Raw genomic sequence first — 72,089 nt, forward strand, 5'->3', positions numbered from 1 at the left:
TCCATTGTCTCTCTGGTAGTAAGTGGTTCTCGGTGTTGGACTTGAGAAGTGGCTACTATCAGATTCCCATGAGCGAGGCTGATAAAGAGAAGACCGCCTTTATTTGTCCTTTAGGCTTCTATCAATTTGAGCGCATGCCTCAGGGAATCTGTGGTGCCCCTGCCACGTTCCAGAGAGTTATGGAGCGGACTGTTGGGGACATGAACTTTCTGGAAGTTCTTGTGTATTTGGACGATCTGATCGTGTTTGGTCGCACTGTAGAGGAACATGAGGAACGGCTCCTTAAGGTTCTGGACAGGTTGAGGGAAGAAGGTCTTAAACTTTCTTTGGATAAGTGTCAGTTTGGGAGGACGTCTGTGAACTATGTTGGGCACATAGTTTCACAGGCGGCCACTGACCCCTCCAAGATAGAAGCTGTTGTGTCTTGGCCTCGACCACAGACCATCACTGAACTCCGGTCATTTTTGGGTTTCTGCGGCTATTACCGCAGGTTTGTAAAGGGTTTTTCAACTTTGTGCCGTCCACTAACAGATCTGTTGCAGGGCTGTCCGTCTGGCAAGAGGAAAAATTTTAGTTCACAGGCGGCCGATCCAAAACCGTCGTTCCGGCCCTCTGAGCCCTTTGGTCCCAGATGGGGTGACCAGTGTGAGTCTGCGTTTCAGGAGCTTAAGTCAAGGTTAACTCAGGCACCAGTGTTAGCGTTTGCAGACTCCCAAAAGCCGTATGTTTTGCATGTGGATGCAAGCTTGGACGGTCTGGGGGGTGTTCTGTACCAGGAGCATGTTGACGGGTTGCGTCCTGTGGCGTTCATCAGTCGCAGTCTTTCCCCTTCAGAGAAGAATTACCCAGCTCACAAGCTGGAGTTTTTAGCTTTGAAGTGGGCTATAGTGGATCGGCTGCATGACTACCTTTATGGGGCCGCCTTTGAAGTCAGGACGGACAACAACCCTCTGACTTACATAACTAAGTCTGCCAAATTGGATGCCACTGGTCATCGCTGGTTGTCGGCATTATCCACTTACGACTTCAGCTTGAAGTACAGGCCTGGGCGGAGGAATACGGATGCTGATGCACTGTCGCGACGCCCTCACATCAGTCTGTCCCCTGATGATGAGTGGCAAGAGATTCCGGCCCCTGGGGTGCGAGCTATTTGTCAGGTTGTGGCCACGCAGAGAGCTGGTTGCCCTTCTTTCCCCCGTGTGGCTGATCAGATTTGCAGTCATGAGTCAGCTGTTCCCAAGGCGTACTGTCATGTATCCGCCGTAGCATCTGATCAGCTGCCCACATTCAGTTCTGGTGAGCTTCAAGAAGCCCAGAAAGGTGATCCTGTTATAGGAGAGGTTTGGCATGCTGTAAGACAAAAGACACCTGTCAGTAGCATTCAGATGAGGCACCCCGATTTGAAAATCTGGAAAAGGGAGTGGCCAAAGTTGTCCATTGATGAAGGGCTACTTTATAGGACAGTAAAGCAGACCGACCAGCGTGTGAGGCAGTTGGTATTGCCTAAGCAGTTTCATAGGCTTGTTTTTGAGTCTCTGCATGATGATATTGGCCATTTGGGGTTCGATAAGTCATATAGCTTGATTCGTGATCGGTTTTACTGGCCTCGTATGAAGACTGATGCAGAGAAATACTGTAAGACGTGTGAGCGCTGCATCAAGCGGAAAACGTTGCCTCAGCGGGCTGCTCCTCTTTCTCACATCCAGAGTTCAGGGCTCATGGATCTGGTGTGTATCGACTTCCTTTCGATTGAGCCTGACTCTCGGAATGTTGGTAATGTATTGGTCATTACAGACCACTTTACGAGATATGCTCAAGCTTTTCCTACCAGGGACCAGACAGCTGCCACTGTTGCAAAGACTCTGTGGGAAAAATACTTCATTCATTATGGGCTGCCTGCCCGTATTCACTCCGACCAGGGTAGGGATTTTGAAAGTCGGTTGGTTAAAGAGATGCTGACCATGTTGGGGGTGAAGAAGTCACGTACGTCCCCGTACCATCCTCAGGGGGATCCCCAGCCTGAGAGGTTCAATAGAACCTTGTTAGATATGTTAGGCACTTTGGAGTCCCACCAGAAGTCAAAATGGAGCCAGCACATAGCGCATCTAGTTCATGCTTATAATTGCACTCCAAATGAGACTACTGGGTATTCGCCCTATTTTCTGATGTTTGGTCGGGAAGCACGGCTCCCTGTTGATGTTTGTTTTGGTGTGTCAATGGATAACCGGTCGTCCTCCTCACATTTGCAATATGTGGCAAAGATGAAGCAGGAGCTACAAGCTGCTTATCAGTTAGCTCAGGCATCTGCTGACAAGCTGAATCATAGTAACAAGGTGCACTATGATCAGAAGGTCCGGTATCACCGCCTCGTTCCTGGGGATCGGGTGTTGATTCGGAACCTTGGTTTGAAAGGGAAGCAGAAGTTGGCAGATAGGTGGAGTTCTTGTCCATGTAGTGGACAGTCAGCTTTCTGACCTCCCTGTGTACAGGTTGAGGCCCGTGGATGGTAAAGAAACCATCAAGGTGATGCACCGCAACCACATTTTGCCTTTGGGACAGGAGGTGAGATTGGGCCCCGTGGCTGATACTTCTCCAGCTCCGTGCCCAAGAGCTGTGAGGCATAAAAGGGTTAAGGAGAATCGTAGGGTTGGTGTCTCTGAAGTGTTGCCTACCGAAGATCTTAGACAACTTAGCTCTTCTGATTCAGATTCGGAATATGGCTGTTTTACTGAGGATGCAGTGGAAAACGCTCCTCTGAGTGCTAGCACACAGGTCCGTCAGCCTATACCAGAGTCCACTGCGCCGTGTGTCTCCACCCCACTTAGAGGCCCTAGGTTAGTGCACACACCTAATGATTTAGTCGCATCTCCCCTCAACACTGCACTCCCCATCTCTCCATACAGGTCCCTTGAAGTAATAGAAGACGTAGCAGCTGCAGGCCAGGATGGTAGCGGTCCTGATGATCCTGTAACTACCTCTGCAGCTCCCTCAGAGTCAGTGCCCCTTGTAGTGCGTAGGTCGCATAGGGAAAGGAGGCTTACTGATCATTTGACTTATGGCAAACTGGGAGTGCAGAGCAAGCACACGCTAGTAGCATCACGTCTAGCAACAGAACAGTCTTCTCATGCCTGGTGGTGTTCTCCACAGGCTCTTTGTAGCACAGGTGCACACAGGCCATTTCTTATGCCGTACAAGAATGCCATCGCACCCATAGCTGGTTTTTAAACTAGTTTATTTGTTCCTTGACTTTGTTTATTAATTTGTTTGTTTGTTTGTTACCTTTGTTTTCCTTTTCACCTTATACTGTATGTGTCCCAGCATGGGGGCATGCTGTTTGTTTGGTGGGGGGAGAGTGTAAGCACCTGTAAAAGCTGACAATTTAATAACCTGTACTGTATTTACTCCATGTACCAGAATGCTTTGTCACTTACTTACTACTGTGATTTACTACATTCTGTGTGTGAACCAATCAGATTTGTTTGTTCTCTGTGTTTTTATTTGAATTTTATATCGTCCAATGATAATTTATAAATGTTTAATGCCCGCGAAATGGGGAGCTCTGAACATTCGAAACGCCTCAGGAGAGGAGCGGAGAGTTGAGTCCCAGTCAGAGTTGAGAGGAGCGAAGTCCCGCTTTTGATAGGCTACTCCATCAATGCCATTCTGGTGTGTAGTGCTATGCCCACTGCGATCTGTATCGGTATATCACGTTTTGTCGGAGGTCTCAGGATCGATCACTGTTATTCTGTCCACTGCTGTGTTGAGGCAGTGTTGACATTTAGAAGCTCGCGTTTTTTGGGCTGTTGGCAAGCTAAGGCAGACGGCTAGCTAGGGGGCAGATAGCTGCTGCCGCCTTAGCTAATTCACCTCAGGGACTGGCCTGATACTTGTCGGGACTCGTTTTCTTCCTCCGGTGCTGGGCCCACCGGAGGTCGACAACCTTCACGGACATCTCCTGCCGCTACACTGCTGACGTCGAGGATCCTTGTTTGAGGTCGCATCTCACTGCCGCTAGCCAACGCTGCAAGGGCGCATTCTGTTCTCTGGTGCTGGGCCCACCAGAGAGCCACCACTGGCTGCGACTGCTAACAGCTAGCTTTGAGGACGACTGAGCAGTAATCCACCCCAGGGTCAGCTGCGAGCTGATTCGCCAGGTCGGGACGGTGGATCGTGAGTAACTTGAACCCACACTTACACTGACACACACACACACGTTCCCTCGTTCTCGTTTGGATCACCGGCAAGTTGGAGGGCCGTTCAGCGGTTGCTGTCCTGCCTGCAGCTCATAGAGCTGCCACTTGTTCACCACCGAGCTCCAACGGCCAGCGAAAAGGGGGGTTGGGGCTATCTTTATTTTAATAAGTATGGGGTCAATACTATATTGTGTATATATGTGATTATATGGTATGTTGTTTGTAATGTATCGCTGACTGTTTGTTTCTTTCCACACTGGTGTCTGTTTAGCTCAAGCTAAACATAGCATTATATGTTAATCTTTAACATTACCATTCCTTAACGTTCGGTTTTATCGTAACTTTACCCTTGAGTGAATTGTTCGCTCCCTGACATTTGTCAGCTTTTGGGTTGTCACGTCCACGACGTGGCTATTATCAAATAAATATTTAATTATTATATTTCTTCATATCCAGGGTGTATTGGCAATTCATTTAACTACATTCACTAGTCTGATTATTATTTTCACATTGTTATTTACATTCTGTAGAAGTGCATAATACACTAGCCTAAGGTAAGTGTAGTATTTTTGCAGTGGAGGCACCGCGCTACTAAATTTGTATTTATAATTATTCATATTTACCATTTATAATCCTACTACACAGCTATACATTTATATTTATGGTATCAGGAATCTCAGCCAATTCACTATTCCACCGCTGAGAATTCAGGATCCTGTCGCGCCATTATTTAGTGTAACTAAGTTAAGCTTTACTGTGCTGAGTGATTAGCACTCGTTAAAAAGGGGTTACACATATATCAATTTTCAAGCTTTTAGGAGGTTGTTTAGGTGGCCTCTGAATCAGCTGTCAATTATATGGGTGGCCATTTTGAATTTCTTCAAAATCTCACTTCCTGTTTGAGGTATTTTTGGGCATCCCTTCTAGGATGTCTTAGGATCACCCAAGGAACAAACATACCAAATTTCAAGCTTTTAAGAGGCTGTTTAGGTGGTGTTTGAATCAGCTACCAATTTTGTGGCGGGGAGCATGGCATTTTTCAATTTCTTTAAAAACTCACTTCCTGTTTGAGATATTTTTGGGCACCCCTTCTAGGATGTCTTAGGATCATCCAAGGAACATGTACAGTATACCAAATTTCAAGCTTTTAGGAGTTTGTGAAGGTGGCTTTTGAATCAGCTGTCATTTGTATAGGCGGCCATTTTGAATTTCTTCAAAATCTCACTTCCTGTTTGAGATATTTTTGGGCACCCCTTCTAGGATGTCTTAGGATCACCCAAGGAACATATCTACAAAATGTCATGCTTCTATCCACCGCGTAACGATTTTTCACATAATCTCCCCTACTATCAGTGCTGGTTCAGACCTCCATGGGGACTTAAGCAAAATCCTGCTATGGGGCCCTCCTACCTGAACTCTGAGGGCCAAAATATAACCATTTCTTACAGTCGTTTCTGACACCTCCCAAAACAATCATACCACCCCATTTAGGCAGTTTTTTTTGTGTCCAAAATACTTTTTTTACTGCATAAGATCTGTGGTTTTGATAATCATTAATCTGCAGTTTGTCACTTGAAGGCAGGCAGTTATTTTTTTGTAAGGGTCTGGTTGTGCTAGTAGCCTACTGGCTGAGGCTGACTGTTCTTCAGACAGGCTAGTGAGCTGGCTCCCCCTGATTCCCTTCAATATTTTTTTCCAACATAAACTATTTTAAACAATCGTTTTTATACTTAATGTAGGCCTAATTTACATCCATTGTCCAGTATGCAGCACAGGAAATCAAAGTTAATACATTAGGCTACTTTCCATTTGGCATACGTTCATTTGTAGGCGGTCTAAACCAACTGAAGCTTGACAAATATTGTAAAACCATTTACTTCTTTTAACAATGTATGGGAAGAGTGAAATCACTGATTAGTTTAGATGGGTCCTCACATTTTTCTGGTGAAAAACTGCTAGTTTCATCCCGAGCTGCATGTTATTATGAATGCATTTAAACATGTGGTTATTTTTCCAAAAATGTATGTCACCCGCATTCAAAAAACAGAATATACGATTATTTTTACAACTTTGCGAAGTACTCTGACTGGGAAAGGCTGGCAAGGAAGCCGCAGACAGTCAGCTGCTTAAGATTCCTCGGAACATCTGAGCTGGTCACATCATATACTGTAGGTGTGGTCACAAAGGCAGCAAGATAGCAGCTCTTCTATCTTCGGCAGTTGTATGGACCGTGAAATACTGGCCAACGTCTACCGCTGATTTCCTAGCCAGATATTGACTTGGGACTATATTGGGGTGAAGCACTGCTACATGGGTGCAGACTTCAGACTATAACTTATCTAACTCTAGGTGAGACGGTGAATAACCCACTTTCATAAAACGGTGGCGTGTGGAACATTTTTACCTCAGCTTTTACTACATGACACTGCTAACAATGTTGAAAGTTATATCGACAGCATCTCAAGATGCAAGAAAAATCTGATGAAACCACCTTACCTTCAACAGACTTCACTCATGTAGGTTACATTATTAGCAAAAAATAAATGAGCATTTGGAAAGGTATGGTGTGCACTTTATTTGGTAAAGGTCGTAATTACTGAACTGAAAAGCCATCACAAATACAGATACAGCGTTGAAAAGATATATCAATAAATCAATCATAGCACATGAGCACATGTCTCCTTTCAGTAATCCCAATGATTTGAATGATGTGAATCAAATGCTCTATACAACAAACTAACAATTTAAAATGTGTTACTGTATGTTTGGGCATTTGCATGTCTTTACATTCTGTACATAAAATCTAGAGTAAGGTTCACATAAATTATGCAACAGATCTAGGTGTGTGTGTGTGTGTGTGTGTGTGTGTGTGTGTGTGTGTGTGTGTGTGTGTGTGTGTGTGTGTGTGTGTGTGTGTTAAATTGGGAACATGTAAAGTCTGCTTCCGTTACTTGGTGATGGTGTTTCTGTGGAGAGAAAAAAACAGAGCAAAGGTCAGACTAAAAGTGAAGGTGACACAAATTTGTTGTTAGCGACTGTTAGGGCCCATTATAAATGTGGCTATTTGTTATATTCAAGGCTTTGAACCGGTTCACGGAACGAAAACGAAAACCAGAAACTTTTGATGTTTTGCTAGGAACAGAAACAAAACCAGAAACTTTACATTTTTTTATGTTCTGGAACAGAATCGTTTATCTAAAATAATAGTAACCAGTTAATACCGTTTTTTTTTTTTGTTTTTTGACAAGATTTCTGTGCAATAGCCTATGACTTGACTTGGTGAGGTTCACTTCCGGTCGTTCACTCATCGGGAGAAATGTAATGGAGAAGCTTGCCGCCAGCTGTAGGCTACAGGCAGAATCTTTTGTCATTTCCCTCTGGGCCCTGACAAGGTTTTGGCCATTTGTTTATAAGTTTAATATTCACAATGGCAGCTATGCACACACCATTGTGGTTTTGTATTGTCTGATGACATAAGAGAGACAAAAATGCACTGATTGGGCCCTGACCAGGTTTGGCCAATTGATGTTCACAATGGCAGCTATGTAGCCTCCCATATTTCAGTTATTTGCACAGATTTAGTTATGTGAGTTGCATAGGCTTTTGGATGGATGCTTCTGTAATGCTTTGTGGTTTTGTATTGTTTGATGACATAACAGAATGTAATGCACTGATTGATACCTGACCAGGTTTGGTCAATTGAAGTTCTCAATGACAGCTATGTAGCCTGCCCTGTGTCATTTGCACCAATTGAGCTATGTAAGAAGTATAATGGATATGTGTTCAGTTGTTTGACAATAAACAACTTGGCAGACATTTTCCTTAATTCATACATGAATAAAATGTAGGCATGTCAGAATTACAGTCATGCCTCTTACATAATGTAGCCTATAATTCTTGAATTTCCCCTGGGGATCAATAAAGTATCTATCTATCTATCTATATCTATCTATCTATCTATCTATCTATCTATCTATCTATCTATCTATCTATAGTGCTTTTTAATGTTTGATGACGAGATAGGGACATATGTAGACTAGCAATATAATTTTAAAGTCCTAATGATGAGCCTACTTATTTGTCCCGCAGCTGACATGGGCCGTTATTAACCGGTTCGAGAACTTTATTTTTTTGTTCTAACCGGTTCAGGAACATCCATTTTAGGGTTGAACCGAAAACCGGAAACGTTAAAATACTGTTTCTGTTCGGAACGAACCAATTGGGAAAAAAATATGGTTCAAAGCCCTGGTTATATTATATCCTATTGTGTGTGTGTGTGTGTGTGTGTGTGTGTGTGTGTGTGTGTGAGACTCACGCGTTCATGCTCTTGCCGCTGCCACTCAGGACGATGTAGGGCGTCTTCTGAGACTTCTGCTTCTCCTGCAGCAGAGCCACCGTACCCAGAGGAGTATCACTGCTGCTCATCTTCTTCAACAGCTGCACACACACACACACACACACACAACATAAAGAGTGTCACTACTGCTCATCTTCAACAGCTGCACACACACACACACACACACACACACACACACAACATAAAGAGTGTCACTGCTGCTCATCTTCTTCAACAGCTGCAGCAGAGAGAGTAAAGAGTACCACACACAAGCTCTTGCACCTCAACACTTGTGTGTGTGTCGTTCTCCATGTTGTCATAAGGATGCACGATCCACACACAGGCTAGTAGAGTAGAAACACCTAATAAGCAAGTAAGAGAGCACCTGCTCATACCGACACACACACGCGCGCACACACACACACACACACACTTACAGCTTCCTCCTCCAGCTTCTTCATCCTCTTCTCGGTCTTCATCTTCCCTGAGCCTTTGCCATGGAAACGGTGCGACAGCTGCCGGAAAGCCTGACACAACGAGAAAGGACATGCGGTTTAACAATTACACATCTGCAAGCAATTCTGCCTCTGTTATACGCACATACACACACAAACATACACACACAAACTTTTATCGCTATGGTACCACGACAGCTTTGTTAATCACAACAAGGATCGTTCCATCAACTTCAGTTCCAGACAACATTGAGAAATTCAACTAAAAATTGTGACCAAAAAACAAACAAACAAACAAACAAACACAGACATGGCATTAGATATGCCACAGCTGCACCTTGACACCAGATTTGTCAGAAAAGAAATAATATAATAAAATAAAAAAGGCTGACTCACCTCTTTGGGAGTGAGATAAGAAAGCTGACTCACCTCTTTGGGAGTGAGATAAAAATGCTGACTCACCTCTTTGGGAGTGAGATAAGAATGCTGACTCACCTCTTTGGGGGTGAGATAAGAATGCTGACTCACCTCTTTGGGAGTGAGATAAGAATGCTGACTCACCTCTTTGGGAGTGAGATAAGAATGCTGACTCACCTCTTTGGGAGTGAGATAAGAATGCTGACTCACCTCTTTGGGAGTGAGATAAGAATGCTGACTCACCTCTTTGGGAGTGAGATAAGAATGCTGACTCACCTCTTTGGGAGTGAGATAAGAATGCTGACTCACCTCTTTGGGAGTGAGATAAAAATGCTGACTCACCTCTTTGGGGGTGAGCCTGCGGCCGGACTCGTCGACGTACTCGATCTTGACGTCAGGCTTGTAGCTGTCCTTCTCCTTGAACTCCTGCGTGAAGCCGCGGTACTCCTCCCTACGACTGTACTTGTCATCGATCATCCTGAGAGGACCAGGAGAGAGGGATGAGGATGGAGGAGAGAAGAAGAGAGGGATGAACATAATAACAAAAAGGGGTGGAGAGAGAGAGGGATGAAGAGAAGAGAGGGGTGAGGATGGAGGAGAGAAGAGAGGGATGAAGAGAGATGAAGAGAAGAGAGGGATGAAAATGGAGGTGGAGAGAGATGAAGAATAGAGGGGTGGAGAGAGAGAGGGATGAACAGAATAGAGGGGTGGAGAGAGAGAGGGATGAACAGAATGGAGGGGTGGAGAGACAGGGATTTAGTATCAAGAGGGTGAACACACTGGTGTCACATGATAAGTCCACCACACTCCCTCCCAAACACTGAAGACTGCACATGTGTTTAATCTTACATGTCCGCCACCAATGCAAACACACATGACATTGATCAACCAGATTTAACAAACATGGAGGGAAGATCTCTCTCAGTGCAATCAGACAAATGCTGACTGGATGGTGTGAGGTGGGATACCACTACTGCACTGGCCCAAGTGATCAATCCAATCCAGAGGGGCCCTCTAGTGGACAGACTATAAACTGCACCAGATTTCCCCTTTATAGAGAATAAAGGGGAAATCTGGTGCAGTTTATAGTCTGTCCACTAGAGGGCCCCTGTGGATTAGATTGATTGCTTTCCCTGTCTCTTCTTTTCTATCCAAGACTTTGGTTTACATGCAAAACTACACAGTCAGCAGGTTGTCATCCAGAATCAGACATTTACATGAGAATGACTGAACCACCTCACCCACACACACACACAAACACACACACCACCTGAGACCCACTCACATCTTGTCCTCGATGCAGTAGTTGTCATCGTGGACCACTACTTTGGGAGCCTTCACCCTCGCCACCTTCTGCATCTGAGTGTCCAGCAACCCTGCCACAGACACAACAACATTACATCACAGGATATGACATCAGTAGCCACAAACAAAACACTGTTACGTCACGGGATATGACATCAGTAGCCACAAACACAACACTGTTACGTCACGGGATATGGTGTCTGCCAGACCCACACATAACACATACTCCAGTTAAGACACCATCAGCAACAAATTCATTCATTTAATACATGCAACACATACGTCACTCACAGAAACCACAATAGGCACTCACACCAGTTAATATCTTCACTCAAACACAGACTATCACACCAGTAGATATCTTCACTCAAACACAGACTATCACACCAGTAGATATCTTCACTCAAACTAGGGATCGACCGATATATCGGCCGGCCGATATATCGGGCCGATATTTACGTTTTTTACGTGTATCGGCATTGGCCGATAAGCGGCTGCGTTCGCCGATAGTTTTTTCCCCCGCACTATTTACATACAGGCGTCCAAAGGCAGCTCTGTGTTGCTGGAGACGCTGCAATTCACGTGCAGACTGCCCCTCCCCCACAAGCAGAGTGCTGAAAGCCTGCTCTTCAAGACAACAGTAAAATTTAAACTTTCAAAGCATCTTTTAACTGTTTGACTTAGCTGAAATATTGCCATACACTTTGAAGGTGGAAGCAAGTTTGTGGGTCCAAATGGAAAACGCGAATGATAGATAGATAGGTAGGCTACTTTATTTAATGCTTAATGCCTCGTTTATAGAACTGCTTGCCATTGTATTTAGGGAGCTGCAAATAGCTAAGTTGTAGGCTAGGCTAGCGGTAGCTGTTACAAACACTGGTCATTAAGTAATGCCAACGTTGTTCCGTGGTATTTGTGGGAGTTTTATTCAGCGACCACCTGGCTGAGTGTTGGACGCGTGTGTGTGTGTCTCCCTCCCTGAATGCCTCTTGTATAAAACTGCTTGCCATTGTATTTAGGGAGCTGCAAATAGCTAAGTTGTAGGCTATCCGTATGCTTGCGGTAGTTGTTACGAACACTGGTCAATCATATGATTAAGTAATGCCGACGTTGTTCCGTGATATTTGTGGGAGTTTTATTCAGCGACCACCTGGCTGAGTTTTGGACGCGTGTGGTGTGTGCGTCTCCCTCCCCTTCTCCCTTCGAGCTGGGCGGAGTTGCCATCGCAGTGATATAAGAGCTTTAATAATGAGAGACGTGTTATATGTAGTTGACTATTAATTCTTGTTAACGTTTACCATGTACCAGACATACCGTGTATGCCTTACTTGTTTAGAGCCGTTTGCTAACGTTATCATTGTCAATCCAGTTCAATGGTGGTTCGTCAGCTACCAAACAGAAGTTTGTGTGTGTGTCTGGTCTGTCTCACTCAGTGGGACACACGCATCACAGCGATATGAGAGTGCTGTGCTACCTGAAGGAGAGATTTTAAAACTTTGAGAGATATGTTTTATACCTTTTGACGTTGATGCCGTTTAGAACAGAAACATCTGACACCACGTTATTTTCTTCTGCTGATTTATGTTCTGTGATTGACAAATCTTGCAGCTTTTTTTAGAAAAATATAGACATAGAAAAATTGAAACCATGCAGTCTTAAATTACAAATCAAGCACTTTATTTCAATAGCTACTTTTCAGGCTTATTGTTTTCTTAAATTATTTAAATGTGTTGAAAAAGGACATTTTGTGATGACCTGAATTATGTCTTATAGTCAGCAAGCAATGCATCATCAAGGCTGTGTTGTAAGATGTTGATGAAAGCATTTTGCACAGTTAACCATATCCAGTGCACCCATCCATAAGTTCAATAAATGTTCCATTTTTAAATTGAGACTTATAACATTTGTTATCATCATTTGTGTAATTATGTGTCATTTGTATGATGTAAATTGAGGGAGCAAAATAAAAGCAGTATCGGCTCCAAATATCGGCTCAAGAAAATCGGCAGCCTGTATCGGTCATCGGCTAAGGCTGATGGAAAAAAATATTATCGGCACTAAAAAATCCATATCGGTCGAACCCTAACTCAAACACAGACAATCACACACCATCTTCACTCACACACAGACCATCACACCAGTAGATACTGTATCTTCACTCAAACACAGACTCACACACACCAGTAGATATCTTCACTCAAACACAAACTGTCACACACCAATAGATATCTTCACTCAAACACAAACTGTCACACACCAATAGATATCTTCACTCAAACACAGACCATCACACCAGTAGATATCTTCACTCACTCAAACACAGACTATCACACAACAGTAGATATCTTCACTCACACACAGACTATCACACACACCAATAGATATCTTCACTCAAACACAAACTGTCACACACCAATAGATATCTTCACTCAAACACAGACCATCACACCAGTAGATATCTTCACTCAAACACACACCATCACACACCAGTAGATATCTTCACTCAAACACAGACTCACACACACCAGTAGATATCTTCACTCAAACACAAACTGTCACACACCAATAGATATCTTCACTCAAACTCAGACTATCACACCAGTAGATATCTTCACTCAAACACAGTCTATCACACCAGTAGATATCTTCACTCACACACACACCATCACACCTTGTGTGAGGCTCTAGTTATGGAGTCAGCAGCCTGGCAGCTCTGGGTCTGTTTGTGTTGTGCAGTGTGACAGCATACATCCCTACATAACGTCACATAAACCCAAACACGTCTCTCAGCAGCCTGGCAGCTCTGGGTCTGCTTGTGTTGTGCAGTGTGACAGCATACATCCCTACATAACGTCACATAAACCCAAACACGTCTCTCAGCAGCCTGGCAGCTCTGGGTCTGCTTGTGTTGTGCAGTGTGACAGCATACATCCCTACATAACGTCACATAAACCCAAACACGTCTCTCAGCAGCCTGGCAGCTCTGGGTCTGCTTGTGTTGTGCAGTATGACATAATAATACATCCCTACATAACGTCACATAAACCCAGACGCGTGTCTCAGCAGCCTGGCTGCTCTAGGTCTGCTTGTGTTGTGCGTTGTGACGGCATACATCCCTACATAACGTCACATAAACCCAAACGCGTCTCTCACCACCCCCCCCCCTCAGCTCACCTTTGTTCTTGCAGAGCAGCAGGGCAGCTGACAGGCCGGAGCTCACAATGGGCTCCTCATCCAGGATAGTGGTGGAGGCCGTACCAAACTACAGAGAGGGGGGACAAAGAGGTGATGAGACTGTACCAAACTACAGAGAGGGGGGACAAAGAGGTGATGAGACTGTACCAAACTACAGGGAGGGGGACACAAAGAGGTGATGAGACCGTACCAAACTACAGAGAGGGGGACACAAAGAGGTGATGAGACCGTACAGGGAGCAGCAGGAAGAACAAGCGAAAGGAACAAGCGAAAGGAAGGAGAACAAGGGACTAAGAGAGAACGTGAGAACAAGGGAGTAGAGAGGACGTGATACTGATCTGTGAGTTAGGAGAGGAGAGGAGCAGGACTGTAGAGGAGACAGCAGACTGATCTGTGACTGCACTGCACTGCTGAATGTAACTGATGTCTGACTGCACTGCACTGCTGAATGTAACTGATGTCTGACTGCACTGCACTGCTGAATGTAACTGATGTCTGGGGGGTCCCACTACACTACAGGAGTTAGGTGGGTCATGGACAGATGGATCTACCCAGTCAGATCTCTGATGACTGAGATGTGATGGCAAAAGAATCTAGCAACAGACATCTCATCTGACAGAGGAGGAATCTGACAAAAGCAGTCATATCATTTGGTACAAGCGGGATCTGCCAAGTAATACAATCATTTCTGTGATCTACTGAAGGAAGAATCAGCACAGAAATTACGTCCAGCTGAAATGTGTACTGAGAGTTACCATGTCGTGTGGGACTCAAAATGTATCAGAGATCTAACAGAGTGGTGACAGAAAGCAATCTAACTGGTACGAAACCCAGGTGGGTGGTGTAACAGGTCAGTGGTGAGACAGGTGGGTGGTGTGACAGGTGAGGGGTGTGAGAGGTGAGTGGTGTGAGAGGTGAGGGGTGAGACAGGTGAGGGGTGAGACAGGTGAGGGGTGAGACAGGTGAGGGGTGAGACAGGTGAGGGGTGAGACAGGTGAGGGGTGTGAGAGGTGAGTGGTGAGACAGGTGAGGGGTGTGACAGGTGAGGGGTGTAACAGGTGAGGGGTGTAACAGGTGGGGGGTGTGAGAGGTGAGGGGTGTGAGAGGTGAGGGGTGTGAGAGGTGAGGGGTGTGAGAGGTGAGGGGTGTGAGAGGTGAGTGGTGTGAGAGGTGAGGGGTGTGAGAGGTGAGGGGTGTGAGAGGTGAGGGGTGTGAGAGGTGAGGGGTGTGAGAGGTGAGTGGTGTGACAGGTGTAACAGGTGGGTGGTGTGACAGGTGGGTGGTGTGACAGGTGAGGGGTGTAACAGGTGTAACAGGTGGGTGGTGTAACAGGTGGGCGGTGTCACAGGTGGGTGGTGTAACAGGTGGGCGGTGTGACAGGTGAGACTCACGTCGGCCTGCTTCTGCTCCTCGTCCAGGTTGACGGTGCTCCAGCCGGCGTTCTCGTCCGTCTCCGACTCAGAGCCGCCTCCACCCTCTCGCTCATCCTCCTGCTCAAAGTCCTGAAACACACACACGCGCGCACCTCAACACTCTTGTTTATTTCTCCTAGGTTACTGGAGGCCTGTCTGATGAGCAAAGTCCTGAAACACACACACACACACACACCTCAACACTCTTGTTTATTTCTCCTAGGTTACTGGAGGCCTGTCTGATGAGCATCCTGCACTTTTACACCAATGAAGACTTTTGTGATGGAGGCATTCCCCTTTCCTTTCCCACTAGTCTGGTTCAGTACACACACACACACACACGGCTTTACTGATTCAGGCATACGTGTGTGTGTGTGTGTGCAAGTGCATGCCTATGAGTGCTACTGTGCTTCGCTGTGCATCAATCAATTCATTAATGAATGATTAGAGTGCAGCATCACCATGCATCATGGTCTTAATACACTTCACAAATGTAGACTAAAACTAGATGTACTGCAGAGCGGTACAAAATATGACCGCCGCCCAGTCCAGCACATTTTTTCCACAAAAATAAATCACGCTGAAGGCCTATATGATTCTAACTGTCTCACTAAATTGCATTATCCACACTCAATTCTCACTGGTATCTGCTAGACAACAAGTACCAAAACATGATTAGTTCATAGATTTCACATGTAAAATTCATTTTATACAACCCCACCCCCATCTTGCCTGTTCATAATTCTGAGAAATTCTTGAATTGTGTGCATGTGTGCGTGTACACGTTTATGTTTATGTGTGTGGGTGTGTGTGTGTGTGTGTGTGTATGTGCGTGCTTGTGTGTTTGCCTGCGTATGTGTGTTTGTGCATGTGCATGCATGCGTACATATGTCTACTGTGTGAGTATGTGTCATACGTATGATTACTGTGAATGTATGTGTGTGCGTGTGTATCTGTTTATGCACATGTGTGCACATGGAATGGGTTAACATGACCCCTGGAGGCAAACATACGGAAAAAATTGGTCATCCTAGGCCCTACGGTTCTCAAGATATTCACAGAAAACTGTATCTGCCCTACCCTCCTTTCAGGGGGTCCAGTACAGCGGGGGGGCTACAGATCAAAACAAAAAACGATGGTTCCATCCTATCCATGTGGGGTTACATGCCCACCAAGTTTCGTGTACCCGGGTCTTTCAGTGTCCCAGGAATCCTTGTTGGTGTACGGTCACTAAATATACACATAAATTATTTTATTGTAAGACCCCCCATGAACGAAAGTTCACAAAACTTGGCATGCATTCGGAGGGTGTCATAATGATCCTACACTTTCAATTTCGTGCAGTTTTGACCATGTCAGCCAGAGATATTGTGATGAAAACAGCTAATATTTTGCTTTTTAATTTTTAACTAGGTGGCGCTATACATGAAATAAGTGGTAATGGGATGGGTTGACATGCCCCCTTAAGACCAACATACAAAAAAAAGGCCCTAAGGTTCTTGAGATATTCACAGAAAACTGTCTCCGGCCACCTACAGGCCAGTTGGTGTATAGTAACATAAATTAATTTATTGTGTGGCCCCCCATGAACGGAATTCCATGAAACTTGGCGTGCATTCAGAGGGTGTCATAATGATCCTACACTTCCAATTTCGTGCAGTTTTGACTATGTTAGGTCACAGATACCTGCGATTACAACACCTCATTTTTACTTTTTTGTGTTTAACTAGGTGGCGCTATACATGAAATGAGTGGTTATGGAATGGGTTGACATGGCCCCTTGAGATCAACATACAAAAAAAATGGTCCTCCTAAACCTTACGGTTCTCGAGATTCACAGAAAACTGTGTCTGCCCTACCCTCCTTTCGGGGGGTGCAGTCCAGCGGGGGGGCTACAGATCAAAACGAAAAACGATGGTTCCATGCTATCCATATGGGGTTACATGCCCACCAAGTTTCGTCTACCCCGGTCTTTCAGTGTCCCGGAAATCCTTGACGGAAATTTGGACATGCTTCGCTGCGCGGCGGTCATAATAAGACCAAGCATCTCCCTGCTCCGATGTCCGGTCCTAAATAAGACCAAGCATCTCGCTGCTCCGATGTCCGGTCCTCACCATGATGTCCTTAATACACTTTACACATTTAGACTAAAATAAGACCAAGCACCTCCCTGCTCCGATGTCCTTAATACACTTTACACATGGGTCATTCCGTGTCAAATCACCCAGTGGCTGGCAGGTCACCCTCTCCCAAAAAATCTAAAAAAAACTCACAGGTGTTTGTAGACCAAACCTATGCATAAATCTTAAATAGTATATCTGTATCACTAATGGTTCCAAAACTACAGCCATTTGAAGTTTCAAGTCATTTTAAGCATCGTGGTGAACAATCCTTTTTGTTCAACTTCCAACATTATTGGCTCTTTTGGTATTTCACACACATTAGTGAAACTATGTGAATAGAAGTACATTTTCCTGTTGAATTTAACAATCCAATCAAATCAGGTGTATCTTGTGTAATTCCCCCCCTGCAAAGCTCTGAAAATGGCTATAAATTCATTATGTGAAAAAATATCACCACCTTTGAGGGCTTCTCATTCAAAAAGTATGTGACACAAATTCATCAGATTTTTTTCTCACTAATGTATGGATTATAAGGTCATGTCCATGCATTAACTTTGGTTGTTAACATTATCACATTGTCAGAGCATTTTTATTAAATTGGGCTTGATTTTCAAAAAGCCCGTTTTCATCTTCTCATTTCACCACGTGGACAGTTAACAGGATTTTTTTTAATTTTACCATATGTCATTCTGTATGTGAGGATCATCTGCCCAAAATGTGGGCTTGTTGCTGAGTTTCTTCATTGAGATAAGATTTTTTACAAATATTGTCTATAAATCCACTGAATTTGTACTTTATCTGCAGTACCACTTTGCACCACATGTGGTGCTCTTTTAATACAATGGAAGTCAATGGAAGAGTAAGAGAGTCACTTGTTTGCTGCACATATCCAATCTAAACACACAGTTTATGGTTCATATGGTTCAAGTAAAAAGGGGTTTCTAAAATTCAGTGCATTGTCAGATGCATAAAAATCAATACTAACGATTTATCATCTTTTTACAAATGCCTCTTGGATTCACGAGTCCTCAAACCTTGTGATGAAAACACACATGGTCATCTTCATCAAGTGAAATACCTTGATGAACTGAATTTTAGAAACCCATTGTTTCTTGAATATGTTCCTTTATGACATTCATTTTCCAACTTCTTTCCCAGATCACATGGAGACAAAGCACTGATCTCCATCTTGATGCTCTTTGTCTATGTATCACATTGGACTGCATCCCATGCATATGACGATGGATATAGACTTTGCCTAACCAGTTGGCTAGTAATTATTAAAGTACTCACATAGGCACTGATAGGTTAAAGCTGGTGTAGAAAACTCATTACAAAGATGGTAATTATGCTAAATCCTCTTGCTGCATGTATGATGACCAGTCAGTCTTATGTGTGTATAATTTACTTGATCAGTTTATTTTCTTTAAATAAGATTTATGTATGAGTAGTATGTTGTTCATGTTGCAATAATTATTTGGACCAATTCAACTATGAACCATAAACTGTGTGTTTAGATTGGATATGTGCAGCAAACAAGTGACTCTTACTCTTCTATTGACTTCCATTGTATTAAAAGAGCACCACATGTGGTGCAAAGTGGTACTGCAGATCCAGTACAAATTCAGTGGATTTATAGACAATATTTTAAAAAAATCTTATCTCAATGAAGAAACTCAGCAACAAGCCCAAATTTTGGGCAGATGATCCTCACATAAAGAATGATATATGGTAAATTTAAAAAAAATCCTGTTAACTGTCCACGTGGTGAAATGAGAAGATGAAAACAGGCTTTTTGAAAATAAGGCCCAATTTAAAAGAAATGCTCTGAAAATATGAAAATGATAACAACCAAAGTTAATGCATGGACAGGACCTTAAATTACATATATGTGTAGGAAAAAAATCTGATGAATTTGTGTCACATACTTTCTGAATGAGAAGTGATGATGTCTTTTCACATTCTGAATTTATAGCCATTTTCAGAGCTTTGCAGAGGGGAAAGTACACAAGATACGTCTGATCCGATTGGATTTTTTAATTCAACAGGAAAATGTACTTCTATTCACATAGTTTCACTAATGTGTGTGAAATACCAAAAGAGCCAATAATGCTGGAAGTTGAACAAAAAGGATTGTTCACCACAATGCTTAAAATGACTTGAAGTTTCAAAGGGCTGTAGTTTTGCAACGATAAGTTATCCAGATATACTATTTAAGATCTATGCATGGATTTGGTCTACAAACACCTGTGATTTTTTTCAGATTTTTTCGGAGAGGGTCACCTGCCAAATTGTGCTGAAATTGGGTGATTTCACACGGAATGACCCACATTTAGACTAAAATAAGACCAAGCACCTCCCTGCTCCGATGTCCTTAATACACTTTACACATTTAGACTAAAATAAGACCAAGCATCTCCCTGCATCTCCCTCCCCAATAAGAGCATCTCCCTGCCCCGATGTGCGGTCCTCACCATGATGTCCTCCTGGTCCTCGCGGTTGCCAGAGAGCCCGTAGGTGGGGATGTCTCCCAGCGTGCGGCAGAACTCAGAGGTGGCGTTGAACACGATGTTGTTCCTGTGGTCGGGGTCGTCGTCCTCCATACCAGCACCTCCACGACCCCTCAGCTGCTCCATCACCTACGGTGGACAGGACAGCAAATATTCATAACGTTACGAAGACACATCCATCACCTACAGTGGACAGGACAGCAAATATTCATAACGTTACGAAGACACATCCATCACCTACAGTGGACAGGACAGCAAATATTCATAACGTTACGAAGACACATCCATCACCTACAGTGGACAGGACAGCAAATATTCATAACGTTACGAAGACACATCCATGACCTAATGACAGGACAGTGAATATTCATAACGTTACGAAGACACATCCATGACCTACAGTGGACAGGACAGCGAATATTCATAATGTTACTAAGACACATCCATCACCTAGTGGACAGGACAGCAAATATTCATAATGTTACTAAGACACATCCATCACCTACAGTGGACAGGACAGCGAATATTCATAATGTTACGAAGACACATCCATGACCTACAGTGGACAGGACAGCAAATATTCATAATGTTACGAAGACACATCCATGACCTACAGTGGACAGGACAGCGAATATTCATAATGTTACGAAGACACATCCATGACCTACAGTGGACAGGACAGCAAATATTCATAACGTTACGAAGACACATCCATGACCAACAGTGGACAGGACAGCGAATATTCATAACGATACTAAGAGACATCCAAACGCAGAGCATTTTGTATTTCGGGGAGGTGAAAGGTTGCACTGTGTCGGGTGTAGAGTAGTGGCACTATACTGGATGGTATATCGGTCAGAATATAGGACGAAGAAGAGATGGGTCTGAACTCTGTATTGTTCTTTTATAAAAAATTAAAAAATTAAAGAAATACAGCTATCCCTCATGTTATGCCAACATATTTAATTCACCTGAATACAGGCTACAGTAGATAGAGGCTTATGAACATCTGGACACCTGCATATACTGTAGGCTACAGTAGATAGAGGCTTATGAACATCTGGACACCTGAATATAGGCTACAGTAGATAGAGGCTTATGGACATCTGGACACCTGCATATAGGCTACAGTAGATAGAGGCTTAAGGACATCTGGACACCTGCATATAGGCTACAGTAGATAGAGGCTTATGGACATCTGGACACCTGCATATAGGCTACAGTAGATAGAGGCTTATGGACATCTGGACACCTGCATATAGGCTACAGTAGATAGAGGCTTATGGACATCTGGACACCTGCATATACTGTAGGCTACAGTAGATAGAGGCTTATGGACATCATATAGGCTACAGTAGATAGAGGCTTATGGACATCATATAGGCTACAGTAGATAGAGGCTTAAGGACATCTGGACACCTGCATATAGGCTACAGTAGATAAAGGCTTATGGACATCATATAGGCTACAGTAGATAGAGGCTTATGGACATCTGGACACCTGCATATAGGCTACAGTAGATAGAGGCTTATGGACATCTGGACACCTGCATATAGGCTACAGTAGATGGAGGCTTATGGACATCTGGACACCTGCATATAGGCTACAGTAGATAGAGGCTTATGGACATCTGGACACCTGCATATAGGCTACAGTAGATAGAGGCTTATGGACACCTGCTGTTGTCATTTAATTGATTCAATGTTCAATTATTACCTGCTGACTAATGCAAATTACTGATTGCTTTTGAAGAATTTCACTTGCACATGCTCTCAGTTTCTTTCAGATGCCAATGTCTTTCTGTCATTTGTAAGGCTGCACATTATCCCAACTATAGTGTGTGTGTGTGTATTGACCTTCTCTGCAGAGTCGCTGAGCTGCTGCTGCTGCTGCTGTTTGAGTTTCCTCTGCTTCTCCAGCTGTGTGTGTGTGTGTGTGTGTGTGCGCGCATGTGTGTGTGTGTGTGTGTCTGCTGACCTTCTCTGCGGAGTCGCGGAGCTGCTGCTGTTGCTGCTTCTGTTTGAGTTTTCTCTGCTTCTCCAGCTGCTTCTGCAGCTCCTGCTCAGCCTCGTCCTCCTCCAACACCACCGGCTCAGACAGGGCTACACCCTCTGCACACACACACAGGGACACACACAGAGGAACACACACACATACACACACACACACACACACACACACAGAGGAACACACGCACACACACACACACACACACACACACACACACAGAGGAACACACGCACACACACACACACACACACAGAGGAATACACACACACACACACACACACACACACACAGAGGAACACACGCACACACACACACACACAGAGGAACACACGCACACACACACACACACACAGAGGAACACATGCACACACACACACACACACACACACACACACACAGAGGAACACACGCACACACACACACACACACACACACACACACACACACAGAGGAACACACGCACACACACACACACACACACACACACACACACACACAGAGGAACACACGCACACACGCACACACACACACACACACACACACACACACACACACACACACACACACACACACACACACACACACACACACACACACACAGAGGGGAGAAAAGTCAAAGGATGAGGAGGAGACAGAGTGAAACGAAGAGAGAGGGAGATCAGGAGGCATCATGGGAAACAGTATTGCTAAACACAGTGTTTAATAGCTTAGCACATGTACTGAGCGGCTATGGGGTGATATATTGCTAAATACAGTGTTTAATAGCTTAGCACATGTAAGGGCTATGGGGTGATATATTGCTAAATACAGTGTTTAATAGCTTAGCACATGTAAGGGCTATGGAGTGATATATTGCTAAATACAGTGTTTAATAGCTTAGCACATGTAAGGGCTATGGGGTGATATATTGCTAAACACAGTGTTTAATAGCTTAGCACATGTAAGGGCTATGGGGTGATATATTGCTAAACACAGTGTTTAATAGCTTAGCACATGTAAGGGCTATGGGGTGATATATTGCTAAATACAGTGTTTAATAGCTTAGCACATGTAAGGGCTATGGAGTGATATATTGCTAAATACAGTGTTTAATAGCTTAGCACATGTAAGGGCTATGGGGTGATATATTGCTAAACACAGTGTTTAATAGCTTAGCACATGTAAGGGCTATGGGGTGATATATTGCTAAACACAGTGTTTAATAGCTTAGCACATGTAAGGGCTATGGGGTGATATTTTGCTAAATACAGTGTTTAATAGCTTAGCACATGTAAGGGCTATGGAGTGATATTTTGCTAAATACACTTTCCATCATCACTAAAAGATGCACCACACAAATGTGTCTGACAGAGATGATGCAGCCTTCTGTTCTAGTTTAATAAAACTTTTAAGATGCATTACTTCAAACCAATATCCTAAAATCACAAGGTTTTAGTTTGTATAGGAACTTTAGAGAAAAGGCTTCACACACACACCGTCATCACTCATGTCCATGTCTGCAACTCTGATGTCATCTGACTGCCTTGGAACGTCCACAGCCAATCGGCTGCTGCTGCTGCTTTTATCCTCCGGGGGCTCCGCCCCTTCAGCAGGCTCCTCCCCCTCCCTCTCCTCAACTATCTGCCGCTGGCCACGCCCACGAGACCTGAGAGATGACATCAGCAGAGAGAGGGATGGACAGATGGAGAGAGAGAGAGGGATGGAGAGAGAGAGGGATGGAGAGCAAGAGATGAGAGGGAGAGAGAGGGATGGACAGATGGAGAGAGAGAGGGAGAGAAAGGGAGCGATATCTTTAATGCAATATCTACATTGCCCATTATCAACAACCATTCATCCAATGTTCCAAAGGCACATTCTGTTTCCTAATCTGATATAATTTCAAAAGGCTAAATGAGAAAACGTTGGAGAACCCTTTTGCAATAATAAGCACATAATGTAATGTAATGCTGCCCTGATTTAAAAAACAATGCAACTGATCTCAGCTGGTATTCTGTCTATAATGGAGTGGAATGGACATTTCTAAAGGACCCCAATCTTTTGACCAGTAGTGTACATGCATGGAAGAGTAGGTATTTGAGAGTGTGTGTGTGCAGGTGTGAGTGTGTATCTGTGGGTGTAGGAACACTCAAATGTGGGTGTGTTTAAGTGTGTGTGTGTGTGCGCATGCATTACCTGGAGCCGAAGTCTGTGCTGCGCGTGTCGTCCAGGAGCTCGTCGGCCGGCACCACCTTCTCCTTCTTCCTGATCTTCCTCACCCTCTTCTTGGTCTTATTGAAGCCCACCTGCGGTCACACACAGACACACACACACACACACACATAGAGCACAGCCATTTAAATACACTAATCTTCCTCACCCTCTTCTTGGTCTTATTGAAGCCCACCTGCAGCCACAGAAACACACACACACACAGAGCACAGCCATTTAAATACGCTAACCTTCCTCATCTTCCTCACCCTCTTCTTGGTCTTACTGAAGCCCACCTGCAGTGTGTGTGTGTGTGTGTTATGAGTCCTCACCATCTCCTGCTCTGTGTGATTGTGAGTGCGGGCATCTGCAGATTGTGGGCGCCGTTGCAGTGTGTGTGCGTGCATGAGTGTGTGCCTGCGTGGATGAGTGTGTGCCTGCGTGCATGAGTGTGTGCCTGCGTGCATGAGTGTGTGCCTGCGTGCATGAGTGTGTGCCTGCGTGAATGCGTGTGTGCGTGTGCACGTCCTCACCATCTCCTGCTCTGTGTAGTACTCTGAGGCGATGGTCAGTGTGGGCATCTGCAGGCTCTGGGCGCCATTGCGGAGTGTGTGCGTGCGCGCATGTGTGTGTATGTGTGTGTGTGTGTGTGTATGTGTGTGTGTGTGCTCACCATCTCCTGCTCTGTGTAGTACTCTGAGGCGATGGTCAGCGTGGGCATCTGCAGGCTCTGGGCGCCGTTGCGGAGCGCCTCTCTGATGGCCTGCAGCTCGCGCTCCCGCTCTCCCTCGGCACAGCCGGCCGCGTTCAGCCTGAAGCCCGTCTTCTTCTCCCCGTCGATCTCTTCATCGTACTTCGCCAGCATGTTCTTCGGCTTGAACTGCAGACACACACAGGATGAAGAGAGTGTGAGAGGTGAGGAAAATGACATGATAATGCCATGACCTCACTGAGTTTTGTCACAGAAACTCAGGGGTGTGATTGGCAAAGATAAAAAAAAGGAAAATATACATAGCACAGAGTGAACCATGTGATAGGCCTACTGATATTGATTGAAGAGGTTGCAACTTGAAGGTTGTTGATATTTCAGTTTCAAAGAGAATCAAATTACAACGACCCCTCTCCTCCCAGAGTAACACTGTAGGTCCTACACCTCTCCTCCTAAAATAAATGGTAGGCTCTAACTATTATATGCTACTGCGCCAGGATTGTGTAGGCTAAGCGGCTGCAACACTAGTTTTACAAGCGCACACACTAAATGGAGAGCTAGGGTTAAAATGCAGACTGCGCCTTTAAATTGGTGACTTTTATCTATCAGCACAATGCTACAGTAGGCTATTTCCACTAAATATTCAGCTCAATATTATGTGCAAGACTAATGTTTACTAAGTATGCCAAAGCTTTGATCTCTTAGCACTGTCACCATATCATTACGTTTTCTCATGGTGAGATGGCATCCCGAAATATGTTACATGGGGCGCAAGGTGCACGGAGGTGAACGGCTGGACAAATGCGAAATGACAATGTGTTAACTAAACAATGTAGTAGGCCTACGGTAGACAGGCTTTGTGTGTTAAAACTATGAAAACCTGTAATGTTAGGCTAGTCTGTCACAGCTCACTTCAGCTTACACGCGCAGAAATTAAAATTCAATATCAGCATCACAAGATTCATTATCGGAAAATCCTGACAGGTCAAACTGGACGCGAACCCGACACAAAGCCAAAACGAGAAAAAACAACTTCATAAATGATGTCCGTTTAAATCAATTGGTTGACCTTTACTGTTTCATGGCTTCTGCCGAGAAACTAGTTCGCCACACACACTGAACTTGAATTAAGCATTCTTCAGAACGCAGCTGATCAACCCGTCTACTTTCACTTTCAATACAATCCACTAGTGAACGGACTAGGCTACTTGTGGCGTGATATTCGGAAAGATGTGAAGCACAAAACCCGTCGTCATTGTCAGCGGCGTGTTATACATAGCACTGGCCTGTGTTATACATAGCAATGGTCTGTGTTATACATAGCAATGGTCTGTGTTATACATAGCAATGGTCTGTGTTATACATAGCAATGGTCTGTGTTACACAGAAATATAGCTGACCGACAACAACCCCCCCCCCCCCAAAAAAAAAAACCCTCAGCGGATCTATATGAATTGCGTGGGTCTCATTTTCAGGTCAAAAAAAAAAAAAAAACGGAAAATCACACCCCTGGAAACTATAAGCCAGAGATTTTGGGGAAAGGTCTGAACTAAATCTATTTTATACAGTCCATGAGCTAAATCCTACAATTAACATTTTTCATGTGATGTATTCTAAGTTCTATAGCTTTGTTTATATCAAAGATTCTAGAAGGCCATCTTGAGAATAAAACACTTCACAGCTGCTAACGATCATCCTCCACAACCATGAGGATGGGTAAAAGGTTGTTCATTGCCTTTTTGCATCTTATTGTAAAACCAACTGTTAGGGCCTATACAAGTATTCGGCATCTCGGTCAAAATTTTATATTCAAATTTCAATTTTGAAGCTATTTGTAACTATGTGTAGCTTATGCAACCCGACTGTTGTAGGCTTTGGAGCAGTGGCAATACCGCAAAAGCTCTAGGAGAGGGCTATTCAACTATTGACTTGCGGGGTGAATGCGGCTCGTTGGATTTTACCTGTGGCCTGCCTTTGAATTTAGCTTCTATGACTAAGATCAAATCAATAAAATAAAACAACAGCAGTGATTGGCTGCAAAAATAAATAATGTCACGTGTCTTGCACCTCTCAAACTGGGCTATCAGGTAACCTAGAAGAATTGAAATGATGAAATATGACTAAGGAATTCAAATGCTGCTTGTTTGTCAGGATACTTTTTCACTGATTTATTTTAAAAATATGAGCTATGAGTGTGAATGTTATATATTCCATCCCCTAATTCTGTTTTACTGGTTTATTTGACAAATAATCTATATGGATTTGCTCTATAAAGACCTTATGTCTGTTTAGGATTGTTTTTCTGAGCCTATTGATGTATCTCAGAATAAAGTAATGTCCACAACATTAGTGATGTTTTTTTTTTGTGTGTGAATGTATTTTACTTAACTCATTAAATGTAGCTGAATACTCATGAACGCATGTCTCTAATAGCCACAATAGGAGTAATTTTAGCAACACCGTATTTTGTGTGGCCCATAACGACCCAGTGGATCATGAAAACGTGCCAAAATTCCCATTCCTTGCTTCATCCCATTCAGATTGCCACTTATCTGTGATGTAAGAGTTCAGTATAGGTTTAAGGTCTGGGGCACGGATTTGACATCTGTGACTTCTTCATTGAGGATTTGCTTAGCAGCACTGTCCGCTTTCTCATTTCCCCTCAGACCAACATGGCCTGGGACCCAGCAAAAAACTACACTGAAGTTCTGGTTCTTTAGACGGTTTTAGTTGATCAAGCTCAGCTTTGGTTGTACTTTTTGCGTGACATTAAAGCCTACTGGAAAGATTTTTAATTGCAATTTAATTGAATGCAATTTACTTTTACGATGAAATAAAATTAATTTATCCCTCTCACCCATAGTTTTCTATTTATTTACAAATGTACATAGGCCTACTGTAATTACATTTATACATAGTTATTCTACTGATCTTCATACTATTCATCCTGCACATAGACTTATTCTTACTACTCTTAAGTTGTTGTTTCTGCACTACAATGACACTGTTTCCACACTGCACAAATGTTATGTACATTTCTGTTATATATTTGTCAAATTGAATATCCATAATTATTCTGTTTTATTATATTCTGTTAATACACTGCCTATATCTATATTATTATTTCTACTATTATACTGTTACTGCTACATCTACATGCATTATTCTACTTATTGTATGAGATAACTGCTAATACACTGCACATAATTATATTTAATTCATATTACTCTAAACCACCTTCTGTAAATCAACTGTATACTACTGTCTACATTGCACTATATTTCTTGACCTGTCTCTGTATATTTCATCACCTTTCTATACTTTGCATCACATTGCATGCATACTGTAGCTACATGAATCACAGCTAAGATCCGTGGTTGCTATGAAGGCCAGTCGTTCTAAATGGATGGTTGCTATGGCCAAAGGCCACAGTTATCTCTGCCGTTGTCAAGCGGGCATATCCTAACTTTATCTTATTTTAAACATCTCTATTTTACTTAGCCTACTTCCATACAGTGAGTCCCATTAAGAAGTGGCCACTTCATTCATGCTTACCGTGATTCATACAGCAGCATTATTAAATTAATCTGTCACCATATTATGCCTATGCCAACGTTTGCAAAGAGGAGAATCTTTTAATTTGATTCACAATGAAACGTTACATTTAATGTACATGTAAACAATGAGTAGGCTAGTTTTGGTTGTTGTTGGTGGTGTTACTGCATCCCTTAGTTATAATGCCTACAATGCAAAATTGTTCCCTCGTGATTGTTAGACGCATTTCAAAACATCGCGACGTGAAATGCCACCACAAAACATTGTTTGTGAATCGGTCTTATTAGTCCTCGCTTAAGCTGTCACAGACTCAGGCGCTACTTAGGGCTAAAATGCTTCCTGAATTACTCTTAGTAAAAAAAAATAGGAGTCCTAAAGTTACGAGTGACGAAGTTACGAGTACAAGCATATCAAGCAACATAAATCTCATAACGTTAACGTTACAGCAACATCTCCTCCCTGACATAGCTAGCTAGCTTCTAGCCACACAAGAAATGAATGATTTTAAATCTCCGCTTAGCATTCTAATAACAGAAGGGGCACATTTATGTTGACCACTACAACATGACTCATTATGTCTGTAACTCTATAAAACACTTACTTTCATAAAGGAAGCACGCCATCCAGCACATACACATGGAAACCGATATTTTAGGTACTTGGCCACGAACTCAAAACGTGTCTCTCTGAAGCTCTGTTCTAGAATCTTTGTTCTGCTCATAATAGCACCTTCCTTACTTGTGAAGCTCACACGTATTCAGTGAAATGTTGCCACCTAGCGTTAGGCTATTTAACAACGTGACATTGCTTGCTTATTCTTTCGTCAACTCCATGCTTTTAGGAAAACAATCTTTTTAACATAGTTCCCTCTTCAATGAGCGATTACCAGCTCGTTTTTGTAACAGAGATAGCTGTTTATTGTCCCTAGGTTTACAGAAACACCTATTCATATTAATACGTAGCCTATGGAGTGCTGCCGACCATTGTTCATTACGGCCCAGAATGCCTTGCATGTCTTTACAACAAAACAACACAGTAAAACCTAAATGCCCGTAAACATATGCATTTGCATACTTGTTACATGTTTAATAATACTCTCCCATCATGATATTTAGCAATAATGAAAAATTTAATTTGAATACCGTCAATGTGAAAACAACTCTATTATGTAAGCTATATATAGCTACTGTTCTCCTTGCTATTTCAGTTCGTAAGTCCATACTATCCCATGGCAGAGCAAGGATTTCATGATTGGGCAAGGTTGCCCGGAGACATTGTGGATACCCAGAGGCATTGATTGAGCATACTCGGAAGGTGTTGTGATAGAAGGTGAATGGTGTAAAGGTGAATGGGGAGAGTTACCAAATACCTGTGGGTGGTTTGCCAAATGATGGAAACTTTTGGAATATTTCTTTTTTTTTTTTAGCTTATGCACCCTCACACTGGAGTCCCCAGTTCATATACAAAATTTGGTATCGATATGTGACCGTGTTCCTGAGATATGGACGACTTCCTGTTTCGGAGCTTCGCCGCCGATTTCGTTTGGCTGTGACGGGCAAACGCTTTCGAAAATCAAAAATCCTTCTAGTAACTTTTGTGAGGCTTGGTCCAATGATAATGTACGTCAAGTTTCGTGGCGTTCGGACCAAATTTGTGACCTGTGAAAATTTAGTTTCGCTTTCTATTCAATCCAATATGGCGGACGAACGACACGCCCACTTGACGTCATCTTCTCGAGCAAGTTACACCGGTACTGCCCGGACGTTTTAAAGTTGGAACGGTGTCTCTGTCTCAAAGGGCCTAGGCACAGGGAGAAAAAATTTAAGGGAGACGGGAATAATAATAATAATAATAAGAAAACTTAAGAAGAACAATAAGTGTGCTGCTTTGCAAGCACACTTAATAAAAGCGGTTTAGTCTGACTGACTGCAGAGTGCATAGATAATCACACAACATTCATGTTTGAGTATGTTAAAAACATCACGCTGGTTCAGTATTGCATTTACTGCAATAGGATATATTTATATGAGGTAGAGCAATGTGAAGTACTATATCCTTAGGCTCCTTTAGTGAGGACGTACCGCCACCATGTCGTCCACGGTCTCCTCTTCATCGTAGGGCTTGTAGTCCGGCTTCTTCTTCTTCAGCTCCACGTTCTTATCGGCCTTCTCCTTGTCCACCATGCCCACGTTCACGAGGACGTCCTCTTTCTCCTCCAGCACTCCTACACACACACGCACACACACGTTAGTTTCATACCTTTATTAATGTATCTGCATGGATGTGTATCAACATGCAGTACGGATGTAACACTGTGTGTGTGTGTGTGTGTGAGTGAGTGTGAGAGAGAGAGAGATAGAGAGAGAGATAGACGGAAGGAATGAGAAACACACACCTTTGTCTTCCAGAGTGAGGATGACCATCTCTCCCTCTTTGAAAGACTCTAGCTTGTGCTGCACAGTGAGGCCTCTGAGATCACGTGAAGTGTATGCAGCCTGCAGAGGAGAACATCACACACACACACACACAGAGATCAAGGGACGTGTATGCAGACTATAACTCAACGTTATCAAACACAGCACTGTAAACTGTAACAGGAACACTTTTACAGGCTACTAAATTCTAATGAATATCCTACTATTAATCGATCTTTGTGAGAACATGCCGGATTTCTCTTTTAAGGATGGCGGAGAGGACCCACCATTTTATCCTGGGCGAACTCCTGCTCCACGAGACTGCTCACGCCAAACTCCTCATCCATCTCCTCAAGCAGCTTAGCCTGGAAGGCAACACACACACACACACGCACACATTAATTACAGATGCCACCAACAAAAGAGACAATGAAGAGAAAAGGCAGTAGGCCCATGATAGATCTAATTAACAACATTTCATTTAAATATACTATGATGCTGCACACCCTTGTTGTTTAACTGCGACATGTGGTACAGCCTTTAAACACGCAACATCCTTTCAATGTACATACTGCAGATTCAAAGCAATAGTTTGCTACTATGACATCTATTAAGGGTAAAAGGTCCAGAGAGGAGAGAGATACAGGGAGCTGTTATGATGCTCTGGACCATTCAGGGCTACAGAGAAGAACTGCAAGCTGATTGGTCCATTCAGGGTTAAAGAGGAGAGCAACGGTGAGCTGATTGGACCATTCAGGGCTATAGAGAAGAACTGCAAGCTGATTGGACCATTCAGGGCTACAGAGGAGAGGAACTGCTTGGGCTCACCCTCTTCTCGGCCAGCTCCTTCTCCTTGGCCATCTTGCGACTCCTCTCCACCCAGGCGGAGGTGTCGTCCAGCCACGGCTCCTCCTCTCCCCCCAGAGTCTTCACCTTACTGAGAGCACACACAGGTTTACACACAGGAGAGGAGAGAGGAAAAGAGAGAGAGAGGGAGAGAGAGAGAAAGAGAGATGGGGAAAAAGCAAAGAAAGGAGGAGTGAGAAACAGAAAAGACGGGTAGAAATGAGAATGAAAGTTGCAAAGTGACAAATTTAGAGATTTCACTGATACATGTTGGTCAGTAATTATCCTGATCTGAAATGAATACTTTCTCAAGGACTCCTCTATACCAGTCTGTCAGACCACTCAATGCCCACCTCAATGAGCTGAGCTATGCTACGCTAAAGGTGGACGCTTCAATGCCCACCTCAATGAGCTATGCTACACTAAAGGTAGACGCTTCAATGCCTCTTCAATGAGCTGAGCTATGCTACGCTAAAGGTGGACGCTTCAATGCCACTTCAATGAGCTGAGCTATGCTAAAGGTGGACGCTTCAGACGGAGTTACTGCATGCACAGCCACAGAGATGAGAGGGGTATGCATCATCTTATCCAACTCTAGAGGAGATGGTGAATAAGCTAATTTACTAAATTGTTGATGTGTTCATTTCAATGTATTTAACCAAGTTAGGGTGTTCACATTGAGACGCCATCTCTCTTTTCCATGTAAAAACTGTGTGTGGGGAAATGTGTGTGGACGTGTGTATCCCTAGCGTGTGTGTGCGGAAATGTCCCTTACCCCAGTATGTGTGTGTGTGTGTAACCCCTACCCCAGTTTCTGATTGAGCAGGCGTTTCTCCTTCATGGCGGCCAGCTTCTCCCTCATGTCCTTCTGCTGCCTGATGGTGATGGGGTTAATGGTCTCCGCCACCATCGGCTCCTCTTTAGTGCCCAGCTCTGATTAAAGAGACACACACACACACACACAGGGGTAAGGTTCAGAGGTTCAGCTCTGATGGACACAGACGGGTCATCAACTACAGCACTGAGGTGCAAAACAACCAGTTTGTGTTTGAAAATACCTATATTTTATATTATACAATATTGTTTGTCTGGGCAACACTTCTGCATGTAAGCCAGGAACAGGCCTTAAAGCATGGCAAAGTTATGTGCCTTCACTTTTCAGAAACTTTTTAAACTATTGCATATTTTCAAATCTTAATCGGCCAGGCTTACGCTTGAATTAGGAATAGTATTTGAGCGCTATGAAAGTTTTGTGTAAAATTAGCTACTTTACTAACACCAACCAGTATGTTAGCTTGCTAACAAGTTAACTGGTATCTTTAGGATGATATAGTCAACAATGTTAACATAAGATTAATAACACTTAGTTAGACAAGCAGTTTTTGCAGTGTAATGTTGCTTTAAGCCCTGCCAAACTACATTCACAGGGATACAACCAGTTCCTGGGGAAGACAATGTGCATGTTAACATCTAGGGTAAAACATAAAACTTTATACATCTCTCCAAAACACATCTGGTATGATTACCAATCACTTAATTCTATTGTTGTTTCATCTAATACATATTTCCCCCTTTTTACGGTTTTGACATGAAAATTAAGAAAAAATACACCTAAAGGGTTATAGACACACACACACACACTAGGGGTGTAACGGTTCATGTATTCGTATTGAACCGAAACGGTACGGGCGTCACGGTTCGGTGCATGAATTTACACGCAGAATACACGGTATAAAAATACATAAAACTCGTGTGCGGATTAATTAATGCCATGCGCAATTACTGTTAAGTAGCGAGAGTTACGGGAGTTCTTTAGCGACACCTAACGCTAATCTGTAGCCTCGCCTTAGCTCTGAAGCTCTGATTGGCGCCTATGTGTTTTTTTGTCAGGTCGTCGGTCGAGTCCGTCAGTCATTAGCAGCACTGAGGTTAGACCCACAAGAGTTAGAGGATCCGCTGGTCTCTTTAAGATCGCAAGTTTGAGAAGTTAAACTTCAGTTACAGTAACGTTAGTACAGGCGAAAGAGTGGTGGATAAGATGAAACTGTGTGTCGGCGTTGTTCAGCAGTTGTTGGGTATGTGAGTGGAAAAAATGCTACACATATTCGAAGCCATCACCCAGATGATGTAGGCTACCAATCACTGAAACGAGGGGGGAAAAAACTTCCCCTGCGCTTCAGCAGCCTTTGGATACACATACAAATAGGGCCAAAACCTATGGCTTAAATCAAATAATTTCGTAATGACAGAAAGCTATGTAAATCGCGTGGTAATTACCTTTATGTTGGGGTAACTTGCAACTTCTCACATGAGGAGCTGGTAGTGTTAAGTGCATAGACAGTAAAATAAAGTGACAACGCTAACCAGGCTAATAAACAGACCATGCTACGGTGAGTTAACGTCAAAGGGCAAAGTCACGTGACTTCTAGTTGTAGGCTAGTCTGTTTATGAAATGAAAGGAGCAATTTCGTTTTTTAAAAAAAGGTAAAATACTGTGATATTTTCACAGTTAGTAGGCTAGATTATTACTTTACACACAATTAAAAATATTGAGGCAAATTGTAGACTCTTCCATATACAACTAAACACAGATGTTGAAGGTCTTGCTTAAATGGATTTTTAAAAATCATTTTTCTATGTAATTTGCACTTTCAGAAATAAGAGATGCTGTAGGCCTATTTTCATTTTTATAGCTGATTGTCTTATTTTGTTTACAAGTTACAGATGGAGTCTGGGTACTTATTGTACTGTTTAGTCTACATCTTACACACTTGGCTGTTGCAGATAGCTCAGGGAAGAGACTGTATGACACTAGGTGGTACAGGCTGAGACATGTACAAAAAAAATGCTTTCTGCATTTTTGTTTGCTTTTCCCTCCATTGTACCGAACTCGTACCGAACCGTGATGTCCGAACCGAGGTATGAACCGAACCGTGACTTCTGTGTACCGTTACACCCCTAACACACACACACACACACAACCCTCCTAGATGTGGTGCTGACAAGATGACTTTAAATTACCTTTCTTGTTTTCATTCAGGTCCAGGGGCTTTAGACCAAGTTTGGCCCTCAACTTGCTGTTGAAGAAACACAGTTACAAATCATTAACATAACTATTGCACTAAAATGTATATTTGGACAATGTGCCCAGTAAAGCATCTCATTCTGCTGATGTTTGCCATATGTGCCACTTACTTCGTATCCTCAATGCTAAGGGAGGCATCCCCACTTGCTGACTGTGGTCCAATTTCTGAAAACCAAAGAGAATTTTAATTGAAATGATGTCTAGCTCTTCTGATCTTAAGAGATTCGCAGAAATGTACATTCTGACTGCATCATTACAGGACTATTTAGCAGATAATGAGCTTAACAAGATATAAACAAAGATGGACGTCTACACACTAGTAACTTGACTCGGGATTAGACTGTAATATTACCTGCCGAACAGTTAGCTAACGTTACACATTAAGCTCTTACCTGTAGTCTCTTCATATCCAGGGTCAACTTTCTCCTTTTTAACTCGCGGCTCTCCACTGCTTTTATCGCCTTTGCTGCGACTTTCCTTCTCCGCTCCCCGACTACTTCGTTCTCGGGACCGTGACCGCTTTCTCTTCTCTTTATCTCGGTTACTGTCTCGTTCCTTATCCCTCTCACGGTCCTTGTGACGGTGTTTTTTGTGCTCACGGTGTCGCTCCTCGGCATCTCTGTCGCGGTCCTTTTCCTTGTGTTTCTTTGAGGAACCCATGGTCTAGAAAACTGTCAGCTAACCAGCTAGATGGCTAGCCTTGTGGCAGCTTACTTTGCTAACTGTGTTCTTTCAGATGCACGGTTACAAGCTGTTTGAGAAAAAAAAGCTGAGGTATCTTAAGGAAAAATAGCTAATTATCTCCTTATGATATGATACAAGTGCGCGCGATGTAAACACACAACACAAGGCTTGATTGAGTAACGCACTTCCCACGTACAATAATGAGAAACGACAAGGAAGTATTTCTATAACACTTTTTTCTAACTCTTTAACTTCCGGGGCAAGAGTTTTTTTTCTTCTTCTCCTATTTTGACGATTGGCAAACAGCTTTTGAGTGCATTACCGCCACCTTCTGAATAGGAGTGTAAGTCTGAATTCGACATCACTAAATTCTATGAAATAATCCTGTTGTTTGGTCCTGGGTAAGATTTGTATGCACTTCATTAAGCGGAGAATATCTCAACTGTTATAGACTAATATGAGCCCATTGAACAACGTAGGATGTGTGCCAAAATCTCTACCCGGGACGAAAGTCATGAAAATGACCACAATAGGTGACACTATTATCTAGATATAGATAGATACTTTATCGATCCCCAGGGGAAATTCAAGGTGAACAGGTGAACAGGTCATACATTTCTACCAAATTAATCTTCATATTAAGATAAATACTTTTTGTATTACACTTTGCCCAAACAATAAAATAAAATATGCAAATGAGCCAATATATCGTTAAATATACATACATTATTCCTCACAAAGAACAGATAAGTTGGTATACATATCAATTACTCATTTGAAACCTTATTTTACAAAATTTACAAAAAGATCTGGAGAGAGTGAGAGAACGACTTGGTGTTTCCCATATATTGACTTATTTGTGGTGGCCCACTACAATATCAACACTGACCAAAACACAATGATTTTCCATGTTATACTATTTAAATTGGATGGAATTAGTTTATTGTAGACCTATGTGCACCTTTGCACAGCCTTTCCTTGTGTCTCAACAAAGGCATGTCCCTACATGCAAGTTTAAAGAAAACATTAACAATCCTGCAATTGTTGGCATAAAAGTCGATTGGATAAATTGTGCTTAAAGGAGAAGTTCGGTGTGATATTGACCTAAAGTGTGTTGAAACATGATACCGAGTGTGAACTTTTGTCTCATAGCTCATCTCAGCTTGTCCCCTGCACTCTGCACGAAATCTGGCGCTAGTTATCCGATGCTACCAACAGGTTTTCAATGGGGGTGCCTCGGGCATCGAGCTAGCCATGCAAATAAATCACTGTTTTACACCATTTACAAGGCTCAAAGTAGCTCCACACTTGGAAATGCATGGACTCCAGTTGCTTCCAGTAGCAGCAACTGGAATCCATGCATTTTCACAGAATTATTTTTGGAATCTGATCCCTTATCATACCTGTTCATTCGTACTCGTGTGGTGACCAGAACCTCAGAGGCCCGGAGTGCTGCTGAGAGTGAGGGCTGGGCTCATGATGGAGTGGCCAACGTCATGGTCCTTCAGAGTGGCCAGCAGTCTAGAAGCAGCATAGAAGAAGTCGAGGACAAAGTGTGTTTTTATCACGACGCAACGCAAAGCTTATTCTAATTGTACACTCGAGTTTTTCGCCATGCCCGTCTCTTTTATTGAACAATGCGCTCAGGGGTGTGGCAATTAACGACCTAAGGTGTGGCCTGGCGCAAGATCTAAAAATCGCTATCGTACACTATCTAAAAAGCATTGCACCACTGACCAAGAGAAAACTGGTCTTTAGCGAGGCGCATATGGAGCACAGCTGAAGACGCACTGTCACGAGATGTAAGCAGCAACTCCTCTGCAGGATAAATGTCCTTTAAATGTCCTTTTAGTTTTTTGTTCAGTCATTGGAACATTATTGGGGTAAGTGTTGCTTTTTTCAGGCTATGTTTTCGATATAACCCATTGTCAGTCAATAGTGAAAGTAATTAACTGTGTATAACTGTTTTGTCTTTGAGTACAATGAAGTTAGTTTCACCACGGTGAAGTTAGTTTCACTTTGCCAATGCACTTTGCAGATGCGTGCAGGCTATACTCTGATAGGTTTTAGTAGAGCATGATTTAGTGAAATACCTGTTCCATACGGTCTCGCGTGCAAGCAGATTCCTTCAACTGCGCTGCTGGCTATCAAAATACCGATGCGCTGTTTGAAGGGAATGACAGATGTCATTTTCATTGGTTTAAAGGGTGTTACACCCAAACCACACCCATGACTGATTAAGAAACATAAGACCAACCTTACGTTTGATAACAAAACCACCCCCAATGTGGACTGGACAAACCCTGAAATTTGTTTAAGCTATTTGCCAGTGACCATGCGTTTTAGATCGCCAAAATATAGCCCAATATTTCAATATTTCCATTTCTTCTCTGTCCAGTGTAGTCTCTGAGTGGCTGTAAGGGAAGGCAAATGACAGGTAGCAGCTTCCATGGTAGTATACATCCACAGCAAACACATCAAATGATTGTCCACTCAAAAAAAGACTTAGGTCCCTATCTTAACGATTGGAATCACTATCAAATGCAAAACGCAAGTAGCTTTGTGGGCGGATCTCGGGGGCTGTTGCTATTATACCGCCGGGATAATAGACTCTTGTGCCCAACACAAATCTAAAATGGGTTGATCTGAAGTAGCTACATTACTCATAGGTGTGGTTTGGTTGTCACATGCAATAAACCAATTAGAGCGATGAGACCGACGTTAGGGCAGTAAAAGACAGAGAAGTGGCATTATATAGGGATGGGAGAAACCCACCCAAATTAGCTTTGGTTAAATAGGCATGGGGGGAAATTGCCACAATTGTTTCCATGGCTGGCATTTTTCTTTTTGACAACATGTAAATAAAGAATGTCACAAAGACATACTTTCCGATGTTTTGAGCTCACTCTCACTGAATCACAAGGTTATGAATGCATGGTGATATTTTTGCAATGTAGTCTAACATTAGACCGAGATTACTTTGCTTCACTATACCTCACTATAGACGATGCAGCTCTTCTGTCAGATAACCTCTTTTCTTCCTGCCGGGGCATTTGGGTTAAATGGCATCGGCACATGCAGTTCAACATCACATCTCTAATCAAGTCCATCAAGTCCTCTAATATTTCCTCATTTTTGTCATCAGCACATCCATGATTAATGGAAATGTTGTGTAAAACGCTACGACTTTTTGCGGACTGTACTGTAAAGTGCTACCCTAGAAATCCAGAGTTCTCGCGAAAGCACAATCTGAATCGTCTCTGTGAGACACTCTGGCAATGAGTAATGATGCACGTTACTTTTACCCCTTGCATCGTGAGGAACCAATCACGTTAGTGTTGATGACGACAGTGCCGCAATGAATCAGTCAGTAAACATTGGTCGTAGTGTTATCCAATTGCGTTGAAGTCAGGAATCACTCAGTAAACATTGGTCGTAGTGTTATCCAATTGCGTACAGTGAGATTTTCAAATGCATGCTTGGTGCCACTCCTTGAGTTGGGCCATTTTCATTATTTGTGGCCAGACCCTTAATCTTTCTAGATTACCAGGGTCTGGATTTCCCAGGTTAATAAAGTGCCTCCTGACCTATCCAAACACCTGAAGTGCATCTTCAGTATGCCGAATGTTCATTCAATTACACTCTGTGTTTGTGTGTGTTTTCGATTAAATAGCATTGCCAGGAGATGGCAGACATCTGTCACAGCCTGACGGGTCAGGTGTAGCTTACGCCTACATTCCTCCTCACTGAGGGAGAGATAGGTCTGTCTGGGCCGGTAGGAGATAGGTCTGTCTCCCTCCCGCGTCTAATTCTCTGTCCCAAGACGTACTCCATCTCACTGTGCAATAGAAAAATTATGAGCAAGCACATATTAACCAAATAGTGCACACGCTACATTATTGCCAAGCATGAGCCCTTAAAATAGCATCTGAAAAACGCGCCACTGACTTTAGACTAGGTTTTTCCTGGTCTGTGGCGGAATTGTTTTCTGAAACTGCAAAATAGCACCAGGGAATGTTTAGGTACATTTCGTAGAAATGTACATTACCAAATTTTTTATTTTAAAGGGACACCAGGTAAGCCTGATGCTTTTTCCCTACGAAGCTCCCCCTTGTGTCTGTACATGTCGATACGTGCGCAAGCCCTCGCTCGGTCTGAAGCTCTTTTCCTTTTCTTTGCATCTTCCGTCAAGGGTTTTCGCTGCTTCGCCGGCTCTGCCATTATACACACGTTTGCAACAATCGCTAGCGTTTCGTTAGCCTGCCTCTGAGCTGGGGATGCAGGATGTAAACTGATCCTGCTTCTCGCGATGTCTGAGACTTTGTGAGACTGAAGGTCGGTGGGTAGGGTAGGATACACCGAACTTGCAAGTTGGATATTCTTCCTACAGGCAGTAGGGGCGGGCGAGAGAGTCTTCATTCGCCCTTTAATGAGTCATTTAACCATATACCGACTTACGAAGATGATTAATTAACATGAAAACGTTGCCTGGTGTCCCTTTAATATTACTGTAAACTATTTATATATACTATTTATTTATTATTACTAAAATCAGTGGACAACTGCAAGGGAAGATTAGTTACAATACAGCCTCGAAACTAGAATCTATTTCTTCACAGACCCATCCTCGCATGCAAATTAGTTGATAAAATGCTACCCATATGCAAATTAGCTCTCACAAAATCATTGTACAGAGTGTATATTTACACTTATTGAGTAAAAACATCCATAATTGCTTTGCCATGATGTTCTTGTAAAGGTGAAGTCGCACATAAACGAAAAAGGTAAAAAATGACCATGCATTTGCATAATGTAACTGCAATATCCTATCTAAAAACATACTTTTGTATGATCATTTGTTATATTTGATACAATTTGAATATTATTTCCTAAAGCCATTAACCTATCTACTTACAGCCATATTATCAATACATTTCTTTATTATGCATTTATATTTGCTAATGTATTCAAATATGCAAATTATCTCATTAACTATGCGTGATATAAAAATGTCCCAAGCAGAAATGGATTCTACGCGAAAAAGTACAGAATCAATTGAGAAATGTTTGGTAGTGACCTTAATCAGATCGTTCTGGGTTTTGCCCTGTCTATTGGGTCTAGAGATAGACGTTAACCTGCAGCACCGCTAAAATCCATGGATTCCTAGACTTGTTTTTGTAGAACTTCATGATGCACAATGGCAGCCACATCTTCCAAATGGACATAGTAAGGCTGGAGAATGATTTAATTAACATTGTTAGCTGTATGGTAGGTGTGACAGGATTCATGATTCGGTACTGAGAGAAAGCAGGTGGTCTTCTGACAGGAAGTAGGATAAGTGTGTGGAATGGCACAGAGTAAGAGGCCAAATGGAACCTAATGTGTTTATAACTTCATGTAGTCATTTTGAGAGGTTAAAGATGTTGAGCCCTATCGTACTCCAGGTGCAAAGTACGGCGCAAGGCTTGTTCTTATCTTACACACAAGGGTTAGTATGTTCTCCACTTTAATTAAACATTGTTCCCAGGGGTGTGTCAATTAAGATGTGGTCTGGTGCATGATCCAATAATTGCTATCTTACACCCTCTAAAAATTATTACGCCACTGACCAAGAAAAACCTGGTCCAAAGCGAAAGGTGTGTATAAAGCACAGCTGAAGCGGCACTGTCACCAGATGTAAGCAGATGTACTGTAGCAACAAGTCCCAAACAATTCCTCTGCAGGATAAATATCCTTAGAATTTTTATTCAGTCATTCGAAAATTATTGGGGAAAATGTTGCTTTTTTTCAGGTTATGTTTTCGATTGTAATCCCTCATTAGTCAATAGTGAAAGTAAATAATTGTGTAGAACTGTTTTGTTGTTGCCTGAGACCACGGCGAAGTAAGTTTCACTTTGCCTATGAGTTCAAATAAAAAAATAGGCTATACTCTGCTAATCATACACAGGTTTTAGTTTAGTGGAATCTCTGAGTTGCATACACAATCTCGCGAAGAAGCAGATTCCTTCAAATGCGCTGACTGTCAAAATATCGATATAATATCAGTAATAGGCCTAATATATATTTTCTCCCTCCTTCCGCCCGGGAAAAGGTACAGGAGCCTCCACTCCAGAAGGATGCTGAACAGCTACCTTCCACAGACTTTTAGGATTTTAAATGGATGTGCCCCCTCCCACTGTCATGCTTTTCAACTTTGCAGCTACCTGCCTGAACTGCACTTTGTTTGGACTGCACACATGACTGTATTGCACTTGCACTTTACACTGCTATTTTGCACGAGCTGCTACTCTCCACTAATTAATACTCTGTGCCCAGGCTCCTCCTATATGTCTATATGCTGTTTTTATATTCTATTTATTTCCCTGTTTGATGCTGACACAAGCTGGGGGAACAATGTAAAAAAATTGTATGTGCGAATTGTTTCAAGTGCACATGAAAATGACAAAGTAAATTTTGAATGCTGTTTGTCCCTGTTCCTCTCGCGTTCTCTACCTCTGCTCAGGTGCATGGCATATGAATACCTGGCCAGCTGATTGATCAGGAGCTAAAGGCTCGAGGATCCTGTTCCTGCGAGAGGCTTCTGGTGTCTTGCTGCCTCCTATGGAGTTAAATTTGTCTCAATAATATTTGTATATGCGCAGAGGGGGATCCACAAATATTTCTTGATTTGCATGTGTGTTTTGATATCTACAAATAAAAAAATCATATTTGTAACTCGTATATTTGTTTTTACAAATATAGATGTGCATTTGTAAATAAAATGTCATTTGTAAAACCTAAAATTTAATTTGTGAAATGTGATTCTGCATTTGTGGATCACCAGCACACACATTCTTCCCTTTCCAAAGTTACGTGTTTTTGAGACGTTCTTCGCATGAAAGTCGCACAAATCCACACGTAAAAAAAATCATATTTGTAACTTTTAAATTGGTTTTCACAATTGTAGATGTGTATTTGTAAATGAAATGGCATTTGTAAAACTGAAAATTGCGTTTGTGAAATCTAATTTTGCATTTGTGGATCATCAGCACACACAGTTTTCGTTTTCGCATTTGTGGATCAGCACACATATTTTTGAGACAAACTTTGCGGCAAAGCCACCCAGATCCACAAGTAGCCTGCTGACACTTTCTAATCCAGTAGATGGCAGTGTTGTTCTATGGGACTCATAACACACAGAGCTAGCGAACCTAGATCTATTTCGACCTCCCTCAGACCGTCACCACGGTCTACACCTTGAATGATGCCATCCTTCTACCTTTTCTCGAGACCATTATATCAACAATGTCATGTGACTGACCTGGAGGCTGTCCCACAGTAATATAATGCATTCAGGGACATGCCTCTTCCTCTTTGCCTTTCTCGCCTCAATTCTGAGACCGGTGAGTATGATTTCATTAGAAGCCAGTAATCCGCCACGTTATCGTGCAGGTGCCTTTGGTCCCTGAGGATTCAAACTGGTTTTCCCTTTGATATTCGTTCTAGTGAGGCGTTTACTTTCGCCTTCACGGTAGAACGTTACCGGCGGCTTGGTGAATGCAAGCTAGTGTAGCCGGTTTAATTGTTGACACCTGTTGTGTTTCTCTCCGCGCTTTTTGATCTTACAAGCCGCGTGAATGATGCTTTGTTTAGAAAACAAAGGCTGATAATTGGCAGGGTGGTCAAGACTAACTTTTGCCCTGTTAAGGATTTACACACAGGTGTGCAGGGATGGTAATCAGCCTAAATTCATTACGAAACGTAAGGGCTTTTGGAGTTGTATAGCTAAAGCAGTGTGTTCGCGCACAGTGAGTCTTTTAATTTACTAGCTTACCGTGTGTTCATGCAGTAGGTTAGGAGAAAAGGGCTTGTTCTCCAAGCGGTGCGTTCGCGCACAATCAATGGTCGTGCATGCACTTCTGGTCTTCCGACCTAAATCAACAGTATATGGGAAAAGATGTTCTCCTGTCTAAGCAGTGCATTCGCGCACAGTTAGTCTTTTTGTTCCTCCAGCCTAAACGGCGTGTTCACATGCAGTATGAGAAAAGTTGCTTTGTCTAAGCAGTGCATTCGTGCACAGTGAGTCTTTCGGTTTGCTGGCCTAAACAGCGCATTTGTGCGCAGTGGGTATACAGCTTGTTTTTCTGTCTGAGTAATGTGTTCGCGCATAGTAAGGATCCAGTGGGAGAAAAGTTTGTTATCCAATCTAAGCGGTGCATTGTCCCACCTTTGAAGGTTTAAGAATTTCTGACTAGCATAGTTTTAAAAATATTTAAGCTTCTATAACACACAATGATCTGGCCATTAAATAGCCTTAGTTGCTGAAATGGCCTTAAATTTAAAAAAAAAAAAAAAAAAAAAAAAAAAAAACTAGCCTAAGCGGTGCATTGTGCACAGTGAGGCTTTCTGCTCATCCAGCCTAAACGGCGGTGTTCACAGGCAGTAGGAGGAGAGCTGTCCCCCTGCCTAAGCAGTGCGTTCGCGCACAGTAACCCTTTTCGGTCCTCCAGCCTAAAATAACTCAGGATACATGACATACAGCAGTAATAAAAAGGAAGCAGTGTGTTCGCACACAGTAAGTCTCTCAGTTTACTGGCCTATACGGCGTGTTCGCACGCAGTGGGTTGCAGCTTGTCTTTCGTTTCTAGTCTGCTAACCTTAACATTTCCCAGTTTAAGCAGTGCGTTCGCGCACGGTAAGCCTTTTTGGTCCGGCGGCCTGAACCGTCGGCTCAAATATAGCAGGAGTAAAGAAAGCAGTGTGTTCGCGCACAGCAAGTCTTTTTTGTTTACTGGGCAGTATGTATCACTGTCTGAGCAGTGTGTTCGCACACAGTAAGTCTCTCAGTTTACTGGCCTATACGGCGTGTTCATGCGCGGTTGGTTGCGGCTTGTCTTTCATTCTAGTCGGCTAACCTTAACATTTCCCTATTTAAGCAGTGCGTTCGCGCACGATAAGCCTTTTTGGTCCGGCGGCCTGAACCGTCGGCTCAAATATAGCAGGAGTAAAGAAAGCAGTGTGTTCGCGCACAGCAAGTCTTTTTTGTTTACTGGGCAGTATGTATCACTGTCTGAGCAGTGTGTTCGCGCACAGTAAGTCTCTCAGTTTACTGGCCTATACGGCGTGTTCATGCGCGGTTGGTTGCGGCTTGTCTTTCATTCTAGTCGGCTAACCTTAACATTTCCCTATTTAAGCAGTGCGTTCGCGCACGATAAGCCTTTTTGGTCCGGCGGCCTGAACCGTCGGCTCAAATACAGCAGGAGTAAAGAAAGCAGTGTGTTCGCGCACAGTAAGTCTCTCAGTTTACTGGCCTATACGATGTGGTAGCGCGCGCTGGGTTGCAGCTTGCCTTCGGTTCTAGTCTGCTATTTCTCAGTGTAAGCAGTGCGTTCGCGCACGATAAGCCTTTTTGGTCCTGCGGCCTAAACAGCCTTTTCAAATGCAGCAGGAGTAGCTAGAGCTGTGTGTTCTCGCATAGTAAGTCTCTCTGTGTACTAGCCTAAACAGGGCGTTTAGACGCAGTGGGGATGTTTGTCTGCCTAGGCAGTGTGTTCACGCATGGTGAGTGTTTCTGTTTTCTCAGCCTAAATGGCGCGCAGGCCAAGTGTTCACATGTAGTGGGAAGTCTTTGTTCTCCTGTCTAGCAGTACGTCCGCGTACTGAGAGTCTTTCTGTTCTCCCATCCTAGACGGTGTGTTCACATGTGGTGGGAGAAGATTCACTTTACTTCGTTTTCCAGCGTTAGGGCCCAAGCACCGGAGGTGCAAAGCCCTTTTGTTTGGTTAAATTACTATCTCCCTTAACTGTTGTGCTCAACTGGTGAGATTGTTGCTATATTCCCCTCGCACATCCGTGTGCAGGAGTGGACGTCTATTGCCCCTTTGTATGGTCACATACAAGAGTGAAGGTGTGTGTGATGTAATTGTAATTATAATTGTAATTGTAACTGTTCATATTTTTCCGTCAGGGTCTATACCCCCCCCCCCCCTTTACACTGTGCGCAGCTGTTAAATTGGTTGCTATGTTCCCCTCATACGTTTTTGTGAGTGGAGGTTGTATTTCTCCCGTGTATGTACACATACATGAGTGGTGAGTTTATTTAACTTTGAGTTTACAATCTTTTAAAATAGTTAATTTTAACATGGGGTTAGCCGGGATGACGAGGTGCAAAAAGTTCGGGTGTTCATCCAAACGCCATTGTTAGCTGTAATCAATGCAACAGGAAATAACTCATTTAAACACACAAGATGTGTGGTCTCATGATGACATGAAGTCGCATGACTGCGTGACAGTCACACGATGGCAGTCACATGACCGCTGAAAAGAAGTCGCACAATGACAAAGTCACATGTCTGCCGGAAAGAAGTCACACAATGACAGTCAGGTGGCTGCTGGGATGTAATCCGTGTGGGATTAAGTTTACAATATTTTAATGTTACACTTAATATTCTAACATTAATACTCTAACATCTCCCGTCTCTAACATCTCCCGTAACCTCTGTTCTTGTGGGCCAGTGACTCAGTGTCAAATTACTGTGTGCAGCTGGGCTAGGTTATAGTCCATGGGCCAGACCAGATACTGGTACCATCTGGGTGGGCAAATTCTAGTTGTGATTTTTTTATACCTACACATCCCTAGTTTATGTTTTGATATGATAGACCTCTGAGATTGGTAGTTTTTTAGTGGTTATCACCTAATGAAGTAAACCACCCTCTACTATAAATCGCATTTTAGATGCCTGGTGCATATCCTGGTTGAAGCCATGGTTAAGACACTTGTCAGTGTTGTATAATATTGTGTTTGGTATCATCTTAAAGAGTACATCCTAAGCTTTCATTTAAGCACATTGGTGAAGCCCTCTGACAAACACAGAGGTCACTGGAGCTCTTTGAACCATCAAAAACACAACATTTTCCACAATTTCTGCCTAAACTATACACTTTCTTTATGCCCTGTGGCATCAGAGAATATTACAGATACAAAAGACAGAAACTGAAATACTCTCTGGACTCCAAGGATTCTGGAAATGTATGCTTTACCCATACTACTTCATTGTTGGATGTGATGTCAGGACTAAATTAAGAAGGATGACTTTGGCCAAAATTCCGCTCATGGAACTTCATTGGTTTGTTAGGTAGATGTGTAATTGTGTTTCTATTGTCATGCCAAGTGTACATGAGTGTAAATCTAACATTTTGGCTACAGCTACATCAGGTAGCCTATGTAAAGTAGCTGGGTCATCCTTAGCATGGAAAAAAAGTTGTGCACACACAAATAGAACTATTGTTATTAAAATGTTCATTTAGGTCTATATTTTATTGTTTGTAACTGATCTGATTGAATTTGATGGATAATTACTCTTCACATCATAAATATGGTGTGCAACCACACAGAACCATTTTTAGGGCCCTATTTTCCAACCTGGTGCATGGCGGGTAACAGGTTATTATCCCTGCGCAAAGTTTATTCGTATTTTGCGCGTCTCTTTTTTTGAGCAACATGCCCAGGGGTGTGGCAATTAACGACCTAAGAAAGGGTTCTGGTGCGTAAAAATCGCTATCGTACACTACCTAAAACGCATTATGCCACTGACCAAGAGAAACCTGGTCAGAAGTCCATGGTGAGTTGTTTATATGTTATTTTAAGGGCACATTATCAACAGTGATATGGGCGGGTGCACAGCGCACCATGCTTCTCTCATCCATGCAAAACATTACAAATTACACGATAACCATGGGAAACATAATTAGAATAAAGATATTACGAAATACATCTCACAATGAGTAGTTATTTACCATCATTTGCAAATTGGTAATGACGGAGAGGCAAATATGAGCTGAACAGCTAAAGATGTCATGAAATGTAGGCCACTCCTCTGCAGGATAAACGTCATTCGAACATTATTGGGGTAAGTGTTGCTTTTTCCAGGCTATGTTTTCGATGGTAACCCATTGTCAGTCAATAGTGAAAGTAATTAACTGTGTATAACTGTTTTGTTGCTGACTGACACCACGGTGACGTTAGTTTTACTTTGCCAATCAGTTCAAATAATAGGCGAGCACAAATGCGTGTAGGCTATACGCTGCTAGGTTTTAGTAAAGCATGATTTAGTGGAATAACTGTTCCATACAGTCTGGCGTGCAAGCAGATTCCTTCAAATGCGACACTGACTATGAAAATACTGATGCGCTGTTTAAAGTTGCACCGCTATCTGTTAAAGGGAATGACAGATGTGTGCCAAAACACACCCATGACTGATTAAGAAACCTAGGAACGTCTTGTTGCGCCATCCGCCCGACGTTTAATAACGAAAACACTCCCAATGTGGACTGGACATCCCACTAAATTTAAATAAGCTTTTCGCAAGTGACCATGTGTTTTAGACTGTCATGATAGGGCCATTAAAAGGGGATAAATGGACTCAAGGTTCCAACAAATTGTTATCATTTGACAAATTCCAGATTGACAAGGGAATGGTAGAGCAATGTGTATGCTCAGCTTGCCTTTAAAGGGACACCAGGCAACGTTTTCGTGTTAATTAATCATCTTCGTAAGTCGGTATATGTTTAAATGACTCATTACAGGGCAAATGAAGACTCTCTCGCCCGTCCCTACTGCCTGTAGGAAGAATATCCCACTTGCAAGTTCAGTGTATCGTACCCGCCGACCTGCAGTCTCACAAAGTCTCAGACATTGCGAGAAGCAGGATCAGTTTACATCCTGCATCCACAGCACAGAGGCAGGCTAACGAAATGCTAGCGATTGTTGCAAACGTGTATAATGGCAGAGCCGGCGAACAAGCAGCGAAAACCCTTGACGGAAGATGCAAAGAAAAGGAAAAGAGCTTCAGACCGAGCGAGGGCTCGTGCACGTATCGACACGTACAGATGCTAGGGGGAGTTTTGTAGAGAAAAAGCATCAGGCTTGCCTGGTATCCCTTTAAGAGCACAGCTCCTTACGTACATACGTATGCATGCCTGTGTGTGTGTGTTTATGTGTGTGCATTCGTGTGGGTGGGTGTTTGTGCATATGTGTGTGTGTCTGTGTTTTATGTAGTTTGTGGAGGACTGGTTCAGACATGTCACATCCATAACATGAAACCGTCAAATCCATAACGACACTTTTTCCTACATAATGCCTTACGAAAATGACGCATAGTTTCAGGCTCATCATCATCATCAGGGACTGGCTAATCTACTGCTCAGAGGCCAGAATTTTTACTGCATAGCCACACAGATCAAGCTTGGGTTTTGTTATCAATATTTGCATAATATTCGCAAAGTTTATGAATCGTAATGTTGGATGATACAAAAAGTCTAATATTTTAATTAATTTAATAAGTTGCTTGCGAATAGGTTGACAACGCTAACGTCCAATATTACCCAATAATTACATTGCTAATCATTGCTATCTGTTTTACCAGTTGCCAGTGTCTGTCTGCAATTTTCCTCTGTCGCATGCAAACTATTTGTTTATCAAGCACCGGCTTTGGAAATAATGATGTCCACAGACAAGGTAGAATATGTTGCATGATGAAAGTATATGTACTGTGCATCAGATGCAAGTCAAATTTGTGGTTTCTTATGTCTCATTCCATCGAACTACAGGTCCGCTACCCGATCTGGCAAACTTGCATAGTGCGGTTATAGCCGATACAAGGTCGCAAAGCAACTGCAGACGTGCCGTTCACCCTGTTAGTTGATGAACCATTGAAACGATTTTGGAAACATTTTAGGGTACAAAATACTCTTTGGTGTTGCTTTAAAAAAATCTGTAAGCTTGGCACATTTGGCAACATCCTCCTCCAATGCCTTCCTTTCTTTTTTTCACCTGGCCTTTTCAGTCCCTCCTGGCCTCTTTATACCATCCATCTTCCCTGATCGCTTATTCGCTATATCGAAAAATTGCATACAGACTGGATTCACGGATAAGGCGTGAATATCGCTTATGCGTTTAGCCGTAGATAAGGCCACCAACAATACTGTCTTAATTGAGAGCACTTTAAGACCCAACTGCTGTAATGACTCGAAGGTAGGGTGAGACAGAACATCCAAAACCATAGGTAGATCCCATGAAGGGGCCAGTGGTTTAGAAACCCCTATGACATTGCAGGGCAGACCTGCAGCTGTTAGATTCAGCCTTTCACGAGCCAAATCCAGGGGGCCAGGTGCTCTGGATATGGGTGAAATATCTCCCCGTTCGCTTGGGACAGCAGCTCCCTGCGGAGAGACAGTGGCCACGTTGGGGAGTGGAGTAACGGGGTTTCCCTGGCCAGCACAGGGCTATGAGGATGAGTAAGAGGCCCCGTTACCGTACCTTGATAGGTGTTGGAGTGATCAGTTCCAATGGTGGGAAGGCATAGAGCAGGACGCGTGCCCACTGGTGTGCCAACACATTTATACCTAACGGGAGAAAAACATTGGATATTGCACATTCTCCCCAGAGGCGAATAAGTCCACTTTCGCCCGACCGGTTCGCAGCCAGATTTGAGCCACCACATCGCTGTGGAGTTTCCAGTCTCTAAAGCATGGATTTCCCCTGGATAATAAATCCGCACCCAAATTCAATACACCAGGGACGTGTGTGGCTTTCAGCGTCAGGAGCCGTGTGCTGCTCCATAAAATCAGTTTGTGTGCCAACGTGTACATATGAAGAGACCTCGGTCCCCCTTGTTTGTTGAAATAAGCCACCATCGTGGTGTTGTCTGTTCTGACCAGGACATGATGGTGTTGTCTGTTCTGACCAGGACATGATGCCCTCTCACAGGCAGAAAACGTCTGAGTGTGAGCCACACTGCCATAAGTTCTAAACAGTATATGTGCAAAGATTGCATGTGTGCATCCCACAGCCCATTTATCGACCTGTCCTTGGGAGTAGTTCCCCAGCCGCTTAACAAGGCATCCGTTGTCACCACTATTCTGTGTAGGACAGCGTCCATCGGGGTTCCCTCTGTGAGGAAGAGTGGGCGTTTCTAGGTCCACAGCGCAGCAGGCTGCTGAGATTGCAACGCGGCCATGACGCGAGGGGTGCATGTACATGTATAAGCGGCCAAGTGGTATGACTACCAAGGCTGACGCCATGAGACCCTGGAGTCTGAGGCAGACCCTGAATTTCACAGTGGCTCCTCAGGCGCACTCTGAATGAGACAGAGTTTAGAGACAGCCCTATAAAGGTGGTGATTTGACATGGGAGCAGAACGCTTTTCTCCCAATTTATTCTGAAACCCAGTAACATCAGGTGCTTTGTTAGGAGAGCCGTATGTTGCTGTGCTTCCTGACACGAGTCCGCGGCCACCAGCCAGTCGTCGATAAAAGTAGCCAGACGTAAACCCTTTTTCAGGAGCGGGGCGATAGCCTCTTCGGTGACAAAGACGTGAGGGCTGAGCGCAAGGCCAAATGGGAGGGCTCGTAGCCCACACCTCGAAAGGCAAACCTGAAGAACTTTCTGTGGTTGTCATTGATCCAAAGGTCCAAGGTCCAAATCACATATGCTGCTTTCATTAAAGTACATGGAACACCTCACTTGATCATCGCATGTCCATGCTTCAAGTGTCCATTGAAACGTTTAGGTAAATTTTACATGAACATTGACAAAGGATAGATAAAAATGTTGACATATTTTAGAAATTAGGGGGTAGGGTTACATTTTGTAGAATATAATAGAGTGTATCAAGCAAATCATAAGCTTTTGATATCAAATTAACCAGCAATAGCACAGAAAAGTTGTGATATTATCACTATGTTGTCAGAATTGTAATAAAAAAAAACTTTAGTGTTTTGCGCATAGCGAAAACGCATATCAAACTTGGTTAAAGAAATCACTTGTTGGCTATTCGCTCAAGAAGTAGTTGATATATTGCCAAATAAACATGCTAGTGATGCAGGAGGTCTTTTACCAGTCAGTTTGATACCAAACATAACCCTGTTGGAGCATAATTTAGTGTATAGGCCTACAGAATGACAACATAGATTTTAAAGTGTCGTGAAAATGTCAGTTTGAACGAAAGCACTAAATATGTCAAAACTATTTGACCGCACCTTTTCCCAGAGTGCCACCATGCTTTTTATGAACCATCAGGGTCCCCTTGAGGCATCTAGCATAGTGGCTTGCTTTCATACCAAAATTCTCACAGGACTTTATTTTGTGCAAGATGCTGCTGGAGTATACTCCCTAACATGGTTATAAACGTATGACCTTACTTACCATTTAAACTCATACACTTAGCTAGATTACATATGGGTGCCTGATGTAGCTGTAGCCAAAATGTTACATTTACACTCATGTATTTACACTTGGCATGGCAATAGAAACACAATTACACATCTACCTAACAAACCAATGAAGTTCCATGAGCGGAATTTTGGCCAAAGTCATCCTTCTTAGTTTAGTCCTGAAATCACATCCAACAATGAAGTAGTATGGGTAAAGCATACATTTCCAGAATCCTTGGAGTCCAGAGAGTATTTCAGTTTCTGTCTTTTGTATCTGTTATATTCTCTGATGCCACAGGACATAAAGAAAGTGTATAGTTTAGGCGGAAATTGTGGAAAATGTTGTTTTTGATGGTTCAAAGAGCTCCAGTGACCTCTGTGTTTGTCAGAGGGCTTCACCAATGTGCTTAAATGAAAGCTTAGGATGTACTCTTTAAGATGATACCAAACACAATATTATACAACACTGACAAGTGTCTTAACCATGGCTTCAACCAGGATATGCACCAGGCATCTAAAATGCGATTTATATTAGAGGGTGGTTTACTTCATTAGGTGATAACCACTAAAAAGCTACCAATCTCAGAGGTCTATCATATCAAAACATAAACTAGGGATGTGTAGGTATAAAAAAATCACAACTAGAATTTGCCCACCCAGATGGTACCGGTATGCTATATTTTGGGTCTTTGGCCCAAGGACTATTATGTTTGAAACCATTCACAGCAATGGTGCAGTGGTAAAAGGGTTCTGTTACCATCTGGCAATACTATGGCACCAAATACTTGCCCCATTTGTGGCACAGTCATGGACAGACAGGAAGTGTTAATCATGTTTGGGCAAAGTGCATCACACAGAAGATGTGGAAGGCCCATGTCCGGCTGGTATCGACCATTTGAGGAGTGTGGTCTGGCCTGGTTGAACATCCCCATGCAGTGACTGTTCCTCCTCCCACCTGTGATGGAGAGCAGGACAGTATCCATGATCGTCACTAGGGCTGCACGATTATGACCAAAATGATAATCACGATTATTTTGATCAATATTGAGATCACGATTATTTATCACGATTATTAATTAATTTTAGTAACAAAAATATTTTTTCCCTAAACATATTGGACTTGCTATCTGGCTCACCCAAATTCTTCCCCTCACATTTACTCCCCTAAATTACTGCAAATATAAATTTGACTGTGACTTCCAAACTTCCAAACAACTTCCAAACAAATGTTTTGTGCGTGCTACTTTGTTAATATTTTGGAAAACGCCCACCGGGAATCCTCCCAACGCTTCCCATTAGCCACTTAAGCTCTGCTTCGTGTTCATGAGTTTACTGTAATTGTTAGTCCAGGGGTGTCCAAACTTTTTGACTGAAGGGCCACATTGGGTTTTGAAAATTGGCCAGCGGGCCACACACAAATAATAATAATAATGTTTTGTATTATTTAAATGACAAAATAATTTTGTTGTAGAAAATTAATTTCTTAAGAAATACTGTTAATTTGATGCTGTTTAATTCATTTATAAATGGTGCACTGTCACTTTAAGACTCTGCCAGCTCCACTCAAATATAGCCTATGGCTAGTGCTGTGCCTATGGCTGTGCCCTCTCACAGTTTATAAATGGTCAGTAATGGAAACTACTGTTGCCATCGCCCTCTCTCCCACGCTCAAATGCGTCCCCAATTAAATGGACTAGCATGACGTAGTTAGATCTGCTGCAATGGAGGTTCTATGTATCTCGATGTGACAAGCTGTTTTGACATTGACATTGTAAACGTTCTCTAAGAAGAGTGTAAAGCAGTTTGCAGTAGCCTAAAGTTAACCACAACTTCGTTGTGGGCCGGATTAAAGTGCATGGCTGGCCGCAGTTTGGACACCCCTGGTTTAGTCATTCGTTGATATGTAAAACACTGACGTGTAGGCTACATTTTCATTATTGTTCACTCGTTTTGAGTAGGCTGTGTCTTGAAACGCATATGCATTGTAGGTTGCACATGTAGCTTATAAAATACATTAATAAAATTCACGGATCCCGTCGTTAGCTCAACTCTTATTACAGTATAGGCTATCAGAGGAAGCAAACAAGGACTAAAAGTTAACGTGATAAAAAAGGCATGTGTGGTTTACGTCATGTGATGTGTTTCACGGTATGAGTTGAGAGCCCTGCTTTGCTTATATTTTTGGTTAACTTAACTTGCCTGAAATCCGAAATATTTTCGAACAATGGATGATCCGCTTCGAGGGACAAGCTCTTGGCCTTCTGCTGTGCCACACATTTGATTTTTGATCGTCGTTTATTGTATAGTCTAACTAGCCTACTAATAGTTAACATAATGTCACTAGTCCACAGTGCATCAGGCTGAGCAGTGCAGGGAACAGCTGTCATTGGTAGGCTGCATGCAGGCACATGGTCAGACATGTTTAAGGAGCGCTTGATTTGTTTTGTAGCGGAGCGTTCTATGGATTGCCAGGTTGGTTCTATGGGTAGAGCACGCATTTGAAATATCGCTCGATCACGCAAATTTGATCGTGGGAAGCCAAAATCGTGATCGTGATTAAAATTCGATTAATTGTGCAGCCCTAATCGTCACTCACGCAGACAGCATTGTGTGCACTCCTATAGCTATAGGAGGAAAAGAGCCATAGAGGGTCGTACCTTAATTCCCCCCCCCTCTAGGCAATTAGTAGGGGAAGAGGACATGCAGTTAAAGATTCCGGCCTCTATTTGGGGCCTGACTGACTGAGTGGCCAGGGGACGCTCACTCCCAAGGGCCAGCTCCATCCATGGCAGGTTAGGCAGCAGGAACTTTCCCTGTCCACCTGCCACCTTTCCAGGAACCACATATGGCTGATACAGAGTCCATCTTCCTCTGTACACTGGCTCTCCTATTGAGAAGAGAGGCCGGATGTAGCTGGGTTTTTGCTTAACTTTGGTTCCTTCCAGCTTCAGAGCTCTGGGTCTGCTAGTGACAATGTATATAGTGAAGCCTGTGCTGAGACTGCTTTGGCTGTTTTGTTAGCAGCTATCAGAAAGTCTGGTAGCGCTAGTGGTCCAGACACCAAGAACTTGTTGGATGCTGCTGTCTACCCATTCCTAACTCACCCATGATATTGGAATGGCCATGTCCTCATATTGACTAGGAGGCTTGTCGGGCTGGGGGCTGCTTTGGCCACTACGTTGCCACTCCCCCACCCATTGGAGTTTCCAATTTCGGCCTCCACCTTGTTTTAGGGTCCCTATAACAGTAAGGGGCCTCAGTCCAGGCAAATGCTTTGGCAGAGGAAATAGCAACGCCATTTCAGAGGGGCCATTGTCACAGTAAAGTCTAAGCATATTTCCTTGTTTCCAAAACGTGAGGGGCGGGCTCAGCCCCTTCTTAGTCGGCGCTTCAACACGTACAGCAAATCTTACCCGTCAAAATACTAAGGAAGTGGTTCACCACTACCAACTTGATACACTTTTTGGGTACAGGTCATGTAGTACACAGACACTGTGCTGTACCATGTTCAGTCCCTCAGCTAAAACTCAACTGAAGGAAAGAAACCTTCCAATTCCAACCAACCAATTCAGGAGGCAGTCTTTTAGGGCTCCACCTGAACCCACTCACAATGAGGGCCACTCTTACCCCTTAAAGGATAGCAAGAGTTCTGGCAGTCCTACATGACATTTGCCTCAGCAAACATTAGATTCAATTGGCTTTTAGAGAATCCAGGGGATGATCGATCTCTGCAGCAGTGATGGTGTTCCCACACAGTCTCTTCAGAGCCAGATCTCTGCAGCACTGGCTGACTGCCTCAAACCGGCGTTCATGGGAAAAACAGGCATGTTAAGATTCCACATGGGATGGTCATGTCTGCAAGCTCTGCCCCCATGACTGGGCAGCAGGATGTGTGTACAAGAACTTGGGCAGTCTAGTACATTTGTGTCAATAGATACCTCCCAGACAGGCTGGGGAGCAGTTTGGGAGGGCAGAACCGTGAGTGGTCTCTGCGAGCCCCCATGGAACATGGGGCACATCAGTCTTCTGGAGCTGGGGGCAGTGCATTTCACCCTGAGGGCTCTCTTCTCTTGTATACAGGGCAAGCATGTCTTTGTGCAGACAGACAGCTCTGCTGCCATGTACCATATCGACCACAAAGCGGGCTTAAGGGCTCAGCGTGGCTGCTAAGTTACTCAGAAACCTCGGCTGTGGACATTTCCATGCCTGGCCTCACTCAAAGCAGTGCCAGAAGCTCGGAATCTCGAATTCCTGTCAAGCTGTCATCTGGTCCCGCTATCCTCAGCCCTTCTCAGGGTTAAAACTGACTGTAACTGAGCCCATGAGTATTGCCAAGCATTTCCAGCAGAGATGGGAATTGTTCTCCTCATGGTGGCAGGGCCTGGAGTTAGATCCAGTGACATCCAATGCTTGGTGCTACACTTTCTTCACTCCCTTTGGGATGTGGGAAGGGCAGCTGATCCAGTATCCTTTAAGTCTATGCCTTGGGGTCCCATGGCACTGTAGAAGGTTTGTCTGTTAGAGTTCCTGAAATAGCTGACTACCTGCATCCAGGCAGATTTTTGAGAGCTCAATCCTGCAACCTCCCCTGGGTGGTGAGGCCTTTGAGTGCAACCCCAGGTGGACCCCTGGGGCATCAATGTTTGTGTTGCATAAAACAGCATGTTTGGCCACCTGCAAAAATAAAACTGCATCTTTGGCCACATGCTCTGCCAAAATGGCAAGTGAGCTATGTGCACCCTCCATGAGTACTACATGCTTGAGGTGGAAACCATTATTCTTCCCTTAAGGGATGAACCCTCAGTCAGTTAACCATGTCATTGAACTGGAGCTATTTTGCCCTGAGCCAGCTTGCCAAGCTGAGGGGGCTCTTAATGCTCTATGCCCAGTCAAGGCATTGGGAGCTTGGGTTGATCACACGTGGCTGTGGTGACAGGCGCACACACAGCTTTCGGTGCTATGGGGGTAAGTTGCTGGTTCACCCAGTGTCTACACACCGTTTGACCCACCAATTGGTGGAGACAGTTTTTCAGGCCTTCTCTGGGCAGTGTTTCCTAATTCCTTAAAGCCTGGCGGCTCATTCCACACGGAGTACGGCCGTCTCATGGGTACCATTGAAAGGGGTTGCTCTTGGTGGCATGTGCAGCGGCATCCTGGAGTACTCCATGGATCCCTGCCAGACTTTAACGAGTCAATGTGACATCCGCCACTATCGGCTCCACTGTTATGTTGGTGGCCGACCTGACTGGTGATTAGTAGTCTTCTGTCCTCGCGACACTGTTGGGACTAGTCATCCAAGGTGTAGACCGTGGTGACGGTCTGAGGGAGGTCGAAATAGATCGTAAGTTATGTCCATAACTATGGATCTATGAGACCGACCGATGACCGTCACCATCTCTTGTCGCTCGGAACGAGCTGAGGCGTTCCAGGCAAGAGGAAGAGGCATGTCCCTGAATGCATTATATTACTGCGGGACAGCCTCCAGGTCAGTCACATGACATTGTTGATATAATGGTCTCGAGAAAAGGTAGAAGGATGGCATCATTCAAGGTGTAGACCGTGGTGACGGTCATCGGTCGGTCTCATAGATCCATAGTTATGGACATAACTTACGTTCTTAAATCTAACAAGTTATGCCTTTTACAACAAGCTTTTTGATGGAAAAGTGGTGTTTAATTTCCATAATCAACAATTTCACTCATCATTTGAAAGATTTGATATTTCGAAGTTTTTTAAAAAGTAAAAAATTGTAATGTATTACAATGTGTAGTACTGAATCAGTAGAAATTACATTTACTCATTTTAACAGTGATCTGCTGCCCTCTGGTGTACTTTATCGGACATACAAGAAAGTATGTCGTACAACTAAAGTTGATGTAACAACTAAAGTTGATGTAAAGTTGATTTCCTTAGTTTCCTTAGAGTGAGGATGATATATGTATTCTACAAAAAAGATGCCTTACTCTCTCTGAACTGTGCTATTCTAACCAGCTTTGGGATGAACCTCAAAGATATTTTGCTTTTGTGGTCAAAAATATCCAGGCAACACTGGTGTGAGGAACCACTGCAGGTTTATTCACGATACCGGGAGCAACGTCACTGGCAACATCACGTTCCAGTAACACTACTCAAAGTTCTCTAGGGCGAAGCCCCATCTTATACATGTTAGCTACATTGGTAATACAAATCACATGAATATAATGGTCTTTTCCAAAAATCCTCATACATGCAGAAATACAACAATACATTGACACTTCTTGGACATAGCATGTGACCCATGCGCCATACGCAAGTCATGTGGCTACTCCAAGTAAGTCAGATAATTGGTCAATACAATACATATACATCCTTCAGCATTCTCTTGCCATAGTCTAGTTCCTGTCGGGATATTCCTAATATACTGCCTCAGGCAGAATACCTTTAACTCGTGACAAAGGGGGTGGCATGACCTTTATTAGAAAGTTGTGACATGGAGAGAGCAAATGACAGACAAAGCAAAGTTGATGCACACTATTGAATGTATAGAAAGCATACACAGAATATAAGAAAATGAAATGTTTATCACTTCTATTTCATAAAATGTTAGTAATCCAAAATTTCTCCTTCACTTTCTTTTGGCAGAAAGCCTATATTAGCCAGTTACCAGCTTCTGTCAAACTGAGTTTGGCCATTTAAATTTTATACATATTAACAATGTAGAATCTTTTACCAGAATTTCAGCTTGAACATTTAAATACCAACATAACCACAACTCTCTGTCACAAAGAAACACGTCATGAATTATATGCAGTTAACCATAACCAAGGGTAAGTGTAGCAGCAGGGGACTCCCTGTCTCCAATCATGAAAATCTCCCAGGATGATTTGGTTACTGTGGCTCCTTTCAGAAGCTGCATGTAATCTGGAAAAGCTCTACCCTGGAAATCCAGTGTTCTCGCAAGAGCACAATTTGAATTGTGCCCGCAAGATACTCTGGCCACGAGCAATGATCCAAATTTCTTCTACCTCTCGAGCGAGAGGAACCAATCAAATCGGTGTAGGCGGGACAAAGGCGAGCTACACTGATGACGACAGTGTTGTCACGTCCGGAATCATCTAGAAAAGATTGCAAGATGGCTACCGATGAACACCAGTTGTTTGAAACGGCTTTGGCCGCTACAATAAAGGATTTAGATTTGGCTTTTCAACTAAAAGAGGAGCAGAAAATCAACCTCAAATCGTTCCTTTGCAAGAACTGGATACGTCACACCGTGAATTGTTGTGATTGGTCGTAGCGTTATCCAACTGCGTGCAGTGAGAGTTTCAAATGCATGCTTGGTGCCGCCCCTCGAATTGGGCCATTTTCATTATTCGTGGCCAGACCCTTAATCTGAAAGATTCCAGGGTCTGGTTTACCAGGCTAGAAAAGCTCACAAACAGAATTCAAATATCTTCCTTCACACTCACTAGTCTGTTCCACTGTGTGTTTTCTGAATGCTAAGAAGAAGCCTTGCATCGTCTTTGAAGGATCTGACTCGGCAGGGCTCAGTTCTACCAAGCAAGAATCCTCAAGGATCATTGACTTCGAGAAACAACCAGTTAATATACACCGTAGCCTCATTTCGTAATGTACAACTAAGCACTATCACTGTCAGCATTTTCTCTCAAAAAGGATGTGTTGGAAATAACACATTGATGTGTTTAGGTAAGGACAACAGTTTGTGTTCCAACACATTGCTGTTGTTATTTGTTACACAATGTGTTGAAAATAACACAACTTGTGTTGGAAACAACACAAACTGTGTTGTCCTTACCTAAACACATCAATGTGTTATTTCCAACCAGTGTAATGTAATGTAACAGAGTACAAATACTTCGTTACTGTACTTAAGTAGAAATTTCACGTATCTTTACTTCGCTATTTAAATTTATGTCAACTTTCACTTTTACTCACTACATTTCCTAGATAAAATGTATACTTTTACTCTGTTATATTTCCACTAAGCATCTTTGTTACTCGTTACTAAAACATAAAATTAGAAGAAATGTGTGCGACTGCAATAAGGGAGGTTTGGCGAATCACTGCTCCTAGATTGTATTACGCACGCTCCGCACGCTGCGCGCTCTATTTCAGCGCTTGTTTGTTGCTAAAGGAGGAGGACGCACAACTGAAACCGCCATGGAAGCACGAGCACCTACTGGAGGATCTCCCGTTATCATAGACGACCACCCCGACGATAGTGGTGAACTCGGTGAACAGGGTAGTGGTGAAGATAACGTCATACACCCGTGGCCGTATTTGCAAGAAATGTTTCTGTAGGCCTACGGCCTGTGAAAGGCTATTTAGCATTGCAGGACTTGTCTTCAGTCCAAGAAGAGTAAGACTGAATCAGGCCCGGGGTGGGTAATCGGGAGAATTCCCGGTGGCCGCTTCACTTTTGGGCCGGTCAAGGAAAAAAATATTGACATTTGTCACGTTAGTCTATCTTTTCAGTAGGACACGCTCCGCATTCTGTGCATGACACCAATGTAATGCCTCTGCATGGGTTGTAGCCTACGTGAGGGAGTTCTCCCCTCCCAAAAAGAGTTGGTTGGGTCCATATAGCCCGTCTTTTCCAAAAAGTTTTCTCAGATAAGGATAGCCGAGCCGGCCCTACAGTAGACACAAGCGTCAGGAATGATGGACGAAACGATGGAAGAAAGAGGCCAGGAAAGACTGAGCAGCAGATCAACAATTGTGGGGTGTATCAGGGACGAGCAAGAGGAGGAGTACAGGAGCCTGGTGGGGGACTTTGTGCAATGGTGCAAACTCAACCACCTTCAACTCAACACTTCAAAGACCAAGGAGATGGTGGTGGATTTCCGCAGGTCTAAGCCCACTCTGCTACCAGTCTTCATTGATGGGGTCAATGTGGAGGTGGTAAACACCTACAAGTATCTGGGCTTACACCTGGACAATAAACTGGACTGGTCAGCAAATACTGAAGCACTCTACAAGAAAGGGCAGAGCAGGCTGTACTTCCTGTGGAGGCTGCGGTCCTTCAATGTCTGCAGCAAGCTCCTCAGGATGTTCTACCAGTCTGTTGTTGCTAGTGTCCTCTTCTATGCAGTGGTATGCTGGGGAGGAAGCACAAAGAAGAAGGATGCTGGGCGACTAGCTGGCTCTGTCGTGGGAGAGGTCGTATTACAAGGGCCATTCTCCCCAAGTGCATCAAAGGTGGAAGCCGGGAATTGAACCCACACATTTTCAGGCTACTGCATGCAAGCCCAGCTCCTTAGCCACTACGCTACCCCATTTTTATGATGCATTAATGGGGTTTTGCACTCTCTGACTGGGACCTGTGCGCTCTTCGCTGTTCAATAACATGTGTCCTCATTGATGTTAGGCTAGTTGAATTATTTTACATGGATCCCCTTATTTTTTATGTCGGACATGGTAGAGAATCTGCTGTGGGCGGGGCTAAAACACTCATGGGGAAAAATCAATTCTCTTACAGGCTTTTCCTGCTCCTGCTCAAGCGAGTAGGACTCATTTCACACTGCTCCTGCTTCAACTATCCTTTTAGCAATTTCCACTCTTTTTCATTCATTTATTTCATTTACAAGCTAGTTTAGCAAAGACAGTGAAACCAGTACATTTAGATCTGAAACTTTAGTGGTTAGTTTTTTACTTTAAATAAGCCAGCCAAGTCAACGAGCAAAAACTGAACGGCAATTCACCTTGAAGTTGGATTAAAACAAAATGCGCTCCTCCGGCCAGAGACCCAGGAGATCATGCCGAAAATGTACTGAGCTAGAACAGAGGATTTCTACTTTGGAATCAAAGATTGATGCCCTTCCATCAACGACATATGAACTACGAGAGGCATCTCATGAAGTGAGTACAGCAACTACTGGAAATGCAGAGAATGTAACCCAGCAGTCTAATGTCACTGCTAATAGAGCAGATGAATGCATCGACCTCACAAAGGGAAATATGAGTACAGAGCCTTGGCACAGGCAAGGTGCCAGACCAAAAAACAAAAAACGTAAAACAAGAACTGTAATTACCTCAACACCAGTAAATTCAGATGTTAACTTCAGGCCTCGTATCAGAAATACAGACAGATCGATCAGCAAACTACTACAGGGCTTGTGGCTCTAAGGGAAGCCCACAGCCCCTAACACTAGGGAACAGATTTGAATGCCTCCGGGACGTGACAGGGAACAGACCCAAAGCAGGCAGCAATCAAACCACAACAATAGAAAGATGGGCACAGACAAGAAGCAGCACTCGACACCTATTCATCCCACAACCCTCGTTCTAGGTGACTCTGCTGTGAGACATATAAATGGGGAAAGGATGATTGTATGTTGTTTTCCAAATGCTTCCGTGTCTGACACAAAAAACAAGCTTGCAGAACTGGTGTTGAAATATGCAACTATCAAGCGCATCATTGTGCATGTTGGAGCAAATGACATCTACAGAGAACAGCTGTATGTCAAAGAAGACTTCAAGGAACTTTTCTCAGCCCTATATGAGCTTGGAATACAAATTTTCATCAGTGGCCCACTCCCAGCAAAGGGAAGCTTTGTATTTTCCAGACTATTTAGTTTAAACAACTGGCTCGCAAAAACATGCTTTTCAGTTGGAATGAATTTTATTGACAATTTTAACCTTTTTTGGAATCGCAGGGAATACTTCAGACCAAATAGTACAGAGCTGAGTTGGACTGGGGCCAAGATCTTAACCGAATACTATCACCTCTCTCTCCTGCACCCAACATTTTTTCTGCCAACCTTGAGCCGAGCCTCTGATAAGCGCTCAGTGGCCATACAGACGGAACAAGCGGATGACATCAACAACTCAGCTAAACCAAAACACTCTGCACAGGCTGAAACAGAGATGCCCAACCTCCCCTGCTGTGGGGCCCTCTGGTAACAACCCGCTAGCCTCCACTGAAATGCAGACCTTGGAGAAACATAAACAACCAGCTCAATGCCCAGCCATGTCCACTGGACAAGATAAGATGGGTGCTGCTAAAATGACTCAAAGTCAATCACTGGCGTCAAACTCCCTGGAATCTCAGCAAACAAATGGATGCGATGAGCATGAGGAGATAACACCTATCAAAGCTGCTGAGGGGCTATCAGAAAGGAAGGGTCATGTAACACCAGTACCCATCTCCGTCGACTCCTTGTCACCACAAAGACACAACAACTTGGAACACACTACTGGAATACATGATGAAAGCGGAGCGTCTGCAACAAACTCCCCAGGGCCTCAGCAGGCAGATGGAGACTCTGAACCAATATTCAACCCAGGGCCGGCCCGAGGCATAAGCGAACTAAGCGGCTGCTTGGGGCCTCCTGGCCCCCAATCGAGTTTCTTTTTTTTTTTTTTACATAATAAATAACGTAAACAAGTGACATCAATGAATGAATAAATGAAACAATTATCATTCAAATCAAGAAAATTCTGATTTCATGATCAATATGCCTGCCTACTGCTACTGTGTCCGCCAGCCTTTGAGTCACGCGCATAAAGTAGACACCTCGGGTGCATATACAATTCGTGCAGACACCTCATCAAGTTCAACAATCAGAAGAGACGGTAATGTTAAGACAAGTCACAAAAAAGGACGTATCCCTCTGGTGCCGAAAACAGAACGAAGAAAATGACAGAGGAGGAGAAAAACGAGCAAGATACAGGTATGTTTTGCATGATTATTTACAGTATGTTTTGTGCTTGAGGTAGCTAGCTAGCTGTCATGATCTAATATAAGCCATCACCAGAGCTAAATCTCCGCCATCAACAAAGAAATGTCTCCCATTAATATATATTTATCTAGATGTATTTCAGATGTCAAGGATATTGGGATTGTTTTGGATGTTCAATCAAGCATGTACCCTAGCTCTAGGTGGGCTTATTATGTCGTAAATTAAAGTTAGCTAGCTGACTGAAGTGGACATTAGCACTACAGTAGCTACATGAAAACGTAGCTGAAGGCAAATTTACCACAGAGGGATTGTTTCTGATTTCGCACCTGAAAGTGTTGATAGTTTATTACTGCTCTATAATATGTGACATAGTGGTAAGTCTGATAGCAACAACAGACTAAGCCCAGGCTCCCAGTCCCAACCCAACCCACTAACTAGCGCGACTCTGGGCATCGGTAACGTTCCAGCTTCATAGGCAAAGATGGAACAGTACGTGTGCTCTGCTCTAAGATCTTTGGAGAGAGATGGTAGTGTTTGAGAAAATATACCATGTTGGGTGGGGAGACTTCTGTGATGAAAATAAACTTACATTTGATTAAGATAGTGGCAAGTGATGTAGCGGTGCTACCCTAATATTTAGGCTGCAGTAGATCACCATGTTAAGCATTCACCATACTGCAATTAAGTATACTCTTTTGATTATGCCTCATTTGCCAATAGAATATGAATTGTTACATGTGGAATTGCTTGTTATTTGAGTGTAAGTAATGATAGCAAAATAAACTCATTCTGCTCGATCAACTATGCACTTATGCAATATTTTTTTTTTTCAGAGACACTGTTGAAGTCCTTTGGAGCACATCGCTACCTCTACCTAACTCTACCTACCAGAAGGTGAGGTTTTCTTGATGGCAAATGGTTACATAGCCTGTTAATATGACACGACACATTTAACATCGTTTTTTTTTTATTTATTTATGTATTTATTTAATCATTGCAGGATCGTCCACTGCAGAGTTGCAGATGCCTAAAAACCAGGAACGAAGTAGGAATAATTATCTATTTTTTGGGACATTTTATTTTTGATTATTAATGTTTGTCTATTTTGTTTTTATTTTGTAGTTGAAAATTGCTCATTTAATGCACATTTGCGGATTTGTTCAGCAAATCTGTTGAAAAACAAGTCATTAAACTGATGTACTTGTTTACAACAAATACAAATGCTGTTGTATTTTGTTATTTGTCAATTCAACTTCAGTAAACCACCCTTAGTGCTTCACTTTGAATATGAATGTTTCAAATAAATCTGTGATTTTAGTACCCTCTAAGATTAAAAGGTGACAGGGTTGGTGTAAATAACAACTATATTAATACATTGGTTTACCAAGCACATGGGGCCAGAAGTCTAGATTGGAGCCCCAAAACATTTTTGGCATGTGAGCAAGGATGGATTACTGAATGAGCCTACCGAGCCCAAGAGGTCAAGGGACCCTGAACCCCAAGTAGTTGTGTGAATTCACTACTAATAAGTCAAAAAGCAAAAGGCTATGAATCTGAACAAATTTAGGTACTGCCCTTCTCCAGCTGACTATCCCAAAAATGCACCAGAATACAGGAAATCACATCTAACCCCCCCCCCACACACACACACACCCACCCGTTTGTACCCACATTTGCACAAACAGGGTAGGGGGAGAGGGTCCTTATGCATCTGTGTCCAGGGGGACAGTAGTTCATAATCAGTCGCTGTATTAATACATAATCTCACTGTATTAATTTATAATATGACATTATAGTGTGAAGTTGTCAATTATCGCCAAGCACAGGTGACTGCGTTGTGGGAGGGGGCCCCCAAATCAAATTCTGCTTAGGGCCCCCAAAAGGCTTGGGCCGGCACTGATTCAACCCCATCCTCCTTGATTTCCCATCACCACCTACACCCAATCACGTCCCCACCCGATCAAACTCCCCAGGCCACCCAAACCCCCCTGTATATCTATCCTCATCCCAACACTCCCCCACCCGCTTAAACTCCCCAGGATCCACCCGCTCAAACTCCCCAGGATCCCCTGTATACCCATCACCATCCCCACCCTGCAAGAATGGAAGGACTGCTGCCAGTAGCCCTGCAACTTGTTAGTAGCCCAAGACCTTCAACTGTATACCCATCAACATCCCACCTTGTTGGTAGACCAAGACCTTCAACTGTATACCCATCAACATCCCACCTTGTTGGTAAACCAAGACCTTCAACTGTATACCCATCAACATCCTACCTTGTTGGTAAACCAAGACCTTCAACTGTATACCCATCAACATCCCACCTTGTTGGTAAACCAAGACCTTCAACTGTATACCCATCAACATCCCACCTTGTTGGTCAGCTGGCATATAGCAGCTGCAATGGACAATTATTTGATGATGATGATGATGATGACTGTATTGTATGATATTCTCAAGGTCCCTGCAATATAAATGGTACTGACAGTAGTTTTGAGAACATGCCGGGACCCAGTAAGCCCATGACATTCTCTATTCCTGTATTGACAAGAAATAGAACACAAATGCATCGAGCTTATAGGGTAAACCAGTCCAATCTCCTACCCGTACCACATCAACCTCAGATTTCTCCCATGGATCATATTTCCCCAACACTTACAGCAAAACTAGCACTCCTAAATATCAGATATCTTTCAAACAAATCATTCTTAATTTATGATCTAATTTGCACACACAACCTTGATTTTTTACTTTTAACTGAGACATGGTTAGATCAAGCAAACAGTGCTGCTACTCTCATCGAATCAGCTCCCCCAAATTTCAAATTTCAATTTTCAAGACGTCTTTTCAGTGCAATCAGTCGTCATTCGGTGACTTTACTTCATTTGAATATCTGTGTGCATGCATTAAGTCTTCTCCTCAGATTTTATTACTGACAATTTACAGGCCTCCAAAACATTCAGCTAAAGTTTTTCTTGAAGAGCTAGGTGAACTGCTATCAGTTGTTTGCATAGAGTTTGACTGTCTTATTATATCGGGGGATCTAAACTTGCATGTGGATAATCCTGAAAACAACTATGCCAAGGAATTCATTGCACTAATCGATACTTTCTCCCTAACACAGCATGTACAGGGGCCAACACGCTCTCTCGGCCATACCCTCGACCTTGTTATCACAAAGGGTCTCGATGTCTCTACAGCTGTTAAAGACCTGGCCTTATCTGATCATTTTTGCGTGTTCTTTGATGTGTCTATGTCCCCACACACTCAAAACACAGCTATGATGGTAAAAAGGAGAATCATAAATGATCAGACAAGTGCTCTCTTTGAGCAAGCACTTTCACTAAAGTCAAGTCAACTGTCAGACTCTGAAGACTTATTTGATCACTTTAATGCAAAAATGGCAAACATTATGGATGACATTGCTCCATTACAATTCAAGAAAGTTAAGGACAAAAAGAAAGCACCATGGAGGCAAAATCCAGCAGTTAAACTTCTAAAAAGAGAGTGTAGGAAGACTGAAAGAAAATGGCGTAAATACAAACTTCAGATCCACTATGAAATCCATAAAGAGATGCTCCGCACATATAACTCTGAAATATGCAAAGCAAGACAGTCTTTCTTTTCTAACATTATCAATAGAAGTTCAAATAACACTCGTATTCTATTTTCAACTGTTGATAAGTTAACAAATCCCCCCTCACAATTAGCGCCTGAACTTCTCTCAACTAATAAATGCAATGAGTTTTCATCTTTTTTTAAAGGTAAAATTGACAAAATCAGACTCAACATATCTGCTCAATTACAAATTCAACAACCTGAACTTCCAGCAACAAACAGAGGGAAACTAAACTTGATGTCAGAGTTCAGCTTGATAGAGTACGAAACACTTGAAAAAACGGTACAGAATCTCAGCTCTTCCACATGTGTCTTAGACACTCTGCCTACCAATTTCTTCAAAACTGTTTTTCACCTCATAGCGGCGGATGTCCTTCAAATTGTAAATGTATCACTGCTGTCTGGCACTTTTCCTAAGTCACTGAAAACAGCTGTTGGAAAGCCACTTCTCAAGAAGAATAACCTGGATGCCTCCATGCTAAACAATTACAGGCCCATATCCAATCTACCTTTTATTGGCAAAATTATTGAAAAAGTAGTCTTTAATCAATTAACCACCTTCCTAACATCAAATGGGTATTTTGATTACATTCAGTCTGGTTTTCGGGCAAATCACAGCACTGAAACAGCTCTCATTAAAGTTTCCAATGACATACGCCTCAACACAGATTCAGGTAAAACATCAGTCCTAGTGCTACTGGATCGTGCTACTGCAGCATTTGACACTGTTGATCACAATATTTTACTACACAGACTAGAACACTGGGTTGGATTTACAGGCATAGTTATCAGCTGGCTAAAATCATATCTACAAGAAAGGAGCTTCTTTGTTGCCATCGGAAACTGTACCTCAACACCAACGTCCTTGACCTGTGGTGTTCCCCAGGGGTCGATCTTGGGGCCACTATTATTCAACCTCTATATGCTCCCACTTGGACAAATCATTCAAAATAATTTGATTTCATATCATAGCTATGCAGATGACACACAAATTTACTTAGCTCTATCACCAAACGACTATGGTCCTCTTGAATCTATGTGTCAGTGTATAGAACAAATCAACACCTGGATGTCTCAAAATTTTCTTCAGCTGAACAAAGAAAAAACTGAAGTAATTATATTTGGTAAAAATGAGGAAAGACTTAGGGTTGCCACTCTCCTTGACACAAAAGGGTTGAAGGCAAAGGATACTGTTAAAAATCTTGGTGTATTAATTGACAGTGATCTAAATTTCAACAGCCACATGAAAGCGATAACTAAATCAGCTTTTTACCACCTCAAAAATATTGCCAAACTCAGAGGGCTGATGTCAAAACATGACTTAGAAAAACTCATTCATGCATTTATCTTCAGCAGGGTTGATTACTGCAATGGACTGTTCACAGGCCTTCCTAAAAAGACTATTAAACAGCTTCAGGTGATACAAAATGCAGCAGCTAGGATTTTAACAAAAACTAAAAGAACTGACCACATTACTCCAATTCTTAAGTCCTTGCACTGGCTTCCAGTAAGTCACAGAATTGACTTTAAAGCACTATTGCTTGTTTATAAATCAGTAAATGGAGCAGGACCTAAATACTTGTCAGACAAGCTTCAGCAGTACACACCTTCTCGTCCTCTCAGGTCCCAGGTGAAAAACCTGCTAGTAAAACCTACTGTTAGAACTAAACATGGTGAAGCAGCTTTTAGCTGCTATGCGGCTCAGCTGTGGAACCAACTTTCGGATGACATCAAAAAGGCCCCAACTGTAGCCAATTTTAAATCTAGACTTAAGACCAAACTGTTCTCAGATGCTTTCTGCTAACTGTGCCGAGTTACAAATTCTGAATCTGCCTTGATAATTATTCTACTTTGTCTTTTATTACTTTTTTTTTACTACTTTGCCTTTGTTTTTGCTTACTAATTAGTCTTTATTTAAGACTAAATTATTTTACCATGTGTCTTATGTTTTTGTTTTTATTATTTTACCTTTTAACTATTCTTTGACTATATTGCCCTTCTATGCTTTTATTTGTTATTATTGTTTGGTTTTGTTTATGTAAAGCACATTGAATGACCTCTGTGTATGAAATGCGCTATATAAATAAACTTGACTTGACTTGACTTGACTTACAGAGTTATGTTATATATATATATATATATTTCATAGTTGATATTTGATATTATTATTGATATTGTTGTTATTATTAGGGCAATTCCATGCAAAGGTCATCCTTACCATGGAAAAAAAAAGTTGTGCATACGCAAATAGAACTATGCAACCATACAGAAACAACATTTTTCACATGGTAATATTATAAATATTTAAAAAGTGGATAAATGGACCCAAGGTTCAAACAAATTGTGTCATTTGACAAATTCCAGATTGACAAGGGAATGGTAGAGCAATGTCTATGCTCAGCTTGCCTTTAAGAGCACAACTCCTTACATTTGTAAGGCTTTTTGTTTTTAAGTCAGCAAGTTCCATGGCCATATCACATCCATAACGTTTTATAGGAAAAGTTTATGCTACACATACAGTGTTGATGCGACAATGTCCATAGTGTCTGTGCAAAGCTGATTTATATCAATGTAAAGTGCTTTACATTTATATCAATGTAAAGTGTGATTACTACTTAATTATGTGTTTTATGTAGTTTGTCGAGGACTGGTTCAGACACGTCACATCCATAACGTGAAACCGTCACATCCATAACGTCAGTTTTTCCTACATAATGCATTACGAAAATGACGCATAGTTTCAAAAACACTTTTTGTGTTCATCCAAGTCTCCTTCATGCTACATATATCATAGTTTCGGCAGTTTCCTTCAAAATTCACAGAGTTTGTAGAAAACCTGTAATCTCTCACAAAAGTGTGTCCATTTCATGTCACACCCATAACGCTGATAAAATGCCTTGTATTCTTAGAACGAAATTGATTATATGAAATTTGAGGATTTCTCAGTATTCAGAGGACAGAGGTTACATTAAAAGTTATGCAAATTAATTAACTGATACTAATTTGCCCCCACTCTAAGGCATTTTGTTTACCAATATGAGTCCAATTGTCACATCCATAACGCTGGAACTGCCCATTACTGTTGGGTCATTCTATAAAACAGGGGGCTTTTCCACTATACAGTTTTCCAAATTATCATCAAAAGTAAACTTCTTATCAATTTATCCACAGCATTAAAGACATGATCACCCTACAAAAATCATATTTGCCCACCTCAGGCATACATTTAGTTTTTTTCACATTGAGATATAATGGGGAAATGTGACGGGGTGGTACATTTCATGATAATATGGCTCTAGTCATTGACATGGTCAAGTTATTGATTTAACTTCAATTAGAAATGCAATTTGCTTAGCAATGATAGTGCTAAAATGGTAATGAAAAACATTTAATCCTGTCTAATTTGTGTGATGGGGTGGTTGGATTAAACTTTTTTTTTTTATATACTTTATTGTGTTCATTTCATTTCATAATTTGAACGTAATTAGAGCAATCATTTCCATGACATTTGAAACACTTTTTTATACACATGTACAGCCCCCAAATAAATAAATAAATAAATAAGTAAATCTGAAATAACATCTATGAACATATGCACATGCACACTCACACACATACATACATGCATACATACATACCCATACACCCACATACCTATACCCACATTCATACATACACAAATACACTCATACCCAAACATAGCCTACACATGTTCCTACATACATGCATAGATACGTACACATATACCCACACGCATACATTCACTCATACACACAAGTGCATACACATAAACCAAAAAGAAAGAGATATAAGAAAGAGAAGAAAAAAAATGGCTTTCATACAGTTATCATGGTGTTGGCTTATCAGAGGTAATCTTTCCATTATTCAAAAAAAAAGTCAGGGTTCCATCCAACTTACTTAAATGGAAGAGAGCCCATTTTTTCTCAAATAACTTTTCATTTTTGGCAATGTTATGGGTTACCTTTTCCATCCTGTACACATCCTCTACCGTCGCTAACCATTTATTTACATTGGGTGGTTCAACCTTTTTCCAGCTTCTTGTCAAGTGTAGTTGTTTTCAAATCCTTTTCCCATTTCTCTTTCAAGCAGTTTAGGTCTTTGGTTTCATTCTCTTGCAGTAATTGGTAAATTTGACCAGTTACATTTTTAATTTTTCCACTTTGGTAAGTCTTTATCATGTATTCTAGCAAAGGATGGAGGTCGTTGAGCGTTGTTAACTGGACTTCTTCACTTAAATAGCTTCTGACTTGTAAGTATCGGTAGAAGTGGTTTCTTGGTAGTTTATATACATCTGCTATATTGTCAAAAGACTCCATTCCATTCACTCCAAACATTTGGTGAAATCTCCAGAGTCCTTTATTTCCCCAGATCCTAAAAGCACTGTCTAATTTGTTTGGGGTGAAATATGGGTCCTTTTGTATTTCTCTTAAACAAATCAGGCCATTGTCTTTAATTTTAGTTATTTTGCATAGTCTTCTCCATATCTTAGCCATGTTGTTCGCTATATAATTGTTAGTTTTTGTCTGACTCGTAAAGATCAATGTATTAAGTGGATCCACCAACTTCGTCTCCATCATCTTCCATTTCGGACCTTGCTCTTTGTTCAACATGATTAAAATTGGTTTTACTTGTGCTGCATAATAATAGTTACATAGATTGGGTAAGGCAAGTCCCCCTTTGCTTTTCTTTCGTTGCAGGGTTTTGAGTTTAACTCTCGGTTTCTTTTCATCCCATATAAACTTTCGCAGTAGATTGTCCCAAGCTTTAAAACATATAGGAGGGATGTAAAGTGGAAGATTCTGGAAAAAGAATAGGAAACGTTGCAGAATGTTCCTTTTAATTATACTTATTTTTTCAAGTAGAGTAAGAGGTAAAATTTTCCACCTACTAATGTCTTGTTTTATTGAGTTCTCCAATTTTTCGTAGTTACAATGATATAGGTGGTCTAGATTATTTGGTATCATCACACCCAAGTATCTCACTTTGTTTTGATCCCATTTAAAATGAAACTGTTTTTTGAAGTTTTTCAAGTTGACCTCCTATTTCCATAACTTCTGTTTTATCTGTGTTTAACTTATAACCTGATAGCACACTAAAATTAGCAATTTCATCCAATAGTGCCGGAAGGGAGTTATAAGCATTCTA

General features: G+C 42.6%; 1 protein-coding gene across 1 annotated transcript; it reads right to left on the reverse strand.

Annotated features, from left to right (window-relative positions):
- Window positions 1-6,743: 6,743 nt before the first annotated feature.
- Window positions 6,744-35,580, reverse strand: LOC143099302 (U4/U6.U5 tri-snRNP-associated protein 1-like). Its single transcript, XM_076262392.1, has 20 exons — window positions 35,145-35,580; window positions 34,863-34,917; window positions 34,689-34,744; window positions 32,474-32,600; window positions 31,650-31,758; window positions 31,109-31,186; window positions 30,803-30,902; window positions 30,489-30,631; window positions 24,817-25,023; window positions 24,129-24,238; window positions 23,432-23,601; window positions 21,924-22,057; window positions 19,911-20,075; window positions 15,293-15,403; window positions 13,881-13,968; window positions 10,687-10,777; window positions 9,744-9,879; window positions 8,967-9,056; window positions 8,509-8,630; window positions 6,744-7,159 (listed from the first exon to the last, which is right to left on the reverse strand). The coding sequence occupies exons 1-20, from the start codon at window positions 35,410-35,412 to the stop codon at window positions 7,141-7,143; spliced, it is 2,379 nt and encodes a 792-aa protein (XP_076118507.1). The 5' UTR covers window positions 35,413-35,580; the 3' UTR covers window positions 6,744-7,140.
- Between the last annotated feature and the right edge of the window lie 36,509 nt (window positions 35,581-72,089).

Source organism: Alosa pseudoharengus, unplaced genomic scaffold (assembly GCF_046254945.1).
Source record: "Alosa pseudoharengus isolate Yale_2024_CS ecotype anadromous, Long Island Sound unplaced genomic scaffold, YU_APseudo_1.1 YU_APseudo_1.1_scf_27, whole genome shotgun sequence".
NCBI classification, from domain to species: Eukaryota; Metazoa; Chordata; class Actinopteri; order Clupeiformes; family Clupeidae; genus Alosa; species Alosa pseudoharengus.

Excerpts from the sequence above, each read along its gene's own strand:
- LOC143099302 (XM_076262392.1), bottom strand. The coding sequence starts at position 35,412 with ATGGGTTCCTCAAAGAAACACAAGGAAAAGGACCGCGACAGAGATGCC. Across the intron at positions 9,880-10,686 it reads TACTGCATCGAGGACAAGAT|GATGATCGATGACAAGTACA; the intron begins GTGAGTGGGTCT and ends TGGTCCTCTCAG. Across the intron at positions 8,631-8,966 it reads AGAAGCTGGAGGAGGAAGCT|CTGTTGAAGAAGATGAGCAG; the intron begins GTAAGTGTGTGT and ends GTGTGTGTGCAG.